The following is a 72,089-nucleotide window of genomic DNA, read 5'->3' as shown; positions in this document are numbered from 1 at the left end:
GCGTCATCAGACGTTCTTGTCGCTGTGAGAATCTCCGCAGCAGCCTCATCCAGGGTACCCGTCAAGGAACGGAGGACATCAGTCGTTAAATGTTCAGGTCCTCTGCTGCATAGAACTGGTTGTAGTGATCCACAAAGGCTTTTACAATGTCATTCTGGGACGTCAATCGACGACCATCTGGCATGTCGAGGGTGTTGACCAGCTTTCTCCGACACCGTTGCTTCTCTCGGATAATATGATGCATAGACGGGGGCTCTCCTAGTACACAATCGTGACATATTGCGCGTATTATTGTGCCTTCAAGGCGGTGACGCATAAGAGAAATTATCTTCGCCTTAATACGTTGAATTTCAACCTGTCGTTGAACAGAAGGGGCATGGTTTGAGAGTTCCCGGAGAACTGTGAAATAGTATTACATGGTATGTCGTTGCCACAGCATTTAGTCACGACCGTAATTCATCATCGATCGACGTATAGCAGGCTCGGTGCAGTCGAGCCGCCACGGGAGTGTTGAAGGATACGCTGGAAGGCGTCTCACACAGTTGTTCCACGTCGTTTCTACGACCTGCCTGCATTCCGGATCCTTGAGATGGGCGACATTCAGCTTCCACAGGCCTCGATCGCACCACACCATCTGCCTCTGGAGCGAAACAGTGCAAATGTAGGCGATATGGTCGGAAAAGGCGGTAGGCTATAACTCAGCGTCGAGCGCGGCAGTTACGAGTCCTTGGGAAACGGAGACACGGTCAAGACGACTTGCTGAATGGCTGGTGACGTACGTATATCCAGGCCGATCACCGTGCACGCGGTCCCAAGTGTAGGTGAGGTTCAGTTCATGCACGAGCAGCTTGAGTTCCTGGCATGTGGTGAAATGAGGATGTTGCTCCTTCTGGGATAACACACAATTGAAGTCGCCACCAAGAATAATATGGCAGTAGCGACCTACAAACAAGGAGCGACCTGTTCTGAATAAAATCGCGACCGTTCCCGTCGCTTGGCCGTGCCCGAGGGAGCATAAACATTGATGACTCGGACACCGTGGAAAGTCACAGCAAGACCCCTAGCCGATGGTAGGTAAATCACGTCGTCTACCTCAATGCCTTCCTTTTAAATAATAGCTGTCCCACTGCCTCCGTCAGCACACGGCGTGAGGTAGGATACATAGCCATAGATATTAGGAAACGTCACCAGGCGAACTTTCTGCAAAAGGGCAACATCGAGATCCGACGCCCTCAACATTTCACGGAGCAATTGTAGTTTGACAGGGGTGCCAATGGTGTTGACATTGATGGAGTCAATCCTGTAAGCTTGTCGTGGAACTGGGACCACTGGGATGCTTATGGAGGCACGAAGAGCAGCAGCGAACGGGGATGTTGTCCCTGTAGGCTGCACACTCCCATCCAGCAACCCTGTCGATTAGCAGTCGTGGGTTGGAGCAGCAGCATTCGCTGCTGTCTCAACGGTCAGACCACGCAAAAGTGCGTGGATGGTGCGCGTCCGGTGGAGTATCTGTGGAGTCCGAAGGCGGCGTCACGTCGGCGGTGGAAGAGTGGTGCTGGCTCAGCTGCAGTTCAACGTCCATAGGTACAGCGCCTGGTGCATGCAGAGATGGTTGTACCTCCGACGGGGTGCAGACTGATGCTTCCATGGGGCAACATCTTGATAGGTGTGATCCTCATCGTCTTGAGACTGCGTCCTGCAGGTGTCAGACGAGGCGATCCGCCGTTTCCGACGTCTCTTCGGCGACCGTTGCTTGCGCACGTGATCTTCAGTGTCCGAAGACGCCTGGGAATCCGGATGTTCGGACAGAAAAACATCGGTATGCACAACCATGGAGTCAAGGGCCGTACCCTGTCCCAGAGGTTGCTCACCAATGCACATGTCGGGAGGAGGAGGCAAAGGCGCCGGTCCTTCGGCAACAGTCTGAGTCATTAGCGGAGACGACGATATGGCAGTAGTAGGAGCCAGTGGTGATCGCGGTCGGGGGTCGTTATGGAGAACTTCGACAATCGTCAGCGGTCGTGGTCGGCAGGTCCCCAGGCGGTAACTGTGTGACTCTGCGTTGCAGACAGCTGAAACGGAGGTGTCCTTCTTTGCCACATCCCGAGAATCTCTTCGGCTGGCCATCATAAATAATAATTGCATGGCAGCCACCAATATATAAGTAGGACGGCACATATTTGGTTAGCTCTATGTGGATCTGTCGTACTCTATTAAGAACCAGGTATGTTGTGAACTGAACCCACTTTTCAGCTGTATGACTAATCACCTTTCCATATGGGCGGAATGTAGATACCACTACCTCTCAAGGCACCTCGAAAGGGAGTTCAAATACACGTATCGTCCGCAATCCAAGTACCGCATGTTCCATAGTTACGTCACCGATGTGTCCATCAGAGTGATGGAACTTAAGACCACGTCGAGTTGCACTTAGAATTTTGTCACATATGTCTTCGTTAACCAATTTCACGTATACCACACTGCTCACTATAGACAGGTGGATGCCAACAAGATAGTTGCAATCAATCTTGACTTCATCTCTGATAAACTGTTCGATTTCCAGTGCTTTTGGTCAGGCATATTCAGGTGCAAAGCTGATTTTCAGTGTCGATTTTCTGTAGGCATAAGCCATTCTCTGTCCAAGAAAAGATTGCGCCCGAAGACGGCAGAATCACGTAAACAACTCTGCGAGCGAGCTGCGCGGCGAGGACGTAAACAAGACGTCCGTGCCGCTAGCCCGCCGAAAGGCGACTGACAGGGATGAAATGATGATGGTTAGGACAACACAACACCCAGTCCCTGAGCGGGAAAGATCTCCGACCCAGCCTAGAATCGAACCCGGACCCTTAGGATTGACCTTCTGTCGCGCTGACCACTCAGCTGCTGTGGCGTACAGCGCATAAATGGCAAAATGTAAGATATTGTGGTAAGAGATAGAAGAGTGGAAAATCAGCTAAGATCGCTCAACAGTGTACGAAAATCTGGACCTGGTGAGATACTTGTGAGATTTTACAGAGGCTCTGCGAAGAAAACTGTGCTACTTCTATCAGCGGTTCATCACAGGTCGCTGAGGCAACAAAAAGTTCCGAGTAATTGGAAAATAGCGCAGGCCATATTCTAGAAGTGTCGTCAGACATATGCACACAGTTTTAGACCTACACTGACGATCCAAGACATTATGACTACTGCCACCACGAGGCTGAATGACGCCTGGTAACGTTGCAGGCACGTAACGTGGTAAGGAAAGTACACGGTCCAGTCATATTAACGTAACCTCCGCCTATGTTCGATGTCAACGTGCATATGTCACTCACAGAAAGCAGGTTACAGCACTCGCAATGAAGGGGACGTAAAGCGTGTTGGGGGATGCGGTCAACAATGCAGTTGTTTTTTTGAAAGATTTCATGATGTCTTCGGCTGCAGTTGTTTTTGCTTCAAGTACGATTGTACAATTTCGGCCGTAGGCCATTTTCAGATATCTAAAACGAAAGCATTATGCATTGGATACATTAGTAACACTTGTGATTTTGATGTAGGAACAAGTGGTATCTATAGATATACTACGTACATTATAACTTACTTTTTATGCCATGTATGTCGTTGCTCCTATGATTCCATGTTATGGTCATAAAATAAATCCGAGATGTTTTACGCTATTTTAGGAGCACTTTACTTTCGAGCAGTCGTTGCAAAGCTCTTATATAGAAGGCCCATGTATTAACTAGGAAAATTATAATTATTTTACAGAAATTTGTTAATTATCCTGCGCATTGTTTTGTTCTCAATTATATTTAATTATGGTTCATCATTTGTGTAAATATGACGGTATGTAATTTCTTTAAAATAACTTATTGTGCTCGAACGTCATTGTTGAATAGTTGGTACGAAGATTTCACATATGAACTCTCTCACAGTACTCTATTGAAACAGTACTGAAAACTGAGAGTCGAGTAAAAACTACTTTATGGTTGCGTGGTGTATCGCATTACAATCATTTTTATAAATGAATATAGCGATAATTTTACATTCTATAGTTCTGTAATGCCTCGTCGTAAAACTGGTGAAAAGTAGTCTAGTAATTTCCCATGTAGCAGGTCTTTTTGCTCATTTAAAACTCTATCTTACTGATGTTTTAGATCTATGTAAATTTCAATTTCTTCCGTTACATCCATGATTTTTCCTTTCTGTAACTTATGTAGTATTTGAAGTGATCCATTTATATTAGGTATTTTGTGGTTGGTGCCTTTGAAGTGAGCAGCAAATGTGAATTGGTTATTGTCGCTTATTGTCGTGTGTTCTTTAAATCGTGTACTAGCTTTCCTTCCTGTTCGTCCAATGTAAAATTCTGGGCATTCTTCACAGTTAATTTTGTAGATTCCTGATTGTGAAACGGATCTGATTTACGTGGTAAGTGTCTCAATAATCGTTGTAGATTGTTAGTGGTTCTGTAATTGGTGTATAATTTTGCTTTCTTGAAACATCGAGCAATTTTGTCGGAAATAATACCTGGATATGGCCATACAAGAACTTTATTTTTCTGTGGTTCGTTTTTGTCTTTGCTTAAAGTTATTTCATCTATGGGACTGGCATCTGTTTGATTGGTTTTCTTTTTGAATAATGTGTCTAAGCTTTAAGTATAACCATTTCTTATAGATACATTTTGGAGAAGATTTAGTTCTTTCTCATTTTTTTCTTTTTTCAGCGATAGGCTGTTTAGTCTGTGTAACATAGAATGAAAATCTGCAAGCTTGTGTGCTCTCGGGTGGTATCACTGGTTGTGGATAACTACGACAGACAAAATTACCCATAATTATAAAAAGAACGGCAGCTGAAGGCATCATGAAATCTTTCAAAAAATTCATCGCAGCTGCGTATCCTATCGCATTGGAAATTATAGTGTAGTCGTTATCGTGATGCGGAAACGGAGCGATTTATCTGACGTTCAAAAGGGCATGATCATTGGCTTTCGGGCCAAGGGTGGAAACAAAGTGTTCACTTGCCTCCGTGGTTGACGTATACCCTATATGGCAAAGTGGCGCTATCCAAAACCGGCGCCGAGACAATTGTGGCACACGGCGGGCCATAGATGGCAGGGGCGAACGACAACTTCGGAGATTTGTACGAGCCAACAGACGAGTAACTATTAAGCAGCTGACCTCCCAGACGAACGAAGGAGCTACCAACAGTGTCTCCTTAACCACCGTTCAGCGAACGTTGCTGCGTGTGGGCTTTCACAGCAGGCGTCCGTTTCCTGCACCCATGCTGACTGCTGTTCAAAAATTGTTCAAATGGCTCTGAGCACTATGGGACTTAACTTCTGAGGTCATCAATCCCCTAGACTTAGAACTACTTAAACCTAACTAACCTAAGGACATCACACACATCCATGCCCGAGGCAGGATTCGAACCTGCGACCTATAGCATGTAAGAACGAAGTGTGCTATTACATGAAATATGCGTGTGGAATAAAGTACTGACATAATTTTTAAATTTCCTTACATACCTGCGCTCGCGCAGTTCCAGACTGTAGCGCCTAGAACCGCTCGGCCACCCCGGCCGGCCCTGACTGCTGTTCATCGCCGACGAAGGCTGCAATTTGCACGCCAATACCGCAACTGAAGATCCACTGGATGATAACAGATGGCCTTTTCAGATGAATCATGTTTTATTCTCCGTCGGACGGATGGGTGTTGGCTGGTACGGCGTGAAACGTCTGAAAGCAAATACGTTGCACACAGGAGGGAGCGTTACAGTCTGGAGACTGATTGGCATTCCCTGGGTGATCCTGTTATTCCGGAAGATACAACGGACCAACACAAGTATGTGTCTATCCTTGGGGACCATATCCACCCTTACACGCAGTTCGTTTATTCCTCGTCACTATGGCATCTACCAGCAGGACAATGTAACGTGTCACATAGCTCGCAGTGTACATATGTAATTCGAAGAGAATCAGGATGAGTTACCGTACTCCTCTGGCCACAAAATTCCCCGGATTTAAATCCAATTAAGAATCTGTGGGAACACCTTGTGACACTTGAGCGGTGGCCATTGTATTCGGCAATGGCAACTCTCACTTATATTCTTAATAATGTAACAATATTTAATGCAACCTATCGTCGTGTTCTTCTGAGAACACGAGTTTGATCGTAATAATCATTTTTGATCGTAAACATATCATTTATTTTACTTAGCACAGACTTACTGTCGGTGTCTGCAAACCAACACCAAGTTATGAAAGAATGACCAGCGGAATCGAACTGTTTTTATTGATTGAATAAGTTATGAATGCCCACTGTTTCCTATATTTCCTTATCCTATTGAGTCCACAGCAGGAGGGAGAAAGAAATGAATGTATGAAAGTAGTTGCAGGGAGAATGTTTGGGGAGAGAACAAGGATCGAACGACATTTAGCGATTGTGGGTGTACGATAGGGAACAACTAGTCAATTGGCAGCGATTATGGAAGCTAAGACTCGTTTGAGCAGTTACCAGACAGCGCCAGGCAACAGGCTGTAGTGCGCATGCGCAGCTACGATGACGTAGGCAGCCCGTGCTTTGGTGTTTGCTCTGCTCATACGCTTTTCGTCGCATTTCTGGTGGAATTTCGTGGTGGGGCATCACGTGACCATGTGCAGCCCTGCAGCATGTTGTTGAGAGGACATCCAGAGTTGTACTTAGAGCAATTGTTTTATCATATCCCACCCAGATAAAGGATGCAAATAAGGAAGCAGTTCTTCGCAAAATATCATTTCAAAATTAGACTCCACAGCTCGAAGTACCAAAACATTTTGCAATGGGGTGAATTAATTTGACAGATTTTTTTTTTTTTTAAATTCGTACTCTGCAATATTGTTATGTAGCATTTCCAACAGGTTTACATCTACACAGCACTGCAAAAAGCTAGTAGGATGGAATATAAATTTCTTGCAAAATAAATAAATAAATGAAAGTTTCTTGTGTAGGTTACACCAGAATAAAGTACTATAACTTTCATGACTATTTCAAAATGTGCCAAAAATTAACAACGTTGTCTGTGAGACAAAGAAACTGTTCAACTGACAGTTTATATTCTACTCTAGGATTAAATTTGAAGCCATGTGCGGAGTTAAAACGATAAAACACGGTATGCTGCCAGTCTACAATTTACCATAGAATGGCGTTCTATAAATTTAAGACGTAAACACAAATTAAGAAATAACTTGAGGCCTAGAGGAAGTACTAGACAAGTGCCTTGTGATCAAAAAACACTTTCACAGAAGGACGTACTAGACAAGTGCCTTGTGATCGAAAAACACTTCCACAGAAGGCAGATTTGTAAAATTCTGTGTTGTGTGATGTCCTTAGGTTAGTTAGGTTTAAGTAGTTCTAAGTTCTAGGGGACTGATGACTATAGATGTTAAGTCCCGTAGTGCTCAGAGCCTTTTTTTTTTTTTTTTTTTGTAAAATTCTGCTACAGCTGTCATTACATTTGGAACAAAATATTTGGTTCAAAACTACCGACCAAATTTGCCTACTTAGTCAGCTTCAAGCAAATGTTTACGTATGTTCGTAAGTATATAGCATTAAGAGATCTTACAGTGTCATAAAAGGAACAGGACATCAGAGACTACTCCAGCCAGCATCGGAATTTCATAAACCACAGAAAAATTTTTCATTCCGCTCTAACTGCACATTTCTATGTCCAGATGCACTCTGGAGTGCCTGATATTCAGCTTTTCATGTGGTTTTCGTAATACCAGTTTTCTCGGAGGTCCAGTACTGTATTCTCATGTTTGGTTATTTATTATGGTATAATGTCATTCGTCCCAGAAAACGAAAATTTGCACTTGAAATTGAACAAAGTTGAAAGTATCCAATAGTGCGGAATGAAACACTACGTTTCAAATAAACTAACTGCCTCAGCGGAAAAAAAATTAATGGAAGCAAATTTCTCTACAAAACAGACAGAAATAGCTTCATTAAGACATCAATGGTTGATTGCAAATAACGTGGAAATAATATAAAATCAGAAAATTGAAACTACTAACTTATTTTGGTCTTTCATGGTTATGAGAATGTATATTAATTCACTCATTGGCTCCCGGCATCTATTTTGATTTCATTTGATGTGGAAGATGTAAACGAAGAGACCAGCAATATTACGAAGACACGAAACATATACACTGGTCACGTGGGGGAAGGTTCCCCCCCCCCCCCACCCCACACCACTATAACTCAACTTGCTCTGCGCATGCGCGAATCTGGCAGCTTGGGCGTCCCAGAAAAATTTTTCCGGGTAGCATCTGGCTACTTGCTGCTACTGCTCATACAGTAAACAGCCACGCTTCAAGTAACCAGAAGTGGGAAGAAGGCACTGCTCATACGCGAATTCAGCTCTGCACATGCGCACGAGCCCGCTGGCAACTGCTCATACGAACCTGAAACTTCAGCCTATGGCTGTAGCGAGGTGTAGGAAGGTTGGATAGTCTGCAAAACTTACGTTTCAGTATTTGGGAGGAAAAGCGCGGGATCTTTCCCATTGTGTAGAAGGGGCGTTTGACCGGCAACCTTAGACCGGGGAAATTCTGAGCTGATGATTGGCTGGGAGCCGCCACCACCATGAGCGGTCAGGCGAGCAGAGCAATAGCGTGGGTTGGATTCGTGGAGCTGCTGCTGAAAACTTGGACGAGAGAGGACGCTTTTCTGAGATGGGTCGAGCGATGCTCGATTTGAGTGTGGGAAATGTGCTATATTTATGATTAATGGTTTCACATTAGGTGAACAACCCTCTCTTTGCAGCTAGACGTAATGTAATATTAATATTTTGGTGGAACGAAATTTATTTAGGTAGGTAATGTGCAATAGTAGGTGGTGTAGAAATGTTGCTTTGCTTTGTGATAGTAATTCGCAAATTTGGGATTTTATAACAATTTCGCTGTGAATAGGTTAATCTTAATTTGTTGAGCAAGCAAGTTCATTAGGAAAAATGAAATATTTAAGTGCGTATGGCAATTTACTTTGTTTTACTCCTGGCACTCACCACGTGGGGCTGATCAAGAATCTTATAACTACTGGAGGCACGATTGCTAGGGACCTATAGCATGTAAGTACGAAGTGTGCTATTACATGAAATATGCGTGTGGAATAAAGTACTGTTATAATTTTTCAATTTTCTTATATAGCTGCAGTCTTGAAAGATTTAGTAACGTGGATCCTTTGTTAAGGACACGTGGTATCTCGTGTGAAAGCGTGTGTCGAATTTTAGCGAACCAAGTGAAGATAATGCTTGCTTATTCATGTTTATTGGAATGCAGAGTCACGTGGGGAAATGTTCTGAATAATTAATATTGCAAAGCGGGGAAAGAGATTATTAAACTGATAAATGAACATTGGCTGCACCAAAGTAAGTAGTTCAGCTTGAGTGTGTGTATTTTGTATGTGTAATTTGGGAACGGTTTTCATATTTCAATGGTTGAATTTGTGTCGGGAGTAGGCAGCAGTACAGTAGTGGCTATTAAAGTGAATGATCAAATAGGCGCGGAATTTATGTGTGATAATTTTGGTTTTCGGTGGGATAATTTCGAGAAGAAAATGGTTCTGAGCACAATTCGACTTAACTTCTGAGGTCATCAGTCGCCTAGAACTTAAAACTAATTAAACCTAACTAACCTAAGGACATCACTCACATCCATAACCGAGGCAGGAGTCGAACCTTCGACCGTAGCGGTCGCTCGGTTCCAGACTGTAGCGCCTAGAAGATAGTTACTAAATGGTGAATATCGAAACAGCTAACGGCTCGATCCTTACGTTTCTCCTATGCATATGTTGGTGCAGTAATTGTGTATGCTTGTCGCTTAATGGATACATTTGTGGAATGTCCTTTTCTTCCGATCCAAAAGTGGGCATTTTTGGAAATAAGAGATACCATTCTGTAGGAGACCATAGTTTTACTAAAAAAGTCAGATGCGTTAACGATAAATTTAAATACAAAGCCAGATTCGTTAAATTTTACATTGTTAATAAGAAAGTCAGATGCATTTAATTTACATTGTGGAATCCGATGCAAATTTGATGCTGTGTAAAGATCAGATGCGTTAAGATTTGTTTAAAGAAGTGAATTTTTTGTTCTTATAATTATCTGAAATGTTTAATGAATAAACCATTTCTTATACAAAATTCAAATTTGAGTCGGAACATGCTTTCTATAAGAGTAGACAAACCTTTCATTATTTTATTTTATTATCTGTTAAAAAAAGAATTTTTTTAATAATTTTACTATATGTTGGAATGTCAATAATTAGGCCAAGCTGATTTGACATAGCTTTCAAGTTAGGGCATTTATGCAAAGATCCCGCAAATAAATCCGTTGCGCGTAGTGTTAAACTGAAGTAGTAGAGGGAACCTTTCACACTACGTAATGGTTACTGCTGGAGTAGTTGCTCTTCGAAACAGCAATCCATACGAGCAAACCAATTGCGTCTTTTACTTGCGGTTTCTCGGACTTCAGGTACTGCGGCTATACATGGCTCTCTTTAAAAATAATAGCTCGATTTAGTCATAGGGTCTAGACGCCCATGTCTCCTTTCATGCCCCCCACCTAATTCGCTGCAAATAATAACCTATAGCTGTGATCCTGCAGTCAAATAGTCTATGCATTGGCTTTTACGTAGTAAAAGTTAAACGAATAATTTAACAACAAATGTATGTAATTGAGGTAGGCGACAGAGAATTATGTTGAACAACGTTTATTCAAGAAAGGACATCTCAAATAAACGGGAAGTGGTCTTACGACATTCGATTAAAATAAAGACAGAAAATACACTTATCAAATGCAGTAAAGTTACATGGAGGGCGTTACCAGAATGGTAGCAAAATCCCCAAACTACATAATAGTCAAAGATTCGCGAAAACTATGTCCATTTCGTGATCACAATATAGGAAATATTCATCAGCTCAAAACAGTTCAGAGTTCAACGTGGTGATTTACAAATTATCATACATGATACAAAGAACATTAATCCAAACTCTGTCTGTCCTCAATTCCGTAATATAAGTGGAGCACATTCAGATCTCTCGTGAGTTAGAGTTCCATCAAAACTTAGAGTATTCTAGAGGCCGTTCACCGTCCAGAAATAATTACCTGCACTACTGAATTGCACACATTACCATAGGCAGTCTGTTTTCTTCCAGCACTCGATACAAAGTGTCACGACTCGCCCCCCTTGGGGTCTTCCCTCGAGAAATACCAGTCTCTACTCGATGCAGCAGTGTTCCGCCACTGTCCCAACTCTCATTGGCTGAAGGCCGTCTCCACCAAAAATACATCATTCTCAAGCTCTATAGGCATGATTTGACTCACTTGACCACTTCCCCGCACTAAACTAACATATTACAACAATATTTAAATAAAAGAGACTTTACGAACATCCTGTTACATTCAGGTCATTTACAGATATAAGTAATAGTTGGTACATAAATAATTAAACCAATATTGTTGCACAACTGCGTTCTCGTTAAATGACAACAGATCATCTCTAATATTATTTAAACAATTGTTTATGCCTTCTTGACAAAGGCGTCTTTTGGTTCTCGTTTCAGTTGTGGTGTCCGCCAACACATGCGATTGACCACTGTTAAATTAGTACAGTTTTTAATAGCACTTTCAATCAATATTTAAATAAAGTGACTGGCAAAGTAGTAAAGCGTTCATTCAATAAATACTCTAGTATGACAAAGTTAGAAGTATTTGTGCGTGTTCATTTGCTGGGTAAATGTGAGGAATACGATGTTCTGACAAATATTTGCATAGTAAAAAAAAAATATAAAACACGAAGTGAATCAATAAATAAAATAGATACAGATACGTAGCGTTCAGTGATGATAGCTATAGTGCAGTACTATCGTCTGAAACTTTGCTGAAATCGCATGAAGCGATTAAAAGTTGTTAATTTCTCACTGTGAAATATTAACTTCGGTTGTTTTAAAGATACTGATATGTTGTTCTGTCATTGGATACGCCCCATTTATCTGAGATCACTGATGTAGCCAGATTTGCATTAATGTTTGACGAGAGCTATTACTGAATGTCAAAGAGCTGTAACTTGGCCATCTTTAAGAGCGTCTGACACTGCCGTTTCCTGGAGCAGATTCTGCACAAAGGCAATGCGAGCGTCAGCCGTTCAAATTCCCAGTTCTGGAATTTACCTGTTTCCGGCGACGCCCTCATTATCTCTGCATCTGAGCTCGCCTGAGGCAGAAACGGTCAACTACCACGCTGAGTCCGGCGCACTGGGCCCGCTAGCATTCAGGCGTGCAACAAATTCATCTCTCCACAATATCAAGCCTAGGTGGACGAATAACTCGCCCACATGCTCGTAATGTTACAGCCTCGATCATTCTGTTCGCACCATGGATCCTCAACCGAGATACCTAGTGCAGGTGGCCGCGGCAATGGAGTCGGCATGGCTCCACATCTATGTCGCTACCTCCAGAACCTGACCCTCTCCCTGCAACGATCGCGCTGCAGAAGGTGGTTACACAGGCTCTTGACAGATGGTCACATTAATCTGACAGAACAGTGTACATAAGCGTAGCAGAGACGAATGTGAAGCATCCTAATGATGATACAGGCCGCAAATAAGGAAATAAACTAACATTAGCGACTTTTCTAAAGAACAGATTGTTATGACTCTGTCAACGAGCACTTAGGAAAAGGTGAAGATGATTGGCTGTTCGCGTGCTACTTTCGCGAGCATTTATGGGAAACGGTTGAAGGACTGTGAAACCACGAGTAGGAAACAAGGTGTTAGACGTCCACAGCGCAACACCGAATGTGGAGGTCGGAGGCTATCCTGCTCTGTAAAGCAGAATAGGTGGCGGTCTGTGGCAGATCTGAAGACAGAGAAAAATGCTGATGCAGACGCAAGTGTTCCCGAACACACTGTTCAGCACACATTGCTGAACATGGGGCTAACGTTTACTACCCAATTCCACGTTGAGCCAACATCGTCGTCAATTACACTGAAGAGCCAAAGAAACTGATGTACCTGCCTAATATCGTGTAGGGCCCGCGCGAGCACGCAGAAGTACAGCAGAAGTACTCGAATAGTGTCTGAGGTAATGCTGGAGGGAACTAACCCCATGAACCCTGCAGGGCTGTTCATAAATCCGTATGAGTACGAGGGGGTGGAGATCTCTTCTGAGCAGCACGTTGCAAGGCATCCGAGATAATAATAATGTTCATACCTGGGGGGTCTGGTGGCCAGCGGAAGTGTTCAAAATCAGGAGAGTGTTCCTGGAGCCACTCTGCAGCAATTATGGACGTGTGGGGTGTTGCATTGTCACGCCGGAATTGCCCAAGCCCATCGGAATGCACAATTGACATGAATAGATGCAGGTGATCAGACAGGATGCTTACGTACGTGTTACCTGTCAGAGACGAACCTAAATCAGGGGTCCCATATCACTCTAACTGTACACAGAGCCCCAGCTTGAACAGTCCCCTGCTGACATGCAGGGTCATGGATTCATGAGGTTGTCTCCATACCCGTTCACCTCCATCCGCTCGATACAATTGGAAATGACTCGTCAGACCAGGCAACATGTTTCCAGTCATCAACAGTCCAATGTTGGTGTTGACGGGCTCAGGCGAGGCGTAAATCTTTGTGTCATGCAGTAATTAAGGGTACACGAGTGGGCCTTCGGCTCCGAAAGCGCATATAGATGATGTTTCGTTGAATGGTTCGCTCGCATGACACTTGGTGATGGCCCAGCATTAATATCTGTAGCAGTTTGCGGAAGGGTTGCACTTCTGTCACGTTGAACGATTCTCTTCAGTCATCGTTGGTCCCTTTCTTGCAGGATCTTTGTCCGGCCGCAGCGATGTTGGAGATTTTATATTTTGCCGGATTCCTGAGATTCACGGTACACTCGCGAAATGGTCGTATGGGAAAATCCCCACTTCATCGCTACCTCGAAGATGCTGTGTTCCATCGCTCGTGCTCCGACTATAGCACCACGTTCAGACTCGCTTAAATCTTGATAACCTGCCATTGTAGCAGCAGTAACCGATCTAACAACTGCGCCAGACACTTGTTACCCTATATAGGCGTTTCCGACCGCAGCGCCGTATTCTGCCTGTTTACATATCTCTGTATTTGATTACGCATGCCTATACCAGTTTCTTTGGCGCTTCAGTGTATACGCAGTGCGCACGGGATCAGCTAGACTGGCCGTATGTCAGCTAAAACTTGTCGTCACGGACACAAGCCGGTTGGGCCACTATTACGCTATGGGGAATATTCACCTTGTCTTCCACGCGACCCGTGCTAGTATTTAAAGGCTTCATGACAGTTATGGACTATGTATGTATCTCTCACGCCTAATGTGTTCTCTTACAATGGTGGCATCTTCCAGCTCGTCAACTGTCTGTGTGACAAGGGCAGAATCGTCTTGTGATATACTCATGTTGATGTCTTAGCCACCAGATTCACCTGATCTTAACCGGATGGAACTTACATGGGACGCTATGGGCGCCCATAGACCACCGACTTTAATATGCTGGAACTGAGTGACCTGTGTGATAAATACCTCCGGAAATTTACAAGGCACTTCTCGAATAATATCTCTGCTGTACTTCTTTCTAAAGGTGGACTAACACGCTGTTAAGCAGATGGTCGTAATGTCTTACAAAATTGGTAAATGCCTGGAATGTAACCTTCAATGGAACCGAAACCTGGACGAACCTCTTTTGTATTGTCTTTTATAGCATGTTTTCTTATTAATCAATAACTTCACTTAGGATGCGTTAATTTCTTTTTATTACGTAAAGTTAATGTTTTCTATTATCTTTCCTATCGTCTTTCTTTTTCTTTTTGGAGAATAACTTTGGTTACAATAAGTTAAGGTTAATCTCATTGTAATAAGTAATTTTAATGTTGCAGACTTGATTATTTTATGCTATTAAGCAGTACAAATATTCAGTTGCAAAAAGAGATTAATTTTATCTTAGACCCTAAGTGGCAGGCCATATGTAAACAGTAACGAATAACTGACTAAATAAATAAAAGTAAAACTACTCGTCCAACTTTTTTATTGGAGTTCTATTTTCCTTGCAACGTTTATACTCGTTATTTCTTCATTTTGGTTTTTCTTCTCTATAATCCTTCATCCACTATGGTTAGGCTAGATAATTTTGGTCGGTATACTCCCAATATTACAACAACTTTGGGTAAGCTCCGACGGCACATAGCAACAACAGGGAATTCAATAACTCCAGATAGTCTCGCGGAAGTATGGACCAGTTTGACTGTCGTCTGGATGTTGGTCAGGTTCCGTGGGGAGAGTTTTAGACTTTATGAAAGATAAATGAAAACTTTCATCCTAATGCGTAGATTGAAATTTACCCCGAGACTATCTGCTTGTCTAGTCTTGTGAAATCGGATGAATCTCTTTGCGACCTCTCGCATTTTCTGTTAAAATAAGCTACAACACAATACTAAGAAAAAATAAAAGAGGAAGTGAAACTACAAATTCTGAAGTCTTGCACTTGAGCATCCAAGAAGGGCTTCTGATCATACACTAAGCGTGCCAGCTCCGCTGTCCTTAGTACTCCAGAAAGTAGCCAGTCTGCATCTGTTCAAGCTTACTCTCCTTTATCTGGTCGATACTGATTTCACGGTAGGCTGTTATTCAGATTCCCAACGAAGGCCTTCAGAAAAAACAACTTGCTTATCTCGCGAGATTATGTCGAAACGTATCCACTTTTCCAGCAATGCTTGCCATGTATTTGTGAGAAAAATCACATTGCGTGGTGCTGTATCAAACCTGACGTCAGCTTTATTGGCAGAACACTTAGAAGATCCAATAAATCTACTAAAGACGGGATCTTACCCAGATGTGACTGACGGAAGATACACTCCTGGAAATTGAAATAAGAACACCGTGAATTCATTGTCCCAGGAAGGGGAAACTTTATTGACACATTCCTGGGGTCAGATACATCACATGATCACACTGACAGAACCACAGGCACATAGACACAGGCAACAGAGCATGCACAATGTCGGCACTAGTACAGTGTATATCCACCTTTCGCAGCAATGCAGGCTGCTATTCTCCCATGGAGACGATCGTAGAGATGCTGGATGTAGTCCTGTGGAACGGCTTGCCATGCCATTTCCACCTGGCGCCTCAGTTGGACCAGCGTTCGTGCTGGACGTGCAGACCGCGTGAGACGACGCTTCATCCAGTCCCAAACATGCTCAATGGGGGACAGATCCGGAGATCTTGCTGGCCAGGGTAGTTGACTTACACCTTCTAGAGCACGTTGGGTGGCACGGGATACATGCGGACGTGCATTGTCCTGTTGGAACAGCAAGTTCCCTTGCCGGTCTAGGAATGGTAGAACGATGGGTTCGATGACGGTTTGGATGTACCGTGCACTATTCAATGTCCCCTCGACGATCACCAGTGGTGTACGGCCAGTGTAGGAGATCGCTCCCCACACCATGATGCCGGGTGTTGGCCCTGTGTGCCTCGGTCGTATGCAGTCCTGATTGTGGCGCTCACCTGCACGGCGCCAAACACGCATACGACCATCATTGGCACCAAGGCAGAAGCGACTCTCATCGCTGAAGACGACACGTCTCCATTCGTCCCTCCATTCACGCCTGTCGCGACACCACTGGAGGCGGGCTGCACGATGTTGGGGCGTGAGCGGAAGACGGCCTAACGGTGTGCGGGACCGTAGCCCAGCTTCATGGAGACGGTTGCGAATGGTCCTCGCCGATACCCCAGGAGCAACAGTGTCCCTAATTTGCTGGGAAGTGGCGGTGCGGTCCCCTACGGCACTGCGTAGGATCCTACGGTCTTGGCGTGCATCCGTGCGTCGCTGCGGTCCGGTCCCAGGTCGACGGGCACGTGCACCACTGGCGACAACATCGATGTACTGTGGAGACCTCACGCCCCACGTGTTGAGCAATTCGGCGGTACGTCCACCCGGCCTCCCGCATGCCCACTATACGCCCTCGCTCAAAGTCCGTCAACTGCACATACGGTTCACGTCCACGCTGTCGCGGCATGCTACCAGTGTTAAAGACTGCGATGGAGCTCCGTATGCCACGGCAAACTGGCTGACACTGACGGCGGCGGTGCACGAATGCTGCGCAGCTAGCGCCATTCGACGGCCAACACCGCGGTTCCTGGTGTGTCCGCTGTGCCGTGCGTGTGATCATTGCTTGTACAGCCCTCTCGCAGTGTCCGGAGCAAGTATGGTGGGTCTGACACACCGGTGTCAATGTGTTCTTTTTTCCATTTCCAGGAGTGTACTAATAACGTTCAATGGAGGGCAGATCGCTTTGTATCATTGCTAAATATCGGAGAGTGTTTTTAACTGAGGCGAAATATTTTCACGAAACTCGAAGTACCAACTTTTTCCTCCGAATGCAAAAATAAATTATTGACGCTCACATACATATTTAGAAATTACCATTGTGATAAAACAGCAGAAATCAGAGCTTGCGCAGAAACATTTAGGCGTTCATGTTTCGCACATGCTGTTAGAGAGCGGAACGGTAGAGAACTAGTGTGAAAATGGCTCAGTGAAACTTCTGCTAAACAATTAGGTATGAACTTCAAAGTGATCATGTAAATGTGCGTGAATCTTCGTACACGATTATAGCTAAGCTGTGAATCAAGCAGTCGAAGGTACACTGAATAATCAAATTTAGCAATAGAGAGGTAGGTGAAACGGAAGGGTCACACACCGGGAAGAGCCCAAATCTTCTTCTTCTCCTTAAGCACTTGTACTCCTGGGTGGCAGGGTCTGCTGAGTGGATTCGTTGTCTCCATTTTGTTCGATAGTGGCCCATGTCTGCATGAAGATTTACAGGATTCAGATTGTTGTGCAGAGTGTCGGCCCATCGCTGGCTAGGTCATCCCTCGGATCTGTTTCCCATGACTTCCACTGTGTACTCTGCCCTTGCAATGGTATCGTCCTCTAAGCGCAGCACATGTCCATACCATCGCAGATGGCTTTCTCGCATTTTCTCGTGGATCGGTGCGACCCCAAAGTGTTCCTAATAGTGTCATTCGAAACGAGATCCATTCCAGCGATGCCACCTGTCCATCTGGCCATCTAAGTCTCGATGACCCCTATTCGTCGTTATGCCTCTTTTTTAGCTGACTAACACTCGATGTCGCAGAGAGCAACGGGATGGATAACGGTCCGGTAGGTCTTTGACTTCAGATGATCCTTAATCCGACAATCACAAGTGTCGCCTGATGTCTTTCGCCACTTCATCCAGGCTGCTTGCGTACCGCGTCTGTAAGTTGGCAGTCGTTAGAGATTGTAGAACAGAAATACTTAAATTTTTCCACTCGTGGTAGATATATTCTGTTAACGTTGATGTTCCCAGCTTCTCGTGATTCTAATGTCATGTACTCAGTTTTCTATTTGTTGAGCCGAAGGCCATATCGCGCGATTCCTTCGTTTCACTCCCGAGTTGGATGTTGGAGATCAAACTTGTTTTCCGCAGCCAACATGACATCATCAGCATAGAGGTGTCCATGGTGGTGGCATGTGCAGGTCTGATGTGACCAGTGTCCATCGCAAGAATAAACAACACTGGTGATGCTTTTTTTAGTTTCCTTTCAGGTTTGAGGAAGTTGTACCCAGAGATATGCACTTCAAAAGGTAGCTTATCGAGAATACTGCTGCCACCTCTAACGCGCTTCCTAGATCTCATGTTGTACTACTGCACAGTCTAAGGTTTGCACAGCCTGTTATGCACCAAATATGATCACTCATCTGTTTTACAATGACGGAAAACTGAGATATTTCACTAAAGCCTTGTTCGCTCTACAAAAAATGTGCCCAGTTCAGAAATTCTCTATAACTCCACTGTGTTAAAACTACCAGGTTCTCCTTCACTGTCCTTTAAGATGTAAATTTTCAGGTTTTCTCGCTGGACTTAAGAAACTGTACAGATCTCTGTTGACCAATTCGGTAAGTAAGACTTCTCAAATACAGTTTTTTATTTCGAAATACGTTCCAAATAACCTAAACCGCATTTCTGCTAGTGTGGATGCACCATCTTAAAACAATTGTACATTTATGAAGAACCCCATTGTTATAAATATCAGTAGGTCTCATTTTAACCATATGATACTGAACTCGATTACACGCCCCAACAATTTGTGGGAGAATGTCTGGCCAGGTGTATGAGCCACGAAAATTAAATCGCATCTTCATTTGATTCTTTATGGTTCTGTCAGCTGCTGCACAGTACTAACTTCCATGTGCGAAAATGTGGAGTAGTGGTTTATTCCGTATCATTCCATTAAAGACTTGAAATACTTATCGTAAAAATCGCCTCTGTGAGAGGTTTACAGGTTATCAGGGCATCGATATGTCCCGTCCTGTAGCAGTTGTTCAAACACCTGCGCAACTTTCTTCCAGGTTTTTGCCTTCACAGGAAGGGCCTAAGCGAATTTGGAGCAAATATCTATGATCATTAAAACATATTTGAAACTTTTATTTGATTGTGAATATTCTCTCATATCCACAAGATCGGCTTGCCATAAACTGTCCAAACCTTGTATTATGACACGTTTGCGCGGGAATGTTTCGCGAGCAGGCCTGTGTTGTTTATGGACAACTGTCTCCAAAATTATTCAATAATGTGTATTTCTTGAAACTCTGATATGACTGACATTGTTGTGTTCATGCGAGCTGTATCCCTGCAGTGGCTGATTCTATTATTTCATTGGGGCCATCGTAGTATACAGGGTGTAAATTTTAAGTTAACAAACCAGAATAACTAGAAAAATAAGCTTTACGCGAAAAAATGTGTAGAATCCAAAGTTGATTATTTTCGACGGGGACATGTACTGGTGCTAAAATTAGCCCACCACTCCAGCCCCCTGGGGGTGGGGTGGGAGGCAACCTTAAAATTTCAAATGAGAACCCCCATTTTTTTATTGCAGAATCAAATTCTACATAAAAACGTACATACATTTTGTCTTAAACATTTGTTTTGATTCTTGGTAGTTGGCGCTGTAATTCAAGAAAATCCATGTTCTCATTTTTGCGTGGAAAATGGTTACGCATAAATACAAAATACGTATTTACTTCGTAAATTTTGATTCGCTAAAACTAAAAATCTCCCTCTCTCCACGTAGGGTGGGTTTGGAGTTTTATAATTTAATATTTGGGTCAACATTTGTAAAACTCTAATTCCTCTCTCTCAAACCCCACCCTATGGAGAGAGAGGGAGAGTTTTAGTTTTAGCGAATCAAAATTTACGAAGTAAATAAGTATTTTTTATTTATCCGTAACCATTTTCCACGCAAAAATGAGAACATGGATTTTCTTGAATTACAGCGCCAACAACCATGAATCGAAACAAATGTTTAAGACAAAATGTACGTAGTTTTTTATGTAGAATCTGACTCTGCAATAAAAAATGGGAGTTCCCATTTGAAAATTTAAAGTTGCCTTCCGCCTCACCCCCAGAGGGCTGGGTTGGCGGGCTAATTTTAGCACCAGCAGATGTCCCCCTCGAAAATAATCAACTTTGGATTCTACACATTTTTTCGTGTGTAGCTTATATTTCGAATTATTCTGGTTTGTCAACTTAAAATTTACACCCTGTATATACTCCAGAGGTAAAGTGTTCATTTTTTTATGCTGAATGTCAATGCTTTCACGTTTGCTTTGTACACCAGTTAACGCTGGGCAAATTACGGTAATTTATTTGCTACGGTTCTGACCTTTTTAATTGTCCTTTTATAGCATTTGCTTTTTCCTTCTAGATATATTTTCTTAAAATACACCTTGGATGACTAGAGATAGGATGTTCATATTTACAGAACATGTACATTAATATGTTCTGCAGAAATGATTAGCATTTGAACCATGTCGGTCCCCGGGTTCAAGATCAGCAACGATATCGCGGCGCAACACTACCTACCGGTAAAATGTGTCTGCGGCTCTCGTTGTCGCTATGAACCGAAGACAATGGATAAATGTGTCTTGAGCAGACCTGCAGAATTATGCGCGAACCGTACCGCCAAATCAGTGAGTTTGAAGAGGGCGCTTTACTAGCATGAGAGAATGTGATGCATCCATCCGGGAAATTGCTGCTTGTGTGGGACAAACTGTTTTGGCAGTACAGCGGGTGTGTGCAGAAGGCTGTAGAACACGACGAGATGGGTCAGGTCGAAAAGATCGACACCTCATTGGAATGTCATTGCAGGACAGATCTAAGTTCGCATCGGCTCTGGTGCAACAGTGGAACAGTGTAACACGTCGTACAGTATCAGGGATGACATTCTGTTGCAGTTTATTACGGCATGGGTTATGGGTGCGTCATCCAATTTCTTCCTACCTTTGAAGAATGTGCAGGAACATACTAGGCGGCAATGGTGTATGGGACAACGCCACTGGGGACAGGAATGGTATCAGATAGTGTTTTCGGTCGAATTCAGGTTCTGTTTGTTTGAAAATGATGGCCGCATTTTGGTTCACCACAGACAGGGGGAGGGCACCAAAAATACACAAGACATACAGCGCCAAATCAAGGCCTTATAGCATGGGTTGCTATTGGGTACAACCAGAAATCACAGTTGGTGCGTATCCAGGGCAATGTGACCAGTGTGACCTACGTAAATGACATCCTGTGACCCGTAGCCATACGGTTTCTACACAACACCCCAGACGCCATTTTTCAGCAAGGCAATGCACGACCACATGTTGCTGCATCAACACATGTCTTCTTTGCGTCACAGGGACTCTTATATAAAGAATTCGACACATTTCATCAACAGATTGAATGGCATAGTGGACCAGCCGGAGGTCATATTGGTTAGCTTCGATGTGGTATCGCTGTTTACCATGGTTCCACTTAATGATGTATTGGAACAGCTGGATCGAATTTTTCCTGCCGATATTTCAGAACTGTTTAAGTGTTGTTTGACGACCACATACTTCAAGTGGAATGAACACTTTTATGAGCAAACGGATGGCGTGGCTATGGGAAGCCCCCTAAGTCCCGTAATTGCAAACTTCTTTATGGAGAAATTCGAAGAACAGGCCTTAGGTACTGCCAGCAAAAAACCAAATGTATGGTTCCGATACGTGGATGACACGTTTGTGCTGTGGAGACATGGTAGGGAGGAATTAAGCCGGTTCCACGAACATCTGAACAGTATAAACTCGAGAATCCAGTTTACAATGGAGGAGGAGGTAGACGGCAAATTACATTTCCTCGATGTGCTTGTTTTTAGAAACGAAAATGGTAGTTTGGGCCACTCAGTATACCGCAAACCCACGCACACGGACAGTTATTTGTACCGGGACTCGAACCACCACCCACAACAGAAGCGGGGTGTTATCAAGACGTTAGCGGACAGAGCTAGAAATATTTGTGAACCTGAGTTGCTCGACGATGAGATGGAACATCTCCACAATGCACTAATGAAGAACTGATATTAGTCCGCCGAAAATAAAACGTGCGTTGAGGCAGCCACGCAGAAATCATATTGACGTACGGGCTACTGCAAAATCTAAGGTTTTCCTGCCGTTTGTTAAAAATGTAACGGAAAGAATAGGGAGGAGCTTGACGAAGCGGAATATTACCGTAATTTACAAGCCCACCAGGAAGATACAGGAATACCTTAAGCCTGCCAAGGACGCTCGCAAACCATTGGAAAAAGCTGGAGTGTATAGGATCCCATGCAGCTGTGGTGATGTTTATGTGGGTACCACTAAAAGAACTGTTTCTAAACGTTTGGAAGAGCACAAGGGAAATTGTAGAAGAGGAGAAACGGAACGATCAGCTGTTGCGGACCATGCTTTCCAGCCAGGGAGCCACAATATTCGTTTCGAGGAGACGCAAGTACTAGCGGCCACAAGCGGATATTACGAAAGGCTCTACAGGGAGGCAATCGAAATCGCTAAACACCCAAATAATTTTAGCCGAAAGGAGGAGGGTGTGAAATTAAACGGTATATGGATGCCGATGTTAAAGAAGATGTGTACCACCCGTCCACTACTGGGTGATGGCAACGGCGATCGACGGCGACGGACAACGGCCAATTGCACTGACGTTTTCAAAACACGTGACGTCACGCCGCGGCGTGGGAGCGCGCGGACACGGAATTTAGCGGCAGTCAGTAGCGAGCCAGTGGGTGTGTTGGACCTTCCATCGAGCTACGGACCCCCTTGAAGATGTCTCCCGCAGTCGGAGACGAAACGTTGGGAATCAACATCGAATTCATCAACCGACCACGGCATAACAGCCCGGATAATTATAACGGACATGATATTTCCGGCCGTGAAAGTCTACATTTTAATAATATGTGTAGACAGTGCAGCTTAGCGAGTAGGTTGGATTATGGTAACGGTTAGGAATCAAAGATACTACTCACTTAGCTCACAGTTTCATACTTCAGAGCAGCTGCCGGAGAAGGAGGGCCCAACACTTGTGTGTGTCGGTCTGTGAATTACAAAACTATGTACGCTTGGGTGGCTGCTTATCAGGGCCGAGATGAAAAGTTAGTATTACTAAAGGGGACAGCTGTCTGTGCTCCAACTTGCCATCTCCTCCCTCCGCCCCCCTCCCCGCCCACCTCCTGCTTGGGCGGGGTCAGCTTTATATTTTCAGATGGGAATCCGCTATTTTTATTGCATATTCGGATTCTATGGCAGGGTGCTGTAACTGAAAAAAATCAAGAGTTATTCTTTTTGCAATAAAGACTAGATGCATTTGATTCTACATTTAATTTACGGCGTAAATGTAAACCTCTGTGTTCTAATGTTCTACTGAACTGGAAAAGGGGGAAAAGTTAACAGTTGTACAGAATGAATATCAGGAATTGAAGTTTTCCTAAGAGAAGCTTCGGGCTTAGGTGCAGTAGATGACAGAGTTAAATCCAGAAACGCTGGTGTGAAAGAAAAGGGGTCAGTTAGATACTGATGGGAAATTATTAAAAACGATATTAGCTACAGTAAATAACGATGACATCGCAGATTTAACTAGTGCGATAGGGACAGTACAAGAAATGGCAAGGAAAACAGAAATAACATTTGGCGTTGAGGCATTGCACCACTAGTGAAAAGTAATAGAACATTCTTCTTTCATGCAACTACAGTTAAGGTTTATTCAGATGGAGCTAGGGTATATATTGACATACATTTTACAGTTTCAGGTTGAAATGCTCGTTATCAATGGCCACGTTCCATCCGTATCCGATCAAATTGAAAATCATCAATAAGTGTGGAGAAGTGCAAGGTAGTATAAATGCTGCAACCAGATTTTCACTGGACTGACATGCACTGGCTACATACTACACTTTCGCCATAGACAGTAATAGTGAACTGCAAAAATAATAAGACATTTATGGGGATAACAAAACTAGAGATGAAACAAATTGGATAATTAGTAAATGGAACCAAGTGTGGTACAGTCTGTACAAAATGTCACCTTTCTACTACTATTACAGGTACCACGAGGAGTACTGGAACTCGGTGAGTGTTGCATTGGCCGGAGAAACCTTTTTGTGGGTTATCCACGCAAACCCTAACCTTCCGGAATAACACTTCAGATCCTGCTTTACTACGGGCAACAAATATGTTAGTAATTACAGGAAAAGGACAAATTTTGGTAGATCAAATATTACAGCATGCGCAGAAGCATCAACAGGAATATAAACAAAATTTCTTTAGAATCAGTGTATCAACAACTAGTGTTTGGTGATTCTAGTTTTTAGTTGTGCAGTCCAGTTTTGTTTCAGAAAGAGAATGAATCTTGCAAAAGAAACAACTGTCGACGAAATTCCTTATTAATGCATTCATACTAGTAAGTAAGAGATTTTAGAGCAAAATGTAAAAAGAAGCAAGGTATAAAAATAATGTTGAGTTAAGATAAGATTTTCTTTGCGCTTAAGGGAAGAAAGGGTTCAAAGTAGATGTAAATATGTTAGATAGTTAACAAATCACATAGAAAAAGGGTAAAAATCGGAACAAATTTTGTTAAAGCGGAAGGCCGGCCGGAGTGGCCGAGCGGTTAAAGGCGCTACAGTCTGGAACCGCACGACCGCTACGGTCGCAGGTTCGAATCCTGCCTCGGGCATGGATGTGTGTGATGTCCTTAGGTTAGTTAGGTTTAAGTAGTTCTAAGTTCTAGGGGACTCATGACCACAGCAGTTGAGTCCCATAGTGCTCAGAGCCATTTTTTTGTTAAAGCGGAAGGGAATGTTATGCCAAAAATTAGTAATGGGAGAGTAAAACTTTCTAAGTTCGAACAACCAGTGTTACAAGGGAAACTACCCATCGCAGCCCTTCAGATTTAGCGGTAATATGGCTCAGCGGATAGCCTGACAAAAACTGAACACATAAAAACAGGAAGAAGGTGTAGTGAACTGTGAAAAAAGAAGCAAAACAGAAACAGGGAACTGCCCAAGCTCAAGATCTAGCGATTTCGAATAACCACGGCGTCGTGATTATGTGGTCACGGTGTTGGATTCCGGAAGAGGAGTTCCGTGTTCAAATCTCTCTCGTGGCCATTTTTTACAAAATTATGAACTATCCGTTCGGTTATTGGCGTGTCTGCTCGCTGTATTCAGGTTTGTGTCCGTGTCGTGGTGCAACGTCCGTTTGCAACAGTGAGATTTAAGGCAGGGGTCTCCACACGGACGTACCTCCTATTTATTCTACACTTGCGTCCCCTTTTGGATGTTTTAATTCTTGAATTCCTTTGTTGTAACATATCTCACACCCCTTTATTTGCTGTTTCAATTTCTGTGGAGATATATGCGGCATCTCGCCTGCTCTCACTATTCATCACATTTACTTGCCACATGTATAGTATGACAATGGCCAAGATTACAGAAGGAGAACAGACACGCCAATGACCGGACGGAAAGTTCATAATTTTTTGAAACGAAAGGGGCCAGTAGGGAGATCTGAACACGCATCTCTCGGTTTGCAATCCAAAACCGTGACCACACAACCACGACGTCGACGTTTTTGTAATTCGCTCAATATTGCACAGCCTGATCTTGGACCGTTCACTGGTTCTGTGTTGCTTCTTTTTTCACAGTTCAGTACACCTTCTTCCTGTTTTCATGCATAATCTTTGTTCAGTTTTCGACGGGCTATCCACTAGATAATTTTAGCACTACTTCTGAGTGGGTTGTGATGGGGAGTTTCCCTTGTCAGTGACGCGAAAGTATGAACAGCTGCCAGCCGGGAAGCGTAAACATTTCATCATCATTACTCGGACAAGAAGACAGCAACCTCGACACTCCTGAGCGTCACTGCGAGCGACCTCAGCAAAAAATCATTAGAAAAGTGCAGAGCGAACTGCCTTCGTAACGTTATACACGGAAGAGTTAAAGAAATTATTAATGGCTTGAGTATTCAAATACAGAGCGCTACCCTTCCGCAAATTGCTGCAGGTTTCAATACTGGGGCCGGCCGGGGTGGCCGAGCGGTTCTAGGCGCTACAGTCTGCAACCGCGCGACTGCTACGGTCGCAGGTTCGAATGCTGCCTTGGGCATGGATATGTGTGATGTCCTTAGGTTAGTTAGGTTCAAGTAGTTCTAAGTTCTAAGGGACTGATGACCTCAGATGTTAAGTCCCATAGTACTCAGAGCCATTTGAAAGCTCTACGTCTCGCCTGAGCCCGTCTACACCGACATTGGACTGTTGATGACTGCAAACATTTTGCCTGATCGGATGAGTCTCATTTCAAATAATATTGAGCGGATGAGCGTGTACAGGTATGGAAACAACCTCATGAAGCTATTGACCCTGAATGTCAGCAGGGGATTGTTCAAGCTGGTGGAGGCTCTGTAATGACGTGGGGCGTGTGTAGTTGGGGTGATATGGGACTACTGATACGTCTAGCTACGACCCTGACAGGTGACACGTGCGTAAGCATCCTGTATTATCACCTGCATCCATTCGTGTCCATTGTGCATTCCGACGGACTTGGGCAATTCCAGCTGGACAATGCGACACCCCATACGTCCAGAATTAGTACAGAGTGGCTCCACGAACACTCTTCTGAGTTTAAACACTTCCGCTGGCCACCAGACTCTCCAGGTATGAACATTATTGAGCATGTCTGGGATGCCTTGCAACGTGCTGTTCAGAAGAGATCTCCACCCCCTCCTACTCGTACCGATTTATGAACAGCCCTGCAGCATTCATGGTGTGACTTCCCTCCAGCACTATTTCGGACATGAGTCGAGTTCATGCCACGTGGTGTTGCGACACTTCTGCGTGTTCACGTAGGCCCTACTCGATATTAGGCAGGTGTACCTTTTTTTTGGCTCTTGAGTGCATAAAAGACACGAGGTAAGGCGCAACATAGCATAGCAGGTGTTCGATTGACTAGTGAAGACACTGCAACAAATTCGTTAAGAAAATATAGCAGAACTGACGACTGCTGATGACTCTAAAAGAGCTGACCTGATTTGGTCATTACAAATAACGTCGTAGAGTGTAGCCTTTCGTTGGTTGGTTGGTTGATTTGAGGGAGGGGACCAAACAGCGCGGTCATGAGTTCATCGGGTGACGGAAGGATGGGGAAGGAGTTCAGTTGAGCCCTTTCAAAGGAACCATCCCGGCATTTATCTGAAGCGACTTGGGGGAATCACGGAAAACCTAAATCAGGATGGCCAGACGGGGCTTTTAACCGTTGTCGTCCGGAATGCGAGTCCATGTCGTAACCACTGCGCCACCTGGGTCAGTGGTGTACTCTCTCCTCGATGACGTAAATAATCAACTCCCACTAGCCTAGAGCATTCGTTGATAGGATCTATGGTGTTCTTATCGCTTGCACTCGATTCTCTGGTTATGGTATAGTAACATCTTGTGTGTGGGATTGTTGTAGCGTTGGTGTTACATTTGCTGCCTTACGAGAAGGTCAGCGATCCGTAGCCGCTGATGATGAACTCCTGCATCCAGTACTGAAGTTTGCACAGCAGACAGCACTGATGGGTAGTCCGGAGGTCTACCAACACGCATCCTTTCCGGGGCACAAGCTGCCCTAAAACTCCAGAAAAGTACAGGTCTGCCGGGCTACCGTAATAGCGGGCCGGATTCAGCATTCAGCATGACATCACGGCATCCGACATCGCGGTCCACCTGATGAGACGTGGCCAGTGATCAGGGAGGGATTCAGTACTCCCACAAATGGCTTGTGAATCAAACACACACGCCGTGGCGCCGTCACCGCCATCTCCAAGCGGGACTACCGACGGGGCGTGTCTACCTTCCCAGCGGGAGACAAACACTGCACCAGGGTCTCATTGACTTCCACTCCGAGCTGATGCAGCGTCTTCGGCAGCCCTGAGTCCGCCGTTGGATTCAGCAGATTCCTCTCCAGATTACGTAGCCACCAGCCCTCGCAGAAGAGACGGCAACGACTTGTATTCTGAGTAATAATGCAAGAATCTCGAATACTGTTTTATTGCGTCTAACGACGCCAAGCAGATCCTCGATCTGCATGCTGCCCCCGTACAGTGGGTTTAGTATCCGATGGTGATACAGATTCCCTGCCTAGTCTGAATATCGATAAGGAGAATACGTCAGAGATACTCGGGTTATGGCTGAGCGGTTCTAGGCGCTTCAGTCTGGAACCGCACGACCGCTACGGTCGCAGGTTCGAATCCTGCCTCGGGCATGGATGTGTGTAATGTCGTTAGGTTAGTTAGGTTTAGGTAGTTCTAAGTTCTAGGGGACTGATGACCTCAGAAGTTAAGTCCCATAGTACTCACAACCATTTGAACCATTTTACTCGTGCTACGTACGACGGTCGCAGCTAGCGCCTGCACGTGTGTGTGCCATGCCGCAAAGTATTGCGGTCCGACGCCAAATGGTTCAAATGGCTCTGAGCACTATGGGACTTAACATCTGAGGTCATCAGTCCCCTAGAACTCAGAACGACTTAAACCAAACTAACTTAAGGACATCACACACATCCATGCCCTAGGCAAGATTCGAACGTGCGACCGTAGCAGTCGCGCGGTACCAGACTGTAGCGCCTAGAACCGCTCGGCCACCGCGGCCGGCGGTCCGACTCTCTCTCTCTCTCCTCCCACCCCCCTCCAAATTAAGGGGCCCACACACGCTGAATATAATACTGTGTCAATATATTGCGTGAAAGTATTATTACTGCGCGATATTTATGGCCGGGGCGCAGCAGTTAGTAGTCTGCCTTCTTAGCGAAAATGTCAGCGCTCGATGATTTAGAAATCGCATGAATTCAGTTATGAGGGTCGTTCGATAAGGAAAACAACACATTTTTATTTCTCGGCTATTTGTGGTTGGAAAAATGCGAAATTTGTTGTGGGCCATCGTGGAATGTTCCTGCTTCAGCCCCTATAGTTTCAAGAAGTTCCGATAGGCGGCGGCGCTAAACATAGCTTTGAAAATGGCATCGTAAGGGAGGTGCGTTCCAAACAGAGAGCTTTTGGTGGAAAATCCGAGCATCGCAGACACGCTTGAAGAATATCTACGGAGACCTGGCAGTGAACAAAAGCACGGTGAGTCGTTGATTGGTAGGCATCTGTCACTGTCGCAACAAGGTCGCGCAAATCTGTCCGATCTTCTGTGTGCCTGCCGGTCGGACACAACTGTGACTCCTGCACTGTTGGAACGTGCGGACACTCTCATTCGAGGTGATCGACGGATCACAATCTAACAACTCGATGCTAAACTGGACGTCTGTGTTTGTAGTGTTCACAGACTCGTCCACCATTTGGGATACCCAAGTTTGTATGCTTCCTGAGCTCCTCACAGCCTAACAAGAGCCCATAGGAGCAGCGACGCATCATCTGTGCGGAACTGCTTGTGCTTCACGAGGCTGATCTTAACAACTTTTCGTCGAACACCGTCACAGGCGATGAAACGTAGGTTCATCATTTCAAGCCGGAAACAAAACGGCAATCCATGGAGTGGCACCCCACCACCTCTCCTTCGAAGAAAAAGTTCAAAGCTACACCTTCAGCCGGTAAAGTCATGGCGACGGTCTTCTGGGGCTCTGAAGGGATTATTCTGTTTGATGTCCTCCCTCTGGTACAACGATCAACTTTGATGTGTATTGTTATACCTTCAGGAAATGGAAGAAATGTCTTCGGCGTGTTCGTCGCTACGAAAATTCAAATGAACTTCTCCACGACAACGCAAGGCCTCACACAAATTTGCACACCCAACAGGAGCTCACAAAACTTCGCTGCGCTGTTCTTCCTCATCCGTCCTACAGCCCGGGTCTCGCACCTTCCATCTATTTGGCCACATGAAAGATGCACTCCACAGAAGCAGTACGTGAATTTATTTAAAGTCAGTACCGCAATTAGACTGTTTTTTATTTGCAGTGTTACATTTACACGATCATGATTTCACCTTAAAATGTCATTGTCAAGTGTTTTAACGTTATGTAGTGCCTAAGATGGCATACTGTCTTATTTAAAATACACTATTAGACACATTGTCTAAGGGTCAATATTTCTGGTAAAAGCCTACTGCTTTGTTTTGTCACTGAGTATACCATCTTGACTGAATGGTATTTCGCCTGCCTCATACATCTTGCTCACCAGATGGGAGAGTTTTGTCATGGCTGTCTCTCCAGACGCTATCAGTAGCTCTAACGGAATGTTGTCTACTCCCGGTGCCTTGTTTCGACTTAAGTCTTTCAGTGCTTTATCAAATTCTTCACGCAGTATCATATCATCCTCCTCATCTTCCTCTAGGTCCTCTTCTATTTCCATAACGTTCCATATCGTTGCCCCCAAGTACATCTTCCTTGTATAGCCCCATTATATACTTCCACCTTTCTGCATTCCCTTTTTTGCTTAGAACTGCTTTTCCATCTGAGCTCCTGATATTCATACAGGTGCTTCCTTTTTCTCCAAAAGTCTCTTTAATTTTCCTGTAGGCGGTATCTATCTTACCCCTAGTGATATATGCTTTTACAGCCATAGAGCTGTCCTCTAGACATCCCCGCTTAGCCATTTTGCACTTCCTGTCGATCTCATTTTTTAGACGTTTGTATTCCCTTTCGCCTCCTTCATTTATTTAAATTTTATATTTTCTCCTTTCCTCGATTAAATTTGGTATCTCTTGTGTTACCAAAGGATTTCTACTAGCCCTCATCTTTTTACCTACTTGATCTTCTGATGCCTTCAGTTTTCATCTCTCAAAGCTACCCATTCTTCTTCCATTGTATTCCTTTCCCTTTTTCTTGTCAATCGTCCTCTAACGTTCCCTCTGAAACCATCTACTACCTCTGGTTCTTCCTCTTTATCCAGGTCCCATCTCCTTAAATTTCTAACTTTTTGCAGTTCCTTCAGTTGTACTCCGCATTTCATAACCAATAAAGTTTTTACAGAGTTCACATCTGCCTCTGGAAATACCTTACAATTTAAAATCTGGTTCCTAAATCTCTGTCTAACCATTATATAATCAATCTGAAACCTTCCGGTGTCTCCACGTGTCTTCCACGTATACAGCCTTCTTTATGTTTTGTTACATCTGCTAGAAACAGAAACTGACTGGAGAGCTATTGCTGGCCTATTGAATAGTAGATGAAATTTCCCTCATTGCTTAGGCAGTGTCGATAGCAAGTACATACAAATATTGGCTCCAGATCATAGTGGGAGCTTCAATTTTAGTCACAAAAGCATATTCCGCATTGTGCTGCTTGGAGCTGCAGACAGTAACTACAACTTCAGTTCCGTTTTCGCGTTGTTTACTTACATGATGAAGGCATATCCAGGTCACAAGCCAGGGTCATCGACATCAGGAAGAGCCTGCAACTACCAACTGTGCAGAGCCCTTGGCATCATATCATCAAAATTTCGAGTATTACTAAAATCGATAACTCTAGCTCCATAAAAAAAACAAAGACCATTGTTTTATCTTGCATTTGTCTGCAGATTTTTTTTGCGCAGAATCAGCGTGTCCAAAAGTAATTACTTTCCAGATGGTATTTTTGGTTCGTATGAGACGGATGAAAACTTGATTGAGGCGCCTAGGAGAAAGAAACTGCATGAGATTAGTAGCAAAACCTACCCCGAAAGTCAATAACAAACTTGCACGAGATTCTAAATCAGTTCAGAGATTATTTCCTTACTCTTGAGGAAGAGATTCTATGGCAATATGATGTTTTCTAAATCTTGAATTCAGATAGCTTACAACAATTGAAACAATCAATCATATTGAAAATGTTTTCACAAACATCCTAAATAATATTTTGTAGTCATTAACATATTATCATTAATAAATTAATTACTGTACTTTCATAACAATTTTTTGTTCTATATCCATTAAAAAATTAAACAAAACTATATTCGTAAAGTACTTAAATTGTCTTTAGTGCTTCCTAATTCACTTTTCTATCCTGTCAGTGTTTCTGCTGCCTCTTGATTCTGAACCTTGCAGTAGAAATAACATGTGTTCGTATGCAAACCAAACATTGTTTACAGATGCCTCTCTCCCCTTCGGCTGATTAATTGTTTTTATACTCCCGACGGAAAGCTGTTTTCAAATTGTTGATTTTTTCCGACTTCACTCACTGATACGTCACATTTTTTGCTAGCTCTTCGATAACCAACCACTTCTTGTAGCGAATTTTATAGTCGGATTTACTAATTCCCGCAAACACGGTGCCGGATGAAAAACTTCAGTCAGCTACAACACCTTCCTGTTGTCCACATCTTGATAGGTGATGTTTAACAATAAGAAAAACAAAAATAATAAAAAACCGACGAAGGCTTTTCTAAGTCGCAAAGAGTATTACTGGGGGCCTTGTCTACCAATACGCCCACACTACGAAATGTTGCGCATCACTGTCTAAGAATTGTCTCATGTCTCCCATTTTAAACAGGAGTAAAAAATTCTGCAACTGTGTTGCAAAAATGTGTCTATAGACAATAATTGTCTCTCAATTCTTTGTATATAAAATCGCGCAATTGCCTGTAGACACTGTCTAGTTTCAAAAGTCGCGCGGCTTTCTTTACAAGGCCTCTGCTTTCCCTTCTTGCATGAAGCATACCACACTTTTCGCACAAAAAGTAACATTCAAATGAGATTTTCGAATTAGTAACCCGCTATGGTCTTCTTTTCTTGTGCCTCTGCTCCGCATCGTCGCAGTGTTAATAAGGTTATTAACGGATTTGGCATCAGTATTTTAATGTGTGGCCGGATGTCCTTCCTGTCGCCATCCGGCTACCCCCCTGGGTGGAGTATGTGTACCCCAACTGTTTGGGTGTAATATTACTCATGTGAAAACAAGCGAATGTTTTCTAAGTGTTTGCGAATCGTGTAACTTATGCAAGACCTGCGTACCAACTTGGCATGCACCTAGTGAGATGTATAAAACCGCCGAAAAACCTCTTCCAGGCTAGCAGGCACACCGACTCTAGTCATTAATTCCACCCCCCTCCCCCCCCCCCCCCACCCAACGGATCCGATGCTGGAAGCGGTGCTTTGACACGCGCGGTTGTCCGGAATGACCCGCTGTAGTGCTTAATTTTTCCTTGTATATTGAATGCAGGTGGCTACTGCAGCCAATACAGGTGGTTGCTCCTACCTACTTGCCACGGTTGCGCTGAAAGCACGTACTGCTCGTCGTGCCAATTTGACGTGTGTTGCATGCTGTCTTTGTGAATCTGCAATTTTAAAGGCCAGCAGTGTCCGTTCACAGCGTACAGCGCCTAAAATTACAAGTCTGAACTCCTACTCGTTAATGCCGACTGTACCTAAAAAGTCTGCGAACAGGAGCAGCGGGTTTTTCTAGAGCTTAGTCAGCTGTCCACTGCGCATGCGCGTCGGCGGTGACTCAAGCGCCGAGTACGACGATTTCCGTCGACGTTCGGGGCTGCGCCAGACGCTCGCCTGCTGACACATAGCGGCCACACCTTACCTTACCTTTTATCCGCTGCTGTGTTGAAGTGACTGCATTCTTATGTTCACTTTCTCTAATATCGGCTCTCCCCTCCACTGACATTTTTTGGACTGAGGATTTCTTGACAGGCAGTTTGTTATTCTGAACGGTTTCCTACCAAAACAGTAGAGCCGGTCAGCCGATCACGTCAACTTAACGAGTGTTACCTGAGAAAGCGAACTAAATACCTGACCAGGGTGGCAGCACCGTCGTGTTTACCCCGGAGAAACAACGAGGGCAGGAGGTAACAGCTTAAAGGCCACCATTATTACAAATGGACAGCTGCCACACGATGCACGCGTATACGCCAGTTCTTTGTATTATACAGCAATTAAAAGCTCACCAGCACTTTTTTTATTTTACGCGTCTCGTTCCGTAGGACCATGTTGAGGAGCAAATCTGCAAGGTCACGGATGGTGTCAGTACATGAAATTACAACACAAAAGTAATACAGTAGCAGATAAAATAAAATGTTTATGAACCCAAAAATGCACAAGCCATAAGTTTATGTAAACGCAACCAGCAATATAACGCACGAATCAGCTTAATTTTGCAAGGAACTCCTCGACAAAATAGGAGTGACTTATGAGTAAGCTCTTCAGTTTCGATCTGAAAGCACGTGGATTCTGTCAACAAGAAACGACGGTAAAGAGTATATATATTAATAGGCCAATGTCAGAATACCCAGACTAACGAACAGGGGTCGACAAGAGGATCGCGAGCTTACACCACTTATTGCCCGAACCGCCCGTTACTGAGCCAAAAATATCCTTGATAATCGGAAGACTTACCCCAAAATATAATACCATACGTCATACGCGCATGAAAATAAGCAAAATAGACTACTTTTCGTGTCCAACTATCACTTACTTCGGATACCGTTAGCGTAAAAATGACAGTAATACCCGGCCGGTGTGGCCGAGCGGTTCTAGGCGCTTCAGTCTCGAAGCGCGCGCCCGCTACCGTCGCAGGTTCGAATCCTGCCTCGGGGATGGATGTGTGTGATGTCCTTAGGTTAGTTAGGTTTGAGTAGTTCTAAGTTCTAGGGGACTGATGACCTCAGATGTTAAGTCCCATAGTGCTCAGAGCCATTTGAACCATTTGACAGCATTGAGTCTTTGAACAAGATCCTGAAGGCGGGGTTTCCACGACAGTTTGGTATCTACCTGAACACCTATAAATCTGAACTGTTCAGTTTCACGAATCATATGCCCATTCTGTGAAATTAAAACGTCGGGTTTTGTTGAACTGCGTCTCAGGAACTGTAAAAACTTAGTCTTACTCTGATTTAGCGTTAGTTTATTTTCTACAAGCCACGAACTTGTGTCATGAACTGCACTATTTGAAACAGTGCCAATGTTGCACACAAGATCCTTTACTACCAATCTAGTGTCATCGGCAAACAGAAATATTTTAGAATCACTTGTAATACTAGAGGGCATATCATTTATATATATCGCCGTGACAATACTTATTCTCGGTGTAGCATTCTTTTACCTAGCGTTTACCCTTCTAGTTTTTGGTCTATTTTTTCAGGTTGAAGAGACTGTATTCCGTTATTTCATTTTGTGATTGGATGCCCTTCATGACTCTGCACTCGTCGAGGAAACCTAAGGGCAGAGAAGTCGTGTGTGCCACCTGTGTCTATATAGTGTGAACTTTGGTGTGTGTATTATCGTATTTTAATTGTTTGTGTATCGATTCACAGAGGAAGATTTTGGGGACGAGCCCAACATTTACCTAAATGAGCATGAGAAGTCGCCTAAAATCCCCGCTCACTCGTCAGTCAGTGGCACGTATTCAATGCTGGTATGGCTCGCCTCTCTGTCTTGCAAGCTAGCGCGCAGCACGTTACGCTATACGAGCGGGTTGTTCAAATAAAACACAGACCATACTAATTGTGGTGGTTCACTTTTTATATAACTTTAATAAGCTAACCGGACAAAAACCTTGTCACCCCTACAGAAATGATTTCAAGCATCATTTATTACCGCCTAATTCCCCCCTGGACTTGACAACCGCCTGGATTCCGTTAGGAAGTGAGTCCATGCTGTAGTAACGTTGTACAGGCTCGTCGCATCCAGGGTAAGCCACTTGCTGAGGATTTTATCGCTCAGTACCACCAAACTGAAGGGATTTTACAAGACTGAGGAACTGCTCCCGACCAAAATTTCAGGTGTCTCTTGCTCAGCAAACACACACAGTGCTATACTTCATTTGGAAATGGGATTGCATGCTGGCATTTTGCAAGCATTCTTTCGACAGCAACTTCCTCTACGCCCAGCGAGTCAAGAAATTCTGAAAGTTCTTGCATTTATGCTTCCTCACCTACATCTGAAGCAAATCACTGAAACACCGATCTCTGCGCCCCTGAGAACATACACTACTGGCCATTAAAATTGCTATACTAACAAGAAATGCAGATGATTAACGGTTATTCATTGGACAAATATATTATACTAGAACTGACATGTGATGACATTTTCACGCAATTTCGGTGCCAAGATCCTGAGAAATCAGTACCCAGAACAACCACCTCTGGCCATAATAACGGCCTTGATACGCCTGGACATTGAGTCAAACAGAGCTTGGATGCCGTGTACATTTACAGCTGTCCATGCAGGTTCAACACGATACCACAGTTCATCAAGAGTAGTGACTGGCGTATTATGACGAGCCAGTTGCTCGGCCACCATTGCCCAGACGTTTTCAGTTGGTGAGAAATCTGGAGAATGTGCTGGCCAGGGCAGCAGTCGAACATTTTCTGTATCCAGAAAGGCCAGTACAGGACCTGCAACATGCGGTCGTGCGTTATCCTGGTGAAATGTAGGGTTCCGCAGGGATCGAATGAAGGGTAGAGCCACGGGTCGTAACACATCTGAAATGTAACGTCCACTGTTCAAAGTGCTGTCAATGCGAACAAGAGGTGACCGACACGTGTAACCAATGTCACCCCATACCATCACGCCGGGTGATACGCTAGTATGGCGATGACGAATACAAGCTTCCAATGTGCGTTAACCGCGATGTCGCCAAACACGGATGCAACCATCATGATGCTGTAAACAGAACCTGGATTCATTCGAAAAAACTCCGTTTTACCATTCGTGCACCCAGGTTCGTCGTTGAGTTCATCATCGCAGGCGCTCCTGTCTGTGATGCACCGTCAAGGGTAACCGCAGCCATGATCTCCGAGCTGATAGTCCATGCTGCTGTGAACGTCGTAGAACTGTTCGTGAAGGTGGTTGTTGTCTTTCAAACTTCCCCATCTGTTGACTCAGGGATCGAGAAGTGGCTGCACTATCCGTTACAGCCATGCGGATAAGATGCCTGTCATCTCGACTGCTAGCGACTGCCAGCACGGCGTTCCGTATTACCCTCCTGAACCCACCGATTCCATATTCTGCTAACAGTCATTGGATCTCGACCAACGCGAGCAGCAATGTCGCGATACGATGAAACGGCAATCGCGTACGTGATGGTACGCATTTCTCCTCCTTACACGAGGCATCACAACAACGTTTCCCCAGGCAACGCCGGTCAACTGCTGTTTGTGTATGAGAAATCGGTTGGAAACTTTCCTCATGTCAGCACGTTGTAGGTGTCGCCACCGGCTCCAACCTTGTGTGAATGCTCTGAAAAGCTAATCATTTGCATATCACAGCATCTTCCTCCTGTCGGTCGAATTTCGCGTCTGTAGCACGTCATCTTCGTGGTGTAGCAGTTTTAATGTCCAATAGTGTATGATTTTAGTGTATTGTAGCTGTCACTTATAGAATTCAAAACAACAGTTGGTACGTACAGTGTGCTACATGATCGTAGGAGATTATGACATGCGTTTTTTTTATAATGGCTGTATTGAGAGATCATTGACAGTGAAAGTAAGTATATCTAAAGTTACTATAACTTAAATTTGAGTTTGTACTACAGCCTTTACGAGTGGTTTCGAAATATAACTATTGGGACAGTATGTAGTTTCGACACAAAATGTATTGAATTTTAGGGCATTTTTTACTTGTTATTTAGGACTATAATTTGTTTTAGGCATTATGATTTTATGTAGGTAGATGTGGCATTATGTCGAGGAAAAACGCGAATTTGCTTTCAGATTTATCACGTGAAATGATTGGTGGTTGAAAACAGTATGTCGTCGTGGTTCCAAAGTGAAACCACCTCCTTAAAACAACTGATTGTTTACTTTTTGCTAATTTCTTCTCCTGTTCTTTACTAACTATAATAATAAAGGTTAATTTTGTGAAAATTTTTAAAGTTGTGTTCCAGAGTGAAACCACCTCCTTAAAACAACTGAGTGTTTATTTTTTCCCATTTTCTTCTTGTATTTGTTTCTTGCTATGATAATAAAGGTTTATTTTGTGAAAAAATTTAAAATTATGTATTTTTTCATATTGTTTGGCCTCAAAAGGTTAAGGTATTTGGGAAATTATTTCTTCTTTCTTTTTGTTCTCAATCCATAGATTAGTTGGTCTCTTCATTTCCGAGTATGTTGTCAGTTTCAGATCTTCTTTTCTCTGCCCGAAATACTTAAGTCTTGGCGTTTTTCGTGCATTCTTTCCAGGCATTTTTCGTTCTGTTAATTTCACAATGAATGGGCGATGTCTGTATAGGTGTCCAACCCATAGGTCCCTCCGTTCCTTGATAGTCCTCCGCAACGATCTTTTCTCTCCTATGCTGTTGAAGGCTGCTTCACTGGTTATTCTCTCTGTTCATTAACTCATGAGGATGCTTCTCCGCCGGCCGGTTGGCCGAGCGTTTCTAGGCGCTACAGTCCAGAACCGCGCGACCGCTACGGTCGCAGGTTCGAATCCTGCCTCGGGCATGGATGTGTGTGATGTCCTTAGGTTAGTTAGGTCTAAGTAGTTCTAAGTTGTAGGGGACTGATGACCTCAGATGTTAAGTCCTATAGTGCCCAGAGCCACTTGAACCAATTTTGATGCTTCTCCAACACAACGGCTAAAAACCCTGTAGTCTTCTCTCTTCCGCCATTCCTACTGTTCATGTCTTTGAGCCGTAGAGGGCAACATTGCAAACGAAAGTTTTTACATGCTGGCCCCTTATGTTTAAACTGATATTTTTCGATGTTAGTAGCTTCTTCTTCTTCTTGTTGGATCCTGTTTCAGCTCGAGTAAAGCTGCATTTTATCTACTGGCATGTTCTACCGTCATCTATTATTCTACGAAAGCGTCCTGAAAAGTAAAGCCTCCGAATTTTTAATTTGAAAACTCTTACAGCTCTTCAAATAAAACAAACTTTATTAACATTCCGCATCTTTATTCTTAACGTTTACATGTTTATTTCTCAACGTAGCCACTTTGGCGACGAACACATTTCTCCCAACGAAAGAACAGTTTGTTGATACCGTTACTATAGACTGTTTGACTTTTTTTAACGGAACCACAACTTCACCTATACTTGCACCGCTTCATCCCCATCAAACTCAAGTCTTAGGAGGTATGGCCGGCCGGAGTGGCCTTGCGGTTCTAGGCGCTACAGTCTGGAGCCGAGCGACCGCTACGGTCGCAGGTTCGAATCCTGCCTCGGGCATGGATGTGTGTGATGTCCTTAGGTTAGTTAGGTTTAAGTAGTTCTAAGTTCTAGGCGACTGATGACCTCAGAAGTTAAGTCGCATAGTGCTCAGAGCCATCTTAGGAGGTATTCTTGAAATTTTGGAAACAGACGAAAATCGAATGGGGGCAAATCGGGAATGTATGGAGGATAATCGATGACAGTGAGCCTAAGGCATCGGATTGCTGCGAAAGTCGCAGCGCTTGTGTGTGGTCTGCATTGCCACGCGGAAGGAGCTAGTGCTCCATGTGGGCCGAACTTCTTGAATTCGAAACTTGATTACAGCACGCTGTTTCTCAGCCAATGGCAGTTACATTACACGTTACTCGCTACAATTCGGAACCCTTTAGCAGCAGAGGGCTGCAAGTATGTAGACATGAAGAATAAAGACGTAGAATGTTAATAACCCAGAATAAGATTTTCACTCTGCAGCGGAGTGTGCGCTGATATGAAACTTCCTGGCAGATTGAAACTGTGTGCCGGACCGAGACTCGAACTCGGGACCTTTGCCTTTCGCGGGCAACTGCTCTACTAACTGATCTACCCGAGCACGACTCACGCCCCGTCCTCACAGCTTCACTTCCGCCAGTACCTCGTCTCCTACCTTCCAAACTTTACAGAAGCTCTCCGCAGTTGGTAGAGCACTTGCCCGCGAAAGGCAAAGGTCACGAGTTCGAATCTCGGTCAGGCACACAGTTTTAATCTGCCAGGAAGTTTCATATCAGCGCACACTCTGCTGCAGAATGAAAATCTCATTCTGCAAACATCATCCAGGCTGTGGCTAAGCCATGTCTCCACAGTATCCTTTCTTTAAGGAGTGCTAGTTCCGCAAGGTTCGCAGGAGAGCTTCTGTAAAGTTTCGAAGGTAGGAGACGAGGTACTGGTAGAAGTAAAGCTGTGAGGACGAGGCGTGAGTCGTGCTCGGGTAGCTCAGTTGCTAGAGCGCTTTTCCGCGAAAGGCAAAGGTCCCGAGTTCGAGTCTCGGTCCGGCACACAGTTTTAATCTGCCAGGAAGTTTCAATGTTAATAACGTTTGTTTTATTTGAAAAGCTTTGTGAGTTTTCACATGAAAAAATTCGGAGGTATTATTTGCTAGCAAGCTCTCGTACTACACTGGTACCTGGAACTGGTGACTTGCTTCTGATTCTTAGCACCCAAACGTAGGTTTGACGCTATTGGAACTACTACAAACAAGGATTTGAACGACCATCCTCCCGAATACAAATCCTATGTCTTACCGCGTTGGTAGCTCTATGCGACGAAGCTTCTCGAGAAAGGAATTCACCCGTAACTTTTTCCAATCGCTTGGTACCATCCGTTGCTGCAGCGACCTACGGTAAATTGCTTGATGAAATCCAAGAAAAAATTAGAAGGTATGAGAGGTGTGGGACGAACAGTCGGACGTGTTGAGTCGCTGTCAGCAGCCGGCTCTGTCCTGCTCAGAGTGAGATGTTTGAAATGGAGCTGTGAGGCCTTTTTAGGAGAGCGGACGGCAGCTATTTCGGATGCGATATCTGGAGTCGCGCAGAGGCTGCTGTTTGGAGACAGGGCGCTGTTTGCACTGCTGGCCGCAGGGAGGTGCTGATACCCTTATCACCAAATACTGGCAGCCAGCCTTGACGTGCCGGCTGCTCCTGCGCTGTTTGTTGACGGACCGGATTGCCACTTACCTTTGCCCCGCCGCATCAAAGGCAGAAGTTCTCCACCCACGAAAGGAATGTCAAGAACTCTTTACGATGGAAACTATCCAGGATGTGCTAGTTCGCCTATTACTGCTACATTATGTTTCCAATAGTGCAATAAATGCTTCTCCTCATATACTGAGGTGACAAATGTCATGGGGTAGCTCACAATATCGTATCGGACCTCCCTTGCCCGTGGCATGGACTCAAGAAGACATCGGAAGACGCCTGCAGAAATATTGAGCCATGCTTCCTTGATGTTGTTGTTGTTGTGGTCTTCAGTCCTGAGACTGGTTTGATGCAGCTCTCCATGCTACTCTATCCTGTGCAAGCTTCTTCATCTCCCAGTACCTACTGCAACCTACATCCTTCTGAATCTGCTTAGTGTATTCATCTCTTGGTCTCCCCCTACGATTTTTACCCTCCACGTTGCCCTCCAATACTAAATTGGTGATCCCTTGATGCCTCAGAACATGTCCTATCAACCGATCCCTTCTTCTGGTCAAGTTGTGCCACAAAATTCTCCCCAATCCTATTCAATACTTCCTCATTAGTTATGTGATCTACCCATCTAATCTTCAGCATTCTTCTGTAGCACCACATTTCGAAAGCTTCTATTCTCTTCTTGTCCAAACTATTTACCGTCCAGGTTTCACTTCCATACATGGCTACACTCCATACAAATACTTTCAGAAATGACTTTGCTGACATTTAAATCTATACTCGATATTAACAAATTTCTCTTCTTCAGAAACGCTTTCCTTGCCATTGCCAGTCTACATTTTATATCCTCTCTACTTCGACCATCATCAGTTATTTTGCTCCCCAAATACCAAAACTCCTTTACTACTTTAAGTGTCTCATTTCCTAATCTAATACCCTCAACATCACCCGACTTAATTCGACTACATTCCATTATCCTCGTTTTGCTTTTGTTGATGTTCATCTTATATCGTCCCTTCAAGACACCATCCATTCCGTTCAACTGCTCTGCCTAGTCCTTTGCTGTCTCTGACAGAATTACAATGTCATCAGCGAACCTCAAAGTTTTTATTTCTTCACCATGGATTTTAATACCTACTCCGAATTTTTCTTTTGTTTCCTTCACTGCTTGCTCAATATACAGATTGAATAACATCGGGGAGAGGCTACAACCCTGTCTTACTCCCTTCCCAACCACTGCTTCCCTTTCATGTCCCTCGACTCTTATAACTGCCATCTGGTTTCTGTACAAATTGTAAATAGCCTTTCGCTCCCTGTATTTTACCCCTGCCACCTTTAGAATTTGAAAGAGAGTATTCCAGTCAACATTGTCAAAAGCTTTCTCTAAGTCTACAAATGCTAGAAACGTAGGTTTGCCTTTCCTTAATCTTTCTTCTAAGATAAGTCGTAAGGTCAGTATTGCCTCACGTGTTCCAGTATTTCTACGGAATCCAAACTGATCTTCCCCGAGGTCGGCTTCTACTAGTTTTTCCATTCGTCTGTAAAGAATTCGTGTTAGTATTTTGCAGCTGTGGCTTATTAAACTGATTGTTCGATAATTTTCACATCTGTCAACACCTGCTTTCTTTGGGATTGGAATTATTATATTCTTCTTGAAGTCTGAGGGTATTTCGCCTGTTTCATGCATCTTGCTCACCAGATGGTAGAGTTTTGTCAGGACTGGCTCTCCCAAGGCCGTCAGTAGTTCCAATGGAATGTTGTCTACTCCGGGGGCCTTGTTTCGACTCAGGTCTTTCAGTGCTCTGTCAAACTCTTCACGCAGTATCGTATCTCCCCTTTCATCTTCATCTACATCTACTTCCATTTCCATAATATTGTCCTCAAGTACATCGCCCTTGTATAGACCCTCTATATACTCCTTCCACCTTTCTGCTTTCCCTTCTTTGCTTAGAACTGGGTTTCCATCTGAGCTCTTGATGTTCATACAAGTGGTTCTTTTATCTCCAAAGGTCTCTTTAATTTTCCTGTAGGCAGTATCTATCTTACCCCTAGTGAGATAAGCCTCTACATCCTTACATTTGTCCTCTAGCCATCCCTGCTTAGCCATTTTGCACTTCCTGTCTATCTCATTTTTGAGACGTTTGTATTCCTTTTTCCTGCTTCATTTACTGCATTTTTATATTTTCTCCTTTCATCAATTAAATTCAATATTTCTTCTGTTACCCAAGGATTTCGACTAGCCCTCGTCTTTTTACCTACTTGATCCTCTGCTGCCTTCACTACTTCATCCCTCAGAGCTACCCATTCTTCTTCTACTGTATTTCTTTCCCCCATTCCTGTCAATTGTTCCCTTATGCTCTCCCTGAAACTGTGTACAACCTCTGGTTCTTTCAGTTTATCCAGGTCCCATCTCCTTAAATTCCCACCTTTTTGCAGTTTTTTCAGTTTTAATCTACAGGTCACAACCAATAGATTGTGGTCAGAGTCCACATCTGCCCCTGGAAATGTCTTACAATTAAAAACCTGGTTCCTAAATCTCTGTCTTACCATTATATAATCTATCTGATACCTTTTAGTATCCCCAGGGTTCTTCCATGTATACAACCTTCTATCATGATTCTTAAACCAAGTGTTAGCTATGATTAAGTTGTGCTCTGTGCAAAATTCTACCAGGCGGCTTCCTCTTTCATTTCTTACCCCCAATCCATAGTCACCTACTACGTTTCCTTCTCTCCCTTTTCCTACACTCGAATTCCAGTCACCCATGCCTTGATAGCCGTCCATAATTGCGAAAGTGCTGCCAGCACGACATTGTGCATAAGCTGACCTCTCGATTACGTCCCAATCTTTGATGGGATTCATGTCGGGCGATCTGGGTGGTCAATCATACGCTCGAATTGTCTAGAATATTCTTCAAACCAATCGTGAACAAATGTGGCTCGTGATATGGCGCATTTTCATCCACACAAATTCCATCGTTGTTTGGGAACCTGAAGTACATGAATGACTGAACATTATCTCCAAATGTCCCCAGGGCTCCGTCCTGGGTCCCCTGTTTTGGGACATCCATATGGAGCCATTACTGGACAAATTACAGCAAAGCGATGTAGTGCTAGAGGTGATAGCCTACGCAGATGGCCTCCTCCTACTGGTCGGCGGCAGTAGCCGAGAAGATATAGAGCCCAAGATAGAAAGAGCTATAGAGATATTGCAACTTTAGTGCCAAAGCACATTGACACCGTAACCCAGAGAGCCCTTCAAGTGCTCAGTAACCTCATTTCCATTGGACATAAAAGATTTTATCTCCCACCACATCTCATTAAATTATACCACAATAGCACACTTACATCAATAGTGGGTTACGGCTCGGGAGTCTGGGCACGCACACTCTCGAGGGTGGTGCCTGCCATGACAGTGAGAAGAGTCCAGAGGAATATGAAAGTGAGATCAGTGGGAGCATACAGAACAACGCCAGGAGGAGCCCTATTAGTCATAATGGGGCTCTGCCCCCTGGACGTCAAAATTCGTGAACAGGTCGCATGGTACTGGGCCAAGAAAGGGAACATACAGAAAACAGAAGAGATTTTAGGCATCAGGGCTGGGAACAGGATTGAGATCAGACTAAGAGGAGACCAGTTATGGCAAGAATCCTGGGAAGCTGAAGAAACCGGACTTAGAACTTTTGATCTTCTTCCGGACATTAGGGAACGGATGGGAATGAAGTACTTCAAACCAACCCGGGGACTATTCCACTTTCTCACTGGTCATGGACCTTACCCGACATATTTATCTCGACTTGGGAAAAAGGCTACACCCGTGTGTGACTGTGGCGTTCCGGAGGGTACTCCCGACCGCGTTCTTTACGAGTGCCCCCTTTTCAATGATGTAGCTTCAATGTTACGTGACCAACTGCCACACCATAACACATACAGCTTACTCAGACAACACGACACTTTTCAGACTATCAACAAACTGGCAAACGTGGTATCACAAAAAGTTTTAATGGAATATCTGAGAGACTTAAACTAACAAGAACTTGAGAGATTCTTAACACCTACTGAGTCCGTACCCTGTTCCCATACCGTCTGAGCGTGGACAGGCCGACTCTACAGGGAGGAGTGGGGTGCAACACTACCGATAAAGGACAAGCACCGAACTTGACTTTAGGATAGAATTAGTTGTAGGACTTAGATTTTAGGTACTTAATTTCTAGAAACCTGCAGCGACTAACATCTTGGCCTGCCCAGTGTTAGGGGCACGCTCATTGGGTTTAGCTCAATGAGCAAGGCTCTACAAGTAGGTTTATATTTGACTGACACCTCTGTAACGCTGTAGGCAGTAGTAACTAGTTAATAGTGAGGTTTATTAAGTAATCTCTATAAAATTAAAATCAACTAGTTTTGCCCATTGCAATTATCCTGCAGCTTACTTTACTAATTAGTTACTTAAATATAACTTAGGATTTAGCTGCAATTGTAATCATTGTATCATTATCTGGACCCACTAATCATATAAGGTAGTGGGTTAAAATTGTATAATTATTAAGATTTTGGAAATAAATGATCTCCAACTAGTCGAACTTCCAAAGGACCCAGTCCATTCCATGTAAACATAGTCCACAACATTATGGAGCTCCTATCAGCATGCACAGTGCCTTCTTGACAACTTGGGTCCACGGTTTAGAGGGAACTGCGCCACACTTAAACCCTACCATCAGCTCTTACCAAATGAAATGGGGACTCATCGGACCTGCCCACGGTTTTCCAATAGTCTAGGGTCCAAAAGATGCGGTCACGAGCGCAAGCGGGGGGCTGCAGGCGATGTCGTGCTTTTACAAAGGCACTCGTGTCGATCGTCTGCTGCCATAACTCATTAACGCAAGATTTCGTCACACTGCCCTAACGGATACGTGCTCACACGTCACATATTGATTTATGGGATATTTCACGCAGTGCTACTTGTCTGCTAGCACTGACAAATCTACGCAAAAGCCGCTGCTCTCGTTCGTTAAGTGAAGGTAAGTGAGAGGTAACGCCCGAAATTTGGTATTCTCAACACTCTCTGGACGCTGTGGCTCTATTGAATTCCCTAACGATTTCCGAAACGAAACGTCCTCTGTGTCTAGCTCCAATTACCATTCCCCGTTAAAAGTCTGTCAATTCCCGCCGTGCGGCCATAATCACGTCGAAAACCTTTTCACATGAATCTCCTGAGTACAAATCACAGCCCCCCCCCCCCCCGCCCCCCGCGAATGCACTGCCCTTTTATACCTTGTATACTCCATACTATCACCATCTGTATACGTGCATATCGCTATCCCTTGAAAGTCACGTGCCGGCCGCTGTGGCCGAGCGGTTCTAGGCGCTTCAGTCCGGAACCGCGCTGCTGATATGGTCGCAGGTTCGAATCCTGCCTCGGGCATGTATGTGTGTGATGTCCTTAGGTTAGTTACGTTTAAGTAGTTCTAAGTCTAGCGGACTGATGACCTCATCCGTTAAGTCCCACAGTCCTTAGAACCATTTGAACCATTTGAAAGTCACGTCAGTGTAAATCACATACAGAAAGATTGGTAGCGTTTCACTACGCTATCGCCGATCGTTAGCTGACCATCGTTAAGGGAATCCGATAAACTGCTGAAAAAGGCCGCGTTTACTGACGTGTGCGGCTCCTGTTACTTTTTTTATTAACCTCCCTCTCAGTATAGTGTGATCCGTAGGTGTAAAACCACCTTCCTAAAACAAAAACACTTGGATAAACAGAAATTTAAAGTCAAATGGCATGAAAAGGGGATGACGAAAACCTCTAAGGCAACCAGTTTAGGAGTCGCTATCTGCGATACATCACGTAATTATCAAGTGGAAATGGGTCATCTGATGTATCAAATAGATGGAGGATTACACGAGAAACAAAATGATGCCTTTCATTTGAATATAGCTTTATCCATTCTTGAGTTATGACTGACACTTTTTCCTTATAGGTGACGCGAGAGCTGATGGCGTTAACACAACTGAAACGCATAGAAACCGTTCTTATATGTGGAAAAGAGAACACCAGTGTTAACGCTGCGCAGACAGACGACCTATCACCCACAGTGCGGTGGTGAAACTTTTCGCGAAAACCCGTGAAACTGATCCTGTCGCAGATAAACATTTTACAGCGACTTCCCAGGCTTGGTCCAATTAGATGTGTTGTGCTCTTCCCTTCCTCCAACCGTAGAACTGACTTACGTGCCTCTTATAGGGGGGGAACTACAGTTTAAAGTGGATTCAGAACCGCAGTTCAATTCGGCATTTTTCACGTTATTAATGGTTGCCAGATGTGACAGAAGTGAAAAGAAGCACCAAAAATTACATGACTTACCAGGCAACGAACCCAAGACCTCTTCATCCACAGTCCGACGCTTTAATCACTTTACCGCATTTCTCTTTTTCTTTTTCACCACTGAGCCTCCGTACCCCACTTCCTGTCTCGGTCGAACTCGCAGATGTAGAGTACTGCAACAGCTTCTGGGATCTTCATCATGCAGGCGTGACAGGAAACATCTAACGAATTCAGAGACGCGCTACTGATGTCCGTATGGCGAAAGAAGATCCATAACAGTTAAAGAGGACTTGGGACAACTGCTTCGGGCGCCTACCATGCTCATTGACCTAACGCGATTTTGCTTATGTTTCTATGGCAGCATCTCAAGTGGAGTATTAACTCGTAGACATTAAATGTATTCGCAGTTACGAATACGAACAACGATCAGCCGTATGAGGGAATGACGACAATGAAAATTAGTGCCGCGCCGTGATTGGAACCCGTCTTTTCCGCTTTACGCGAACAGTCGCCTTAACCGATTTGGCTCTTCATGCAGGACTCACGGCCAGAACCAAACTTCTATATGTCATCGGTCCTTCTTCACAACCTGTACTCGTACATACACTGCGTAATTCCCGTACAGGAGACGACATTTTTAAAGGAGGAGGGAATTCCATCGTTCTCCTTACCAATACAGACACTGCAATATCGTATTTGTCCGCCGATACGAAGCAGAGAGTTTCAATTAAAAATGTCCTCCCTTGAACGGGAATTACGTAATGTGTGTACAAGCACAGGTTGTGACGCAGGAACGACGACATATTATAGAAGTTTGAGTCGGGCCGTTTGCCGTGCACCGATAGCTTCTACATCTACATCTACATGGATACTCTGCACATCACATTTAAGTGCTCGGCAGACGGGTCATCGAAGCACTTTCACAATAATTCTCCATTCCAATCTCGTACAGCGCGCGGGGAAAACGAACACCAATATATTTTCGTGCGAGCTATGATTTCCCTTATTTTATTGTGATGATCGTTTCTCCCTATGAAGATCGGCGTCAACAAAACGTTTTCGCTTCCAGAGGAGAAAGTTGGTGATTAAAATTACGTGAGAAGATTCTGCCGCCACGAAAAACGCCTTTGTTTTAATTATGTCCACCCCAAATCCTGTATCATTTCAGTGACACTCTCTTCCCTGTTTCGCGATAGTACAAAACGTGATGCCCTTCTTTCAACTTTCTCGAGGTACTCCGTCAATCCTATCTCGTAAGGTTCCCACACCGCACACCAGTATTCTAAAAGAGGACGGACAAGCGTAGTGTAGGCGATCTCTTTAGTAGGTCTGTTATATTTTCTAAGTGTCCTGCCAATAGAACACAGTCTTTGGTTAGCCTTTCTAAGTGTTCCTTTCAATTTAAGTTATTTGTAATTGTAATTCCTAGGCATTTAGTTGAATGTACGGTTTTAGAGTTGACTGATTTACCGTGTAACCGAAGTTTAACGGATTCCTTTTAGCACTCATGTGGATGATCTCACACTTTTCGTTATTTAGGGTCAACTGCCAATTTTTGCGCAACACAGATATGTTTTCTAAAGCGTTTTGCAAGAACTCCGTGAAGCAGTCAATCAAGAACGTCGCCGCGAAAAACTACATTGTCAGCTCATGGACCAGTTTTTGTATTTAGGACTGTTTCGCAGAATTGTTTCTACAGCAGAAGAAATAAACAGAAGCGTGAAACAGGCCTGTTATGTTGTTGGTAAACTAAATAATGTTTTCACTTTCGAATTTGTCTGAAGCAGAATATTTACAAAGTTTATCCCTGTCGCGATTCATGACGGTGAGATATGGACATTTAAACGCGAAAAACATTCAAAATATAAGAGCTCCTCGAGGAGCAATTTAATAATGGGAATTAGTAGCGTAAATAACAGAAGTAGGAAGGAACAAACTGGAGTGGGGATCGTAATTGTTACAATGATAGTGAAATGGACATAAGGTGGGAAAATATCCTAGCGAATGGATGGTAGATGGAACAAGGAAGTTCGTTGATGGATTCCAAGAGATAAATACCGAAACTGTAGCCCAGTAGAAGATGTATATGAGATTAAAACGCATGGCGGAGTAACGTGGATATATACAGGGTGTTTAAAAAAGGACTTTTCAACTTTGAAAATTCATATAAATTAATTCACAGTACTTACAGAGGTGATTGTAGTGTGAATTTGTAGGGAAATACATAATGTTTTGTCTTGCGTAGTTCCGTAGTGCCGAATCGCATCGTAAGGAGCGCTAGCGGCAGTTGCGTTTCAAATGGCTGCCTTCACAGGACCCAGCGTGCTAACTGTGTGTTTTGATCGGCGACAACAGTAGAGCGTAATTTCCGTACCAAGTACGCTAAGGATCCTCCTAGGAAACCTACAATTTTTGACTGGCATAAATGTTTTCTAGAAGCACGATGCTCGGTAAGACATGGGAAATCTTCAGGTCGTCCAAGTACATCCGATGACGTTGAGCGAGTGAGACAACGTATCATCAACAGCCCTGCAATTTTTGATACCACAGATCGATGAGGACGACCAAGAATGAAATGTTCACTTCATGCAAGATGGTGCACCACCCCACTACCTGGCTGACGTCCTGGATTTTCTCAGTGACCGCTTTCCAGATCAATGGATTGGCCATGATGCGCCAAATGCATGGCCTTCACGTTTCCCAGACCTGACACCACTCGATTTTACTTTTTTATGGAGATTCATCAAGGATATCGTGTTTGTACCTCCTGTGCCAGCTTCTCTACTGGAACTTAAAACAAGAATTTACGCCACCACTGAGCAAGTTACTCCTGGAATGTTGCAGAGAGTTTGGGAAGAAACTGACTTTCGATGGGATGTATGTAGGACAATCAACGGAAGCCACATACAACATCTTTAGTTTAAGGAAAAAAAAACTAAACCCAGCTCTGTATCTTCTTTCAATAAATTTATATGAATTTTTAAAGTTAGGCCAAGCGGTTCTAGGCGCTTCAGTCTGGAACCGCGCGACCGCTACGGTCGCAGGTTCGAATCCTGCCTCAGGCATGGATGTGTGTGATGTCCTTAGGTTAGTTAGGTTTAAGTAGTTCTAAGTTCTGGGGGACTGGTGACCTCAGATGTTAAGTCCCATAGTGCTCAGAGCCATTTGAACCATTTTTAAAGTTGTTAAGTCCTTTTTGAAACACCCTGTATAACTGAAGACTGGAGAGCATAGAGAAGTCTGAAAGAGGTCTTTATTCAACCCTGACTGTGAGGTAAGTAGTGATGAGTAAACTATAGTAACTTTAGACTCTGCTGGTGGTTCTGCGGAATCTTAACAATGTCTACAAATTCTAGCATCCTTTATACAAATGACCACACGTTCTGTTTCGATGCGGTAGAACCTTGTAAATAATTTATCGCAGAGAGGTAGTTTCCGCCTGCCTACTGGACACCAAGGATGTGGACACAAAAAGGGTAGTCAGCTTACACATTTATTTGGCCTCTAGCTGACTAGCTGTTTAGCCAACATAGGTAGTTAGCGGAGCGTGCAGCTGTCGCTGGGTAAATGCTACGAGTAGTTGGTGCACCGTCCACCTGTCAAGTGTTGTCAGTGTCAACCTGCTGACTTGGTTAAATGAGCCTGTACGCGCAGGTGCGCCCAGCTGACCCTGAAACGCACCAGCGCCTCCAACAAGCCGTGCGTGAAGCGGCGGAGGACTTCGACTGTGATTTCTCTGTGCCCACAGAATACACCTGAGCCTGGCTCCAATATGTTTTCGAATACACCTTTTTCTGCAGCTACACAGAACATGCATTCACGAGACGCCTGAGCGCCTTATAGGGCACCATTGGCGCCCAAAACAAACGTACATCCATATCTACAATTGCACATATTAATGTGGATAAATGCAGTATAATGCCTTTAATAAAAATAAAGAACTCGACATGAGTACAAGATCAGTGATGAATGCCTTGACCACGTCACGTTATATACCTATTAAGGGTAGTGATATGACATGGGACGCTCGCGTAAAATTGATATTAGGGAAGGCGAATGGAAGATTTGTTGGAAGGTTATGGGAAAGAGCAGTGTATCTGTAAAAGAAATCGCGCAGAAGGAGCTAGCTGGATCAATTTTAGTGTACTGTTTCATCGTTTACTGTCGTTATCAAGTAGACATGACAACAGACGTTGAACGAATTCAGACAATTCAGACACACTCCTAGGATCGTAACAAGTCTGTCTAGCGCATACAGTAGTATAACAGAGGTGCTCGGAGTATTTCTATTGGAATCCTTGGAAGAAAGACGACGTAATTCTCATGATACAATGTTGTGTAAATTTAGATAACCTGTACTCGAAAACCACTGTGTGAACATCGTATATCTCGCGCGGGAATTATGAAAAGTAGATACGAAAGATTAGGATGCGTGCAGAAGCATGTAGGAAGCATACTCTTTTTCTTGACGTTCAGCTCGTGAATGGAACAACAAAGAAATGGACTTGCAGAGTATTTATCTAGCTTGAGATACTCCACAAGCAACTGTACAGTGCGTCGTGAGGGGCACAACCTACCTACATCAGGCTGCTCGTCCACTGGTACAGCGCAACTGCGATGCTTCTGCAACGCGGCGTATTGGCAATTATTGGATGCGAGGCCCACGAGAAAGACAGGCCGCGGCGCGTACGTCACGAAGGTAGTCCTGAACTCGCGCGATCGCTCAGCTCAGCAGACAAATTGCGTTTCTAAACCTGTTAACTCGCAGCTGGGCATGTACAGGGTGTTTCAAAAATGACCGGTATATTTGAAACGGCAATAAAAACTAAACGAGCAGCGATAGAAATACACCGTTTGTTGCAATATGCTTGGGACAACAGTACATTTTCAGGCGGACAAACTTTCGAAATTACAGTAGTTACAATTTTCAACAACAGATGGCGCTGCGGTCTGGGAAACTCTATAGTACGATGTTTTCCACATATCCACCATGCGTAGCAATAATATGGCGTAGTCTCTGAATGAAATTACCCGAAACCTTTGACAACGTGTCTGGCGGAATGGCTTCACATGCAGATGAGATGTACTGCTTCAGCTGTTCAATTGTTTCTGGATTCTGGCGGTACACCTGGTCTTTCAAGTGTCCCCACAGAAAGAAGTCACAGGGGTTCATGTCTGGCGAATAGGGAGGCCAATCCACGCCACCTCCTGTATGTTTCGGATAGCCCAAAGCAATCACACGATCATCGAAATATTCATTCAGGAAATTAAAGACGTCGGCCGTGCGATGTGGCCGGGCACCATCTTGCATAAACCACGAGGTGTTCGCAGTGTCGTCTAAGGCAGTTTGTACCGCCACAAATTCACGAAGAATGTCCAGATAGCGTGATGCAGTAATCGTTTCGGATCTGAAAAATGGGCCAATGATTCCTTTGGAAGAAATGGCGGCCCAGACCAGTACTTTTTGAGGATGCAGGGACTATGGGACTGCAACATGGGGCTTTTCGGTTCCCCATATGCGCCAGTTCTGTTTATTGACGAAGCCGTCCAGGTAAAAATAAGCTTCGTCAGTAAACCAAATGCTGCCCACATGCATATCGCCGTCATCAATCCTGTGCAGCAATGGTAGCGGCGCTGAGGGGTTGCCGCGTTTGAATTTTGTATGGATAGAGGTGTAAACTCTGGCGCATGAGACAATACGTGGACGTTGACGTCATTTGGACCGCAGCTGCAACACGGCGAACGGAAACCCGAGGCCGCTGTTGGATCACCTGCTGCACTAGCTGCGCGTTGCCCTCTGTGGTTGCCATACGCGGTCACCCTACCTTTCCACCACGTTCATCCGTCACGTTCCCAGTCCGTTGAAATTTTTCAAACAGATCCTTTATTGTATCGGTTTTCGGTCCTTTGGTTACATTAAACCTCCGTTGAAAACTTCGTCTTGTTGCAACAACACTGTGTTCTAGGCGGTGGAATTCCAACACCAGAAAAATCCTCTGTTCTAAGGAATAAACCATGTTGTCTACAGCACACTTGCACGTTGTGAACAGCACAAGCTTACAGCAGAAAGACGACGTACAGAATGGCGCACCCACAGACTGCGTTGTCTTCTATATCTTTCACATCACTTGCAGCGCCATCTGTTGTTGAAAATCGTAACTACTGTAATTTCGAAAGTTTGTCCGCCTGAAAATGTACTGTTGGCCCAAGCATATTGCAACAAACGGTGTATTTCTATCGCTGCTCGTTTAGTTGTTATTGCCGTTGCAAATATACCGGTCATTTTTGAAACACCCTGTAACTACTAACGAGAATTATATCTTCCACTGGAATCTGCTATTATGAAGCTTTGCTGATTAACAGTACAACAGCAAAATTTAATTTAAGATCAACACTCGATATAAATGGTATAACGGCTTGTTTATAGCACTTAGTCTCTTCTGCTTAACAGTTCTCATTACATGCTGGAAGTGGTGCCTTATGCAACTGATAATCATTTTAGCATGATTTTATTTTATTGTTCACCAGTACAATCGTAACAAATTGTTTTCCTATCTACATCTACATCTATACTCCGCGAGCCACCTTACGGTGTGTGGCGGAGGGTACTTATTGTACCACTATCTGATCCCCCCTTCCCTGTTCCATTCACGAATTGTGCGTGGGAAGAACGACTGCTTGTAAGTCTCCGTATTTGCTCTAATTTCTCGGATCTTTTCGTTGTGATCATTACGCGAGATATATGTGGGCGGTAGTAATATGTTGCCCATCTCTTCCCGGAATGTGCTCTCTCGTAATTTCGATAATAAACCTCTCCGTATTGCGTAACGCCTTTCTTGAAGTGTCCGCCACTGGAGCTTGTTCAGCATCTCCGTAACGCTCTCGCGCTGACTAAATGTCCCCATGACGAATCGCGCTGCTTTTCGCTGGATCATCTCTTCTATTAATCCAACCTGGTAAGGGTCCCATACTGATGAGCAATACTCAAAAATCGGACGAACAAGCGTCTTGTAAGCTACTTCTTTCGTCGATGAGTCACATTTTCTTAGAATTCTTCCTATGAGTCTCAACCTGGCGCCTGCTTTTCCCACTATTTGTTTTATGTGATCATTCCACTTCAGATCGCTCCGGATAGTAACTCCTAAGTATTTTACGGTCGTTACCGCTTCCAATGATTTACCACCTATGGCATAATCGTACTGGAATGGATTTCTGCCCCTATGTATGCGCATTATATTACATTTATCTACGTTTAGGGAAAGCTGCCAGCTGTCGCACCATGCATTAATACTCTGCAGGTCTTCCTGGAGTACGTACGAGTCTTCTGATGTTGCTACTTTCTTGTAGACAACCGTGTCATCTGCAAATAGCCTCACGGAGCTACCGATGTTGTCAACTAAGTCATTTATGTATATTGTAAACAATAAAGGTCCTATCACGCTTCCTTGCGGTACTCCCGAAATTACCTCTACATCTGCAGATTTTGAACCGTTAAGAATGACATGTTGTGTTCTTTCTTCTAGGAAATCCTGAATCCAATCACAAACCTGGTCCGATATTCCGTAAGCTCGTATTTTTTTCACTAAACGTAAGTGCGGAACTTCCTATCATTATAGGACTAATAACAGTAAGATTCCATAATAGCGGATTCCAGTAGAAGATTCAGTTTTAGTTTGTACGGACACGCCTAGTTACGAGTTAACAGGTGTAGAAACGTAGTTTGTCTGCTGATTCGAGTGAGCGAGCGAGCGCAGGACTACCTTCGTGACGTACGCGCCGCGGCCTGTCTTTCTCGTAGGCCTCGTACTGGATGAGAGTTGCGTCACTCGTTCTTCGTCCAATGATGCAACTCTTTTGCGACTTATGACAGTCTAAAAAGTTCTGACTTTTGTCAGTCTACTCTACAATGTCAAACTATGCATTTCGTAATGTTCTCGTTGCACGTTGGTACTTGAGGAAGCTTCAAGAAAGAGGAAATTATTGATTCATCCACTCATTCGCGATAATCAGACACTTTCTACTTTCGTATTAGCGCAAGAACTCGAAAAAGACGAAGTAAAATTCAAAGGAATTTACAGGATGTCGAAGAAGCTGTTTGAGGAGCTGGAAAATCTTCGCCCAATCATTACAAAAATGGAAACAAACTCGAGGAAAAGTATCTCAGCTGAAGAAAGACTACTACTTACTATGAGATAAGATATATTTTATTAATCGTTATGATGTATAAAATAAATTTATTGAGAAGAAAAACACAACACTTATAAATTTGAACCCATTCCTTACGATATAAATCTACTGTATTTGAAACACTTTTAACATAAAGAAATGAAAAGTAACGACATGAGTTCTTAAAACTAAACACCTGGGCTGATAGCATCAAACTGTCACCAGTTGACTGAAGGGTGCTGGGAATCCTGGGAAGTAGATGGTTCGTCGAATGTGGCAGCCGGAATTGAGGTTACACGTTCGTGTGTTTTATACTGAAGATGTGTTTCGTATAGAATCATCCGCAGGCATGGAGAAGATTACCGTGACGAGTCTAGAATACCATATATCAATGGTAGCACCTCGCTTCTGAACAAACGAAATTGTTTATCAGTCAAGCTTTTCGCATCTGCCACATCTGTCAGTAGATTTAGTAAAAAATGTTCTCTCTCTCGGACTGTGTTCTGTGAATTACTGGAGTGAACGGTGACAGCCTCGACGTGACACACTCCCCTAGTAGTGTTCCGTTGTGATGAGAAGAAGATGGGCGAAACACGAAGCGAATGTCACCCCCAAGCGATGGCCGGACGTACTCGTACCACCCAGCCCTGTCAGATGCGCTACTCGAAGGCTGGCAGAATGCGGCCCATCAAAAAACAAAAAATTAGGCATGTTCTAAGAATATTCCAAGCCAACATTGAAAGCTGTAGCAGAGTATAAGGTGATATCCTCTCCAAAATTGTGAAAGAAAATGAGGTAGACGTACTGGCACTTCAAGAAACACATACCGATGAGAGTTCAACTTACCAACTTAAAGTGCAAGGATTTACCACAGTTGCCTCCTAAGGCCATGAAAAGCATGGAATTGCTACACTTATTAAAAATGTGCTACTGAATAATACTACAGAACTTCCCATACCCACTGACTTTGCCATAGGGGTAAACGTAAATGACTTAACGATAGTCGACGTGTACAAACCTCCATCCAAAAACTGGGAATCTCCTGTTCTTCCTGATGTAAGCCACCCAGCACCGTACACTGCGGATTTCAATTCTCACCATTTCAGATGAGGATACCACTTCTGTGATGACCAAGGTCTTCAGCTAGCAGATCGGGCTGATGTCAACAATATCCATCTCATATAAGATGCTAAGGACAAGGCCACATTTACGTCGAATGCATGGAAAACTTCAACTTCGCCAGCTCTCTATTTTGTGACGACCAGTAATGACGGGATCCCAATGCAAGCAAAGCGAACTGTTTTGACGCGCCTGCCGAAAAGCCAACACTCACCACTCATTGTGGAGATTGGCCTGCAGGTACCAAACATAGACAGCCCACCAATCCCTGCTGGAACCTTCGTAAGGCACAATGGGACAAATTATAATCTCGCGTGGAACAAACTATGACCAGAATTCCTCCAGTTCCGATAAACTATGAACGGTTTACTAAACTGCTCATGCGAGCAGCCCAAGAAACTATCCCACGTGGAGCTAAAAGAGAATACCTACCAGGCTTTACCAAAGAATGTGAATCTCTTCTTCAGGAATATAACAACACTGGAAATCCCGAGACTGCAGACTCACTGACCAAGCTTCTTGACGAAGAAAAATTGAAACTTTGACACGAGCTAGCTGAACAGCCTGACTTCGCCCATTCCAGCCGTAAAAGTTGGGACTTTCTCAGAAAATGGGGGGGGGGGGGGTGCTGTACTTCCTAGCTCCAAACAAAGTGCTTTTACCCTAATAAAATAAGCTCAGTTATACTTGAAAACTGCAAGATCCACGTCCCTACACAACAGAAGAAGGACCTCAAAAAACTCGTGGCTGAAGTAATGAAGAACTGCGCAAAACAGTCAGACATTGTGAGCACTATCTCTGAAGATGAGTTGATAACTGCAATAAATGACATCAAATCACGGAAAGCGGCCGGACCTGATGGAATCCTACAGGAGTTTCTAAAGAACCTAGGTCCAAGAGCACGCACATGGCTCTGCAAATTTTTCTCCGCCATACTTGAGACTGGAAACATCCCAAACAAATGGAAGGAGTCGAAGGTAATAGCTATTCTGAGGCCTGGAAAGAGAGAGATCCCAAGAGTTACAGACCTATCTCTCTGCTGTGTGTGATGCACAAAGTTTTCGAGAAAATTCTCCTAAAGAGAGTGACCCACCTAACAGATGCAGCAATACCCGTGGAGCAAGCTGGTCTCAGGTCGAAGAGCAGCTACTGCGATCAAGTCCTGGCACTAACCACGTATATTGAACGTGGTTTTCAGAACAATAAAAAGACCAGTGTAGTATTTATAGATCTCTCAGCTGCATACGACACAGTATGGCTTAAAGGATTACTGTATAAGCTTGCTACAGTAGTCAAATGTAAGAAGTCATTAAAGCTCTTTTATAATACACTATCCACAAGGAAGTACAGAGTACAACTTCACGGAAAAACAAGCAAAGCCCGAATCCTCGATAATGGACTGCCACAAGGCTATGTTTATAGCTCCTTTACTGTTTAATTTGTACATCTCTGATATGCCGGAACTCAAATCACGGAAGTTCGCATATGCCGATGATCTGGCCATTGCTTTGATGGCGAGTCATTCGAACAATTGCAATCAGGCCTAAATTCTGACATGGTGCAGCTTCATAATTACTACAGGACCTGGCATCTGAATCTTAATGCATCAAAAACAGTAAGCACAGTGATGCACATGAATAACAAACAAGCAGACAGGAAGCTGCGCTTGAATATAGTAGGCCAGTATATAAGACACGAAAGAGCACCAAAATAACTGGGTGTTAAACTGGACCACAGCCTAACATTCAAAGAACACCTGCAGGATGTCAGCCAAAAACTCGGAGGCAGAGTCAATATCATCCAGAAACTCGCAGGCTCTACCTGGGGAAGTAATACTACGACACTTCGCACTTCCTCCTTGGCTCTAGTCTACAGCGTTGCAGAATACTGTGAGACTGTATGGGTCAACAGTTCACACGTCAATAAAGTAGATGTTCGCCTAAATGACACCTTGCGAGCAATATCTGGTACAGTGAGACCTACCCCAACACATGGCTCTCTGTGTTGGCAAACATTGAACCTCCCTCACTCCGCAGACAACACGCACAATCCAAAGAGAAATTTAAAAATTGCTGCTGACACCAGACTCCCAATACACGCTGATCTACGTGGCCCGACACGATTAAAGTCACGAAATCCCTTCTGGAACCACTCCTCGAACAATCGGAACACCGTAGCAGAATGGAAACACCTACGGCAAGAAGCAAATGTTGCCGGCCGCGGTGGTCTAGCGGTTCTGGCGCTGCAGTCCGGAACCGCGGGACTGCTACGGTCGCAGGTTCGAATCCTGCCTCGGGCATGGGTGTGTGTGATGTCCTTAGGTTAGTTAGGTTTAAGTAGTTCTAAGTTATAGGGGACTTATGACCTAAGATGTTGAGTCCCATAGTGCTCAGAGCCATTTAAGAAGCAAATGTTAACAAATGGACACCTCGTTAAGAAACCGGCTGATCGTATTCCTGGCCTCAACATCCATCGAAGAACCTGGGCGGCACTAAACTGAATGAGAACTGGTGTTGGACGGTGCAACGAGCTGATGGCCAAGTGGGGCTACGTGGACGATCCTCACAGTGACTGCGGTGTAATAGAGATGATGCAGCACATAACTGGTTTTCGGGACGGTTCACAAGAGGATCTGCATAGACTCACAGACTGTGCCATTTCTTGGCTTTGTAATTTAAGTGTTTCTGTTCGACTGTTAATTTTCTTTGACAGTCACATCGATACATGTATACACAATCGGTTTATAAGTACTGTAATATGTATAACTAAATTTACAATGAATTATATTTTGTTACATTTGCCTGTTAATTAAGTTTCCCATGCTGAATGTGTATAGTACTGTAAGGCATCTGGCATATCGAACGCAAAATAAATAATAAATGTGACGTTACTCTGCGGATTACAGAAGTTTTATAAAAGCTTTGTTAGCCGACAAAGATATTAGCGATTGGCCTTTTACCTTCTTCACAGTGTGTTTCGTCTTCGTTCCGGGACGTACAGATTCAGGATGGGACTTCACGCTGGGTTGCGATGGCTGGGACGGAGTCGTGTTGTCTGGAGAATAATGTTCGTTTGATAACACGTCATTAATTTCTTCTTCATCACCACTGATATGTGCACCGGGGAGACTCTCACTTTGCTGCTCAGATGCTGGAGACAAATTTCCAGCAACATCTGCTAGCCAATGTTTCAGGATTGGAATTAGATACTGTAGCTCCTTATACAGGTAATATCGTTCACTTCTTTTGCCTTCACTATTACCTGGTTTCAAACTCCTTGAACATGCTGTCCCCACTCACCTTTCCTTACGGGAGGCAACTTAAATACACACATCAAAAAAACTTTTGCATCACCCCATTCCCCAGAACTCCTGAAGATAGACTTTGACTGGGGATGTTATATCACAAACAAACTCACATCGACTGTTCAGAGATGTCACTAAAGACGCCCAAAGATGTAAACAACCATGCATGAGCAGCACCTATTAGACGAAGGGGATCCGACAGCCGATCAGTTCCAGTCATTCCACCAGGAAGGAGGTACACGGCTCATGTTGTCTGTAGTTCTACCATGCCTAGACGATCAATACGGCGGTTCGATCACGTCCGCATTGTTACTTTGTGCCAGGAAGGGCTCTCAACAAGGGAAGTGCCCAGGCGTCTCGGAGTGAACCAAATCGATGGGCACGGTGGCGACGTGACGCCCCCCCCCCCCCCCCCCCCCCCCCCACTGAGCGGCATCGACTGATATCTGCAATACAGAGATCGGAAAAGAAAATGGTCATCGACAGTGGGATATGGGCAACGGCTGCTTTCGTCTGAGACTGCAGTGGGTACAGACACACACAGCCACATTAGGATACAGAAACGCACATGCGTAAGCAACGTTCTCCGAAACGGCACAAAAGACAAGGCCTCACCCCGTCGGACGTCCGCTTAATACGTACACAGGGCGACGATCAAGAAATGACCGAGGGAGATGACCCCCTATAGAGGCTACCGGGACTTCACGTCCAGAACAGCACCGTCTAGACAGCAGCATACGTCAAAGCGACCTGAAAGGCTCGACAACGCAGAGCTAGCAGCAGTCTGCTGTCAATTCAAGTAGTAGAAGAAGAGGCGAAACAGAGAGGTGGAGATGAAAAGGTCCGGCCGATGGCAAACTTGTCCCTCGGAGACTGGGATGATGATTGTGAAGAGGACATACTGAAGGTCGCAACACGGTGGGAGCGGCTCCCCTCCCAAGTTAGAAATATAACGGCGGAAAGGACGGAGCCACATAACGTGTCAGTACAACAGTAGATGACGTAAGCTCCCATGGCAGATACACATGCGATGGAGCGAAGACAAGCATATGGGCTTGCCTCTTTCAATATCAATACCGTACAGTCACAGATTAAGGTATCTTTACTCAAAGATATGCTACGTCGTCTTCCTACAAGAAGTATATGTCCATGAATTTCCAGTCGTGTACGGGTACGAATCCCACGTATCACACGCCTCCGAAACTGGCAGCAGCATAGCAATACTTTTCAAAAAAGGCATCACAGCCGCCCCGCGGTGCGGGGATTAGCAATGACCGTGCTCGATGTGCGACTCATCGACCTCTATGCACCGCCCGGTACACACATGAGACGCGAGCGTTCCTGCTTCTTTGCAGAGGAAATTGGCCCGCTCTTCCAAGGTCGACACGACCGTTTAATCCTAGGCAGCGATTTTAATTGTGTACTTGCACCCAAAGATGAATTCCCTCGATATACCTCCTGCCCAGAGCTACGAATCTCGGTGCAGAATGTGCCTCTGGCTGACACCTGGGAGCACGTCCATGGCCCCCGTCCTGGACACACCCATACGACGAGTCATTCCGCTATTGGTGAGAGGCACCCACATGCCTTGCTCATACTGTGGCATCAAGCAGTCAGGCCTGCAAGATGAGTGGTCTGCCAAGCGAGTGGATTCATTCTTATTTATCGAGTAACATGAACTCTCGTACTCACAATTAAGTTACAAATTATCCTCCTGTATGAATAATACGCAACGGAAACACGCATCTGACTATCAGTAATTTACAGAACTCTGACTGTACACTACGCACTGGCAATACCACATTTTCTTTCCTTTTTTATTTAACGGCTTTTGTCTACACGTGGCCAGCGCACTGAATATGAATGGCGCACACATTATAAATTCGGGACATTATGGCAACATACAATTCAATGGAAAAGTCCACCAATCTTTTTCTTTTCACTATCTTATTTATTCCGATAAATTCTCTAACCTAAACACACAAATTCTATAACGTACAACAATAACACATGAGAAATTCCGCCCAGTGGGCATGACTTTACATTGGTGAATCTCTATATTATGGTCTCGTAATTATTTAACGCTACAGTGCACTCTCTGGATAGGATGGTGGATCTTTTATTATACCTCACACTTCGACTCTCACAATCATCATCACGAAACTTTTCTCCAGACCGAGCGGTACAGAAGGAACAAGCATAACCCACTAATCTTTTGAAACTATCCTGCTACTCTCCCATGCAAACCACACATACCCAAATTACATGACATACATCACACTGTAATAAGAAATATAAAACACTAAATAGTCACAACACTATCACTTTCAGCTTTCCCACTTCAATTAATATTTATCCCAGTTTCACATGACACTGCCCCACTTCGTAATTCTACTTTCCTACTATGAACTCTGGAGATATATGCACGTCTTCCTGTGCAATGCAAGCCAAGTGGCGTTGCTTGATAGACGGCCGACTCACCTTGCTTCTCTCTCAGAGTTTGAATCTAGCATCACACGGAATCGTATCACGCAAAGTAATATTAAGAACGTATTCATCACACACGCGGGTCCTCAACTGATACCATGGACGAGTACTTCTCTTTATCTTTTGTCTCATACACAGTTTGAGACTCACACAGTACTCACCACGTGGAAGTACTCGTCTCTAATTTCAAGTCCTGCACACGCCATTTCTTAAATATTTCAACTTATGGTACACACGCTATTTCTTAAATATTTCAACTTATTGTACACATGCTAGTAATTCAGCTTAACTTAAGCACACGGAAGTAATTCAACTTATTGCTACACGTGGTTTCATTGTGACCGTTGGTCACTTCCGAAGATTACTACAATCCCATTAATATTACCTGCCTGACATTTAATTCTCCCCACAAAAGTTCCTGAAATAGAGAAATTATTATTTCAAACTACTCTTAAATATTCCACATGCATACCATGTCTCCACTCTTTCGTCATTACGGAGCACAACTAAAACAGGTCATAACAGCACAAGATCCAGCGGCAGAGTGCCGAAACATGGCCGTTCTCTAGGTCATCTCGCACCTATCTCGAGGTGGGGGAAGACCATGCTACTGTATTGGTCAGCCACATTTCAGGCGCTCAAAGCTCAGGTAAATTTCATCTCTTTGGTCCCACCAAAGGTGGCCAAAGGATCGACTCAAAGATGATCATATATTCACATTCACTATCTGTGGTTAGCAGACGACCATACATTCATTCATTTCAAAAGATCTCACCAAACTGGACGTAGGGATTTATTTTGTGGGAGTGCACATGTGATCAATTAAATAAATAAATTGTCATTCTTTCCCACACTGGTATCCGGCTTCGCTGTATTAATTGAAATTGAGTTATTTTACAAAAAAAAAATGTGTTGTTCTGACAAAAATAATGAAGTATGTTGTACCTATTTTCAATGTCGGGCGGTACTGTACCCTTTCATTGTTATCGAGCGAACAATGTTACACGAAATCTTAACACTGACGTTCTCGATGCCGAACTGTGGCCTCCAGCCTACAATGACTCTCCCTCCGGCAGCAGCAGGTGTGGCGTAGCTGCGGACCTTCTAAAATGAACGTCGCCCACCTGAGAGACCCAGCTTGTCATGGCGCCACTGAAGATGTTTGGAGATCTTGCGAAAGACACCTTCGGGCGTACTCCACGACCCTACGTTGTTGGAGGAGGATGGACTGCGCCAGACTCGTGTTACATCGTGCAAATGGTGATATACGGTCGTGAGCAGGCATTGTGGCGACGTCAGACTTTGGACTTCTATTTCACGGTGCTACGGGAATGCGCCGACCAAGTGACTTCTCCGGAGCAGCAAACTGCGGTACAACGAGCTAAGGCCAAAATTATATCCACCATGCGAAGTCACTTCGACGGTGCAGTGGTCAGTGCACGGACACTAGACCGTGTCACAGGAGAACGCCAGTCGATGTATCACATCATCAACGAAAGCGAACGACAACGAAGAGCTCTGGTACATGTCGTGGACACGGATGACGGCAGAACCTAAAATAACAACAATAATTAGGCAATGCCTTTATAGAACATTACACTCAACTTTCAACTGCAGTGGATACTGATATGGCGGCCATTAGGTGAAGTTACACTTACAATTTTCGGCAACATTGAACCAGGGGTGGAAGCACAACTAATGGAGATTACAGAGGAGGAAGTGATGGAGGCCACTGGTAGGGCAGCGGTGAATAAATCGCCGGGACCGGATGGCTTCCCTTTGGAACTCTATAGGACCTTTAGCCATATGATAGCACCACCATTGACTGCTATCTGTCGCTAATTAACGTCTCCTGACGTGCCCTTACTCCCGGCTTTTGTGAAGGGGCTAATTATCACGATACACAAACCCTTGGGTGGTACACGGATACGGGATTACCGACCACTCATGCTCTTTAACTGCGAATTTCAGATACTCAAACATTATTAGCAGCGCGACTGCGAAGAGTGTTGCACCAAAAGATCTCACTCGATCAAACGTCGCTCGGCGGAGATAACAACATGCAGACGGCGCTTGGTGAGTATAGCGATTTGATCGCTCCAGCAAAGTCGTGCCGCCTCCGTGAAGCACTAGCTTCGGTATATTTTGATCAAGCCTTTGATAGAGTGAGCCCTTTTTATCTTGCAGAAGTCCTGACGCACATGCGGTTTTCACGACCATTTATCACTGTCGTGATGCAGCTACTCCGCAACACCTTCTCCAAAGTGCTCGTCAATGGACATACGACGAAATCTCTCGTCGTATCGAGATCGGTAAGACAAGTATGTCCCTTATCTACGATACTATGTGCACTGGCCCTCGACTCGTTACTCTGTGGCCTTCTACTTTGTGAGGATACACATTTAAGTGTAAGTAGTATGCGGATGACCTGGTCCTGGTAGTACGGAATGAAATCGTAGCTTTAGACTGGCTCCACAAATACGGAAGGGTCACTAGCAGCCAAAGAAATGGAGGCAAGTCTGTAGCGATGAATACTGGTGTTGGACTAACGGAAGAATGTGTAGCATCTCTTGGCTCATGGATACCTTGACATGCCTAGGGATTGTTTTTACCAACGACATACGTTGCGCAGCAGCGCACAACTATAAGAGACTACTAAAGTAAGTCCGGACGGGCGTTGAAGGGAACATCACACGGGCATTGGACATGATATGGTTCAAATGGCTCTCAGCACTATGGGACTTAGCTTCTGAGGTCATCAGTCCCCTAGAACTTAGAACTACTTAAATCTAACTAACCTAAGGACATCACACACATCCATGCCCGAGGCAGGATTCGAACCTGCGACCGTTGCGGTCGCGCGGTTCCAGACTGAAGCGCCTAGAACCGCTCGGCCACTCGGCCGGCAGACATGATAAGTCAAGACCCATCTAGCGTCATGAACTCCGCACTTTACCTAAATACTCCCGATCCCGGTGATGGTAACATGACGCATACTGGCGGCATTTGGTTCCTTCAAAGTGGTTCAAATGGCTCTAAACACTATGGGACTTAACATCTAAGGTCATCAGTCCCCTAGAACTTAGAACTACTTAAACCTAACTAACCTAAGGACAGCACACAACACCCAGTCATCACGAGGCAGAGAAAATCCCTGACCCCGCCGGGAATCGAACCCGGGAACCCGGGCGTGGGAAGCGAGAACGCTACCGCACGGCGGTTCCTTCGTGAGTGCAGGTCTACTATTTGAAGTAAGATATGACACCCTTACCCTCATTCTTCGTAGGGGTGCTAGTCCACCCCTACATCTTGGTCATGTTTACAATCGAGCCGTGGCTCTATGTATCAGCACGATATCATAACTGTGGAGACGACGTCAGCTATGTCTGACAGTAATCTTAATAGAAGAACTAGCACCAGAGTCTAGAATGGAGCCAGTGGCGGTCCAGCACATTTCCCAGTAAATTCACCACATACGCGTTTCTTTTTTTTCTTTTTTTTTTTTTTATTTGTCAAGTACAGCTGCCTTCAGATGGCTCTGCCGGATACCAGATCTGCAACGGCGCTCGACATCTATCGGATACTAACGACTGGACAACGTCGCAATCCTATTGACAGGAAGAATCCACAAATCAGTCGGCATGTAGTATGGCGATCGATACACCATGTGTCCTTAGACACAGAGACACGTGCAATGTGGTACTTAACAGTTAATGGTAAAAATGTTATTTGATTAAGGCTCCACGCCATTCATATGGCGGATTCACCACCATGTCCTCAGTCCCAAACTCTGGACAACGGTGAACAACGCCTCATATGCGGACCCTCGGCAGAAGTGTGTTGTTTGGCGACCCAAATGATCGCTTTCTTTCTTCGAATGGGACAACACAACATTGCACCGGGCACAGTATTCTTACAGGACGTGACGTACTATCCACGTACTAAAACGACTAAAACGACTAAAACGAATACAGTAACGTGACCTCAAGGCCAGACGGTGCTCTATTTCTTCAGAGATGGTCCAAGGAATATGATGGACTTTTGGTCCTATTTACAGAAACGACATACAGAAATACGGACAGTGTTTCTCTAACTTCGTATAGAGTGCGTTTCAAGACCCCCCTCCCTCCCCATGGCTGGAACATCCGTGGTAGGAGACATTAAATTATCGATGCGATGAAAGAATGGACGGAAAATAAGAATTGGTGAATACCATGTGCATACGGATGAAAGAGCAGCGCGGGGATTGGAAATCAAATTCTTCATTGTGTTGTGTGTTTGTTTCCTTATGTTATGAGAGAACACTGTTAAGTTTATATAGCTTTCAAGCAATACAGAAATATCTTTTGTGGTACGACAGTGAAATGGTTGTTACTGAAATTTAACTTTACTTAAATGTGCAATGTGGTACTTAACAGTTAATGGTAAAAATGTTATTCGATTAAGGCTCCACGCCATTCATATGGTGGTATAGGATTTTCTTGTGAGAGATATTCATTAAAATTTGAAGCATAGTTGGACAAGTACTTTTTACATATAAGTCTATTCTGTTTTTCACTTTGTGGTGTATGTTTAACTTTCCAAAGTATATTACTTTACTGCAATACTAGCTTTATGTCAGTCTGGTTTTTTGTTATACTGTTCAGCCTATATAAAAAAAGTGTTAATCTCATTCTGCAAAGTGCAAATTAAAGGCAGTTTTATTATTTTCTTTATTTCCTGTTTAAATGTTGATGTAATTCTCTGAAGAAGGAAAATGAAATTTCCCACAGACGTCTCTATTTTAAATAAAAGCGTTTGAGAGATGCTCTTCTCTTGAAATGGCATGTGAACAGAATGATGCTTTGTACAAAAAGAAAAAAAGACTGGCTTCATCACTTTTGCTCCTTGTTCGCTCTCTCAAAGGGACGTGCAGAAAGAGGTCCTGTATTTAATTTTTTGTAATATGTTTAGTAATTTAAACCGTATTCCTTTCATATATTTCGTAATCATTATGAACCTGTCCTACTAGCTGTGAACCGTTTATTTGGCTCCTATAATTAGGCCGTTGGTAGTGGTCGTGTCGATGACGAAAAGATCGTGCATCATCAGCGTCATGCTCAATGTATATTTACATTTTCACATGTCGAGCCAGGAAAGAAAAGGCTCTGTTTCGATTAGCGGCGGGATCGGAGATTTTCTTCGCTCGGGAACTGGGTGTTATGTTGTACCTACGTTCGTATCGTCATAATTGACATTCCACCGTTGAGATGGTTGTATGGGCAAGTCCCGAAAGCCAATAAATTGAAAAGAAAGATTCCCAGCTGTTAAGAAACAGAATTCACAGCACAAGAATTAAGTAGGGTTCCTTCCAGCTATGTTGTTTCTGTAGAATCCTCGATGTCTTCACAAAATGAAACTTGAAACTGTAGTGTTTCATGATGTAGCTTTCAATTCGCGGAAAAAATGTTCTGCAGTACTTTCTGTGGTCAAAACTCAGATTGTTAACCCCCTACTTTGCCATTTCCGTTAAGGGAAATCTTCTACTTTGCGGCCGAACTTCCGACACTTCCCTATTTCTTGTTCAGTCCTCATAACTACTTAGCATGTTTATTCTATTATTCAGACCCAATACTTTTTAACATTTAAATTTATATTCGATGTTACCAAATGTAGCTCTTTCAGAAATGCATCTCTTGCTATTGCTAGTCTAGTTACACATTTGAGCACTTATTTTTTCTTTTATTCAATTCAAAACAAGGAACAGCATACGATCCAAAGCTAAACTGGTTGCAACAACAGCGCCTTTTCTTTTTCATTATTTCACTGCCGCTCATTGCAAAGCCATAACAAACCAGACAACAAGCACAAAATAATACTGTTTGCGCTTTCGTTACGCTGGCTCACTTGACACAACGAGAGTGGCTCCAGCTATTAGCTGAAAATAAAACACACTCGTCTCCGTACCAGGGTAGATCTTATGGACCTGTTGCACAACACAACCAAATCTGAATTTCGCGACGATTTCGTTTCATACATTTCCACCCACTTCACGTTTTAGTGTCCTTCGCCTTTTTTCCTTCTCCTCCTGTTCCGACTGCTTTTCCTTATTCCTCTTCTTCTTCTTCTTCTTCTTCTTCTCCTCCTTCTTCTTTCTCTCCCTCCTGTTTCGACATCCCTCTCCCTCTCTTCTTTCGCCCTCCATCATTTTTTCGCTTCTCGCAAAACTACCCCCCTTGGAACTGGCGTCTAGAGCACGTGTCTCAGCTGCCACAGTCTAGGTACGCCACTGCACCCAAACTGCCATTTGTCTCAGGCAGAGAAAGTAGAGGCATTCACCTTCCGGTGGACCGCTCTATGAAACCGAAGTCAGTGCCAGTAATATAATGTAGTAGACTGTCAGGAAGGCCTGACAAATTGACGGCTCGACAAAACACGGACCGTTACAAATATCAGCACACTACACGGTGTAAGGTTGCTACTTGTTCTCTGAAGACACAACACGATGTGAAGCCTAGTTACTACGCACATGACTTTGCTTGATTCTTGATAACTACATTTCTCAAAGAGAAGAACCGTTCAACGTATTTGTCATCAGACTACCTCACATTATATTGGGATACACCAAGTGAACCTCAGGCCGCTACATATATGAATGGTTAGGGCCTGAAAATGTGTAGCATGCAACTCAAAACTGTAACTGGATTCTTCGTTGCAGGAATCAGTGCAACGCACACGTTTATGATTCTGTATGACATGCAAGTCTGTATTAATCGACTGTAACTCCAACAAAAGTGAGAATACTTTAGCGACTGCAAGATGTAAGCTCGCTAGTTCAGCACTTGGTAAGAGGCGATTTCATTTCAATTTGAAGAAACTATTCGTGGTCATTGGATGCATTGCTGGTCGACTTATCTTTGTAAGTAGGCTGTTTAGGTTTTTATATTGGTAACACCACGTAGCGCTCTGCATGAAAATCACTGGCTGTGCTGTGCGCGGTCTGTGGCTGGGTGGCATTGTTGGAATAGTCCCTATTGTAGTGTGGAGCAGTTGGCTGTTAACAGCGCGTAGCGTTGCGCAGTTGGAGGTGAGCCGCCAGCAGTGGTGGATGAGGGGAGAGAGATGGCGGAGTTTTGAGAGCGGATGATCTGGACGTGTAAATTTGTAAGACTGGATGTCATGAACTGATATATATATATATATATATATATATATATATATATATATATATATAATGACTTTTGAACACTATTAAGGCAAATACATTGTTTGTTCTTTATCAAAATCTTTCATTTGCTAACTATGCCTATCAGTAGTTAGTGCCTTCAGTAGTTAGAATCTTTTATTTAGCTGGCAGTATTGGCGCTCGCTGTATTGCAGCAGTTCGAGTAACGAAGATTATTGTGAGGTAAGTGATTCATGAAAGGTATAGGTTATTGTTAGTCAGGGCCATTCTTTTGTAGGGATTATTAAAAGTCAGATTGCGTTGCGCTAAAAATTTTGTGTGTCAGTTTAGTGATGATCTGAATAAGTGAAGAGAGAAATGTCTGATTACGCTCAGTTTTGCTCAGCTGTTTGAAAATCAAATAACGTAAGGGTTTTACCAGCACAGTAATACACTAATTTTTCCAAGGGGACGTTTCACCTTGTGACGCTGAAAATTACAGAGGATCAAAAGAATTAGCTGCGCAGCTCTGCGCAAGGCCTCTGGAGACAAGAGTACAGTAAATAGGGTCATATGCATAGCACTGCCTGAAGACCTGCATCAGATCAGTATTCGAACTGAGGAATACAACAACAATAATTGTCAAAAAGGATACACTATCTGCAAAAAGGAACTTACGGGAGCCTTATGTTATAGTACCTAATAAATTAATAAATTATGTTAATTTTAGAAAACAGTGCTTTCCTTTATCGTTAAGGTAAATGAAAAGTTAATTATATTGTTTGCACATGGGTCCACATCCTCGATATATTTTCCATGAATACATAGCATGTTATAGGCTGTACAAGTTTTCAAATTTGTTTTCTATTCCCCAATTACGACCTTTTAGTCGTCATCAAGCAAATCAAAAATATGCCAAAACACAGGTAGAATGAAAAATGTGACGCATACCAAAATCTTTTAAAAAATATACGACCCACAACGGGTGAGGTTTACACTTTAAAAGTGAGAAATTAAATTCTAGCAAGTTTCCTCCCCTATTGTTTCGACTGGATGTTAAACCCTGCTCTCGCTCCATATGTGAAGGCATTATTACAAAGAGACGTGCTGCTGAGGCGCGACTCCCGCATTGGTCAAAGAGGCGGAGGTTCAGCTACTGGAAACATACGAGTGTAGCAGTTCATAACAGTAAAACATACACGGGGGCCGAGAATAAATACTTAGTCAGTAGACAGAAGGAGCGGCCGTGTCTATTTTTCCTCCCGGCAGTCCAGACAGCAAGCCAACTTGGTTCGCAGTAGCGAATCCCCCAGTGATGATGAATCTCATCAGGAAATTCATCTCTAGCCGATTTTGGTGGCGTACTACGGAGGCCTCTTGAATTTGCGCGCTACGGACTGAATATCTAACTTAAATACTAATTAACTCGGAAACTGAGCAACGTACCGAATTTTTTCTTTACAATTATTTGTCAAAATATGCTACCATGCAACACACTTACAAGCTTTTCAGATTGTTTCTGACCACCCTGTGTAAAAGATTTGTGAAACAATCTGAGCAGTCCTCTTAGATTGTGCCCAGATGATGGTGTCGTTTACCGTCTTGTCAGGTCATCAGAAAATCGAAGCGAATTGCAAGATAACTACGATGCGCTATCTGTATGGTTCGAAAAATGACAATTGACCCCAAGACCGTGATGTTTTCACATGAGTACTAAAAAAATCGGTTTCACAATAAATCACACAGATATAAAAGTTTTTGATTCAACTAACTGCCTATGGATTCCAATTATGAGCAACGTAAATTGGAACTATCACGGAGAACAAGTTGCAGGGAAGACAAACCAAAAACAGAAAACTTAGAAGACACAACAAATCCACTAAAGAGACTGCCTACACTACGCTTGTCCGGCCTATTCTGGAGTGCTGCTACACACTATGAGATCCTTACCACACAGGATTGACGGAGGACATCGAAAAAGTTCGAAGAATAGCAGACGGTTTTGCACTGTCGCGAAACAGGGAAGAGAGTGTCACGGATATGAAATGCGAGTTGGGGTGGTATCATTAAAACAAAGACATTGTCTGTTGCTGAGAGATCTTTTCGCGATATTTCTATTACCAACGTTGTCCTCCGAATGCATAAACACTTTGTTAACTCCTACCTACATAGGGAGAGATGACCGTTGTTACAAGAGATATGAGAACTCGCGGTGCGAGATTTAGGTATTTGTGTTCCGTAACCCCCTAAGTGTGCGTTGCAGAGTATTAAAAAGATCACCGGACAATATATTTGCCACATATTCATCTTTTGGATTTGCATCTCTTGTACTTTTTTACGTGTTTGCAGGTAAAATTATTGGATATAGGTTCCACCTTTTTTACAAAACGCTGCTTTTTCTT

This window comes from Schistocerca cancellata, chromosome 4 (genome assembly GCF_023864275.1).
Source record: "Schistocerca cancellata isolate TAMUIC-IGC-003103 chromosome 4, iqSchCanc2.1, whole genome shotgun sequence".
Classification (NCBI taxonomy): Eukaryota; Metazoa; Arthropoda; class Insecta; order Orthoptera; family Acrididae; genus Schistocerca; species Schistocerca cancellata.
This window is presented reverse-complemented; position numbering follows the sequence as displayed.